The following is a 72,089-nucleotide window of genomic DNA, read 5'->3' as shown; positions in this document are numbered from 1 at the left end:
CCTCAAAAGACACATCTGTCATGTGGCATCACATCACCATATCGGCTGATGCCAGACTGAAAGTGCTCGGTTCCCTCAGCAGCGCAAAGATTTGTGGAGAACAAGTGGAAAGGTCATTTAGCAAAATCGAAAGCCCATTAAAAATGGCACATGCTGCCCACAGCACTACCTGGCAGTGCTGATAATGATGTCACATTGACTTCTCCAAAGGCTTCCCCTGCTGGCTCGCCCACCATTCCCTCTTCTACCTAATTTGAAGCTTCAGTCATTCATTTGATCCAGAGAAAGTTGCTATTCCAAGATCAGCAGAGAGGTCATTGCTGCTGACATGCCTGCCTCTGGTACATCCACGTTCTGTCTTTCGAAAGCAGGAACAAGCACTGCGCGGAATAGGGCTGCAATTGATCATGATGATGAATGGAGTGTAGTCTGCCTATATCACAAGACAACTATTTGTCGAAGCAGACAAAGCTCATTTGGGTAAAAGAACATTAATGAAGGAGCAGCAGCAGTGTTATGCTGCAGCACATTACAGTGAGCAATGATATGAAATCATGCACTGAAAGTGACAAATTAACTTAACGGTGACACTGGTGAGGCCAGCAGACATAGCAATAAGTCATGTTAAACTAAATAATCCGGACCCAGATTCCTAATTTTTATGTAGTGAAGGAGGAAGTGCAGTAATAGGAGCAGAAGCCTAATTAGATTTTATCTCTGTAAATGTTGAAAGCACCAAATGTATCAGTGTGGCAAAGTATAGATGCACCCAATTTATTTTAAACACCATATCGATTGTCTGTAAATATTTCATTCAATTTTCAAATAACATCGGCTTTTAAAACGCCATCAAATAGATGAAGGGATAAATGAGTTTTTGAACTTAGCTAGAAAGACTCTAGCACACTACGTTTCATTCTATGTTGCCTCCCCGTCCAAGAGCACAACTACATGAAAAAGCAATTAGTATATTATGATGGGACCTTGAAAGTTGAATACATATCGATACAGGTTGAATGACTGATCACAAGAGAGAAGACCATAAAGGGAGACTCCAGCATGGAGAGATAAGACTATTATATATATATATTAAAAATATTTTAAATGAGAATCTCATTTGCCTACAAATACATGGTCATCACAATTTGCATTAATTCCCCTGAAGCCCTTTGAGATATTGAGACAAAATGAAAATGCACTGAATTTCCCCTCCCCACCCTCATCAGCTCCCACCGCAAGCTTGGGTGCCCATCCAGCACTATGAGGTGCTTTGAGACACTCTCCCAACATGAAAGGTGCCATCCAAATGTAAACTGTATTGCATATCAAATGCAAGGCTTATTTACATTCATAGGAAAAACATTGTACAGGCAGAAGGAATGCAGGCAGGTAATGTTCAAACCAACCCAGACACAAATTCTGGGAGATATATATGGCAAGTGATAATTTACTTCATCAATTCCTGAACTAATTAAAGGTGTTTGATTTTATTTCCCCCTGTTAAGCTGTTGGATGAGTCAATTGGCATAACGAAAACGTCACAGCTTGTGGTATATGTAGGATGGTTTTGTGGTATGACAGCAAAGTACATGTGTCAAGCCTGAGTCATTGGCAGCACTCTCTCCTCTGAGTCAGAAAGTTGTGGGTTCAAATCCCCCATCGGGGACTAGAACTCACATAGTCTAAGACAAGGTCATCCAATACAATTATTTAATCCGGTCTCCCCTCCCTCCGTAACCCATAAAAGTTATTTTATGTTTCTGGAAGGGAAACATAAATATATTGCTCATGTGGCCCATGGACATTTCTCAAGTAGGGCATCCAGTCCTCAGTAGCCAAGGTCTGGTCTAAGTTGACCCTCCATTGCAGTGCTGGGGGTATGTTGCATTGTCAAAGGTGCTGTTCTTTGGATGGGATATTAACAAAGTTCCCGTCTGCCTGTTCAGGTGGATGTCAAAGATCTGATGGCACTATTCGAAAAGACAAGGGAGTTTCTCTCTCCCGATGTCCTGACTAACAAAAGCCCCCAAATAAAATTGGTCACTCAATCACTCTATGGCTGTTTCTGGGATATTGTCATGCGCAATGGGCTGCTGTGGTCGCCTACAAAATGCGCAGCCAATTCACTTCACAATGTATCCTTTGAAGTACTTTGAGACATCTCCATGAAGTGATAAGCCATTATATCAAATGCAAGGAGTATTATTAGAATAAGGCTACACTAATACAAGTGAAAGGCAGCACTCAATACATTACCAGACATTAGAAGTTTCACAATTTGCTAAATGACAAAGAAAGAGAGACAGATTTTCATTTCCACAGAATTTACAGCACGGAAACAGGCCATTCAGCCCAACAATTCAATGCCATGTTTTATACTCCACATGAGTCACCACCCACTCCTTACTCCTTGCTATACCTTTCTATTCCCTTCTATTCTCTTTTTCCTCATATGTATGAGTTCCTCTTAAATGTGTCCATACTATCTGATTCAAACATTGCTTCAGGCAATGAAGAGCATTCTCACTACCTACTGTGTGAACTGGTTCCTCCTAAATTATCATTTAGATCTCTTAATCACCATTTTAAACATGTGATAGCTGTTCAAGGACTCCCCAAAGAGTGGGAACAGCCTATTTATGCTAACCTTTTCAAACCCTTTTATAATTTTGAACACCTGTATTAGGTGCCCTCCTCAACATCTCTTCTCTGGCGAACAAAAGCCCTAACCTTTCCAGTCTCTCCCAACAGCATGAACCTGCTAGCCGTGGTATTATCTGAATGAGTAGATAGAATAAGGTCTTGAATAAGTCATGCAGAATGATCTTGACTTTTCCAAGGCAAAGTCTTGCATTTAGCTGCACAGCATCATTTGTGGAAGTGAAAACATTGGAAGCACTTGGAGCATTCTAATTGAGCTGTGTACATCTTCAGGTCCTGCTATTCACAGAGAGCTACACATTATTTTGAATGAACCTGCTGTTCTAAGTTTCAAATAAATATGTTCAATACATAATTTATTCACTGAACATACTTAGGAAAAGATGCTGATGTTGGTAAAAGCTTGAAACAGTGATTCAAAGAGTTCAGTCCACTTTTTCAAAGAAAGTTTGAAAATGACAAAGAAAAACACACAGAAATAGGTCAGCATTTTATTTAATCATGACTTTTTTCATCATTTTACTCATTCTTGATTATTCTCTCTTTAAAAGGAGTTAGCTATAGGGTTAGGATTAGTTTATGGTGTTCATGCTTTTTCATAAAAAGCAGTACTTCTTTAAATCTGATAATTCAGAAGCAGACTCATGTTAGTTATCTTCATTTATTAAAAAAAACTCGAATCGATTCATAGAAATTTTTGAGACAAGCTTTGCAGATTGAAAAAAAACACTGCAGCCTGCCATTGACTTTTTTTTCTCTAAAATCCATTCTGGGCTGATTCAGTCCGTGTGGCTTGTGCAGTGACTGAGGCAAATATAGTCATTGAAAGTTTGAGATTGGAAATCATTGAGGTAGACGAGAACTAAAAGTAAAAAAGCTATTTTCAATCAGGTGATTCATTGGTAGCTGTTCGAGCTTTAGTTTCCAGAGATAAGTAGCTGAATTCTGATGAAATTCCAAGCAAGGTCATTGGTATGTCAGCATCTGCCCAACTCATTGAGATTATGTTTTCACTGATGAAAACAGTAAATTCAAACCTGCATGTTACCATTTCAGAAATAAACTTCCCGTAAATCGAACCCAGTCCTAACTTTTGCAACTAAGTTTAAAAAAACTGACCTGAATTGTCAACCCTACTATAATGCAAATTACATGCATGATTGTACAAGTTGTTTATTTCTATTATCTTAACTTATCAAAAACTATTAATTTCACTTTAAATTCACAATATTTTAATCTTTTGGTGCCAGCCTGGTTTAGCTGGTGTCGTTCTCGCCTCTGTGTCAAAAAGTTCTGGGTTCATGCCCCAAGTCTGGACTTTGAATTCACAGTTTAGGTGCTGTATCCTTGTGCTGTTAAATGAAGGATAATGGAATTAAAGGCTGCAAGTTGGGAACAAGTTCGATGTCCTTGAAATGCTATGGGGGAGATATGAAAGGATTCATCTTACTGTGTGGGGAAATACAATAAAACTCGAACATACAAATAATAAAAGAAAAAGATTCTGACTGCGACAGAATCTCTCTTTGTTCTAGACGTTATTTGTTTTATTTGGTACCTGATTAACGATTATGAAGATACTTGTGAAATACCAACAATATTTTTGTACTGTAATGTAATTGATAGTTTTCTAATACAGAAACCGTTCAACTTCAGTTGATATTTTGGTTCACGTACCAAACACTTGTTACAATTAAATTTTGAAGGAATAAAATTCCGGCAGCATTGGATCTGGCAACTGTTCACAAACCAGTGATTGATAATTGAATACAAATAATGAGATCATTGTTTTTTTCCACTCAAGTAAGTGATCTGTTATATCATTCCTGGCACTTGAATGAAGGAATAGTTTATTTTATTGGTGTCAAAGTGATATTGTTTAATTCATGAGGAAATGTGTCATCTTGAAGAAAGATGACACCAACTCCAAAAGGTACTTAGAACGATAGCCCAATTTTCTGCCTTTGACACATTCAAGTGTTTTGTAATGATGGAACTTTTTATACATCTTTGTCTATGTTTAAGAATTCCATATTACAGCAGTCCAACCAATGCTGAGGTAAGCAATGTAGACAACAGCAAGTAGGCTATGCTGCCGGTACACTGTAGGATCACTTAGTTTTTTTAGATACGAAGATACAAATATAATTAACTTGTATAAGGATTAAGAAATGAAACCGAATGAGATGCATGTGGACGCTAAAGATCCCATGGCACTGATCGAAAAGAGAAGGGAGTTTCTCTCTTTGTACCAGCCAATAATCTCCCAAATAACATCAGTGGCTCCATGGCTGTTTATGGGCTATTGCTGTGCGCAAGTGGCTGCCGCATTTCATCCACAAAAAACACGAGTCAATCCACTTTACAATATATCCTGTGAAACATTTTGAGGTATCTGCTGATGTCATTGTTGTTAGGCTGCTCTAATCAGACTGGGCCGCTACATCGGATATAAGAAAGGAAGGAGTTCTACCTGCAGTTTATAAGGACCCATCAGAGGTACTGCAGCAAGGTGAAAGGTACATGTTTTTCTAAATTGGGACATTTTTTCAAAGTGAAGCATGCCCGAGACGAGGAGAGTTAAATTGCTCAGTGTTCCCAATTTCTAATCACTTTCCAGCAATCCCTGCCTGGACTACACGTGGTGTGAAGGGCAGCGGAGGGCTAGGTTTTGGCTCGGCAATGATGTCTCTCCTCTCCACCACCCAGAAACCAATAGCCTGCCAACACTCAGTGTCAAAGCTCACACATGAATAATGGTTATTTGAGAAATGTGGCAGATGGTAACTGGAACCTGTAGAACCTTATCACAGCAAGAATCAACTCCTTCAGGAACGGAGGAGAGAAATTGAGCGAAATACTTACCGGACTCGTTATTGAATAAGTTACTAAATTAATTAATTGAGGAATGGCGATACTAACAGCCTTGAATAACTTAAATCAATTTCTGACTGGATTTAACAAATAATTAATGTGCACTCATAGTTTTAACAATTGATTATAGGCAATGACCGATTTCAATAATTAAATGTATTGATTCCAGTAATTCATTAAATAAATACTGATTAAAATTAATAGATGGGATTCAAAGAGCTTCTGGCAAAAAGTAAATGAATGAATTAATGGTTATGTTGATCAATTGTACAAATTGCTCTGCACATTCTATGGGTTATTCCAGGTCTGCATATTCCAGACTTGACTATGCTCAACCTGCTCGCTGGACTTCCCAACTCTTCCCTCCACAGTACGTAGATTATTCAGAACTCTGCAGCTCGTGTTCCTCTCCCACATCAAATTCCATGAGCTAATTACCCTCATCCTCACCCGACTTCACTGATCCTCATCTTCACTTTTCATCCTCACTTTCGAAGCCCTCCACGCTCTTGCTCCTCCATACCTCTGTGAGCAACTAACATCTTATCAACCTTACTGCTTCCTATGTTCAGCAGGCACTGGACTACTTCATGTTGTTTGCCCTGTCTGCCACACCATCAGTGGTTGGGCATTTTGTCTTTCTGCCCCAACCCTCTCCAACTCCCTTGTAATATTGGTTACAGCTCTCAAACAGCAGGCTGAAATCCCTACCTTGTTGGTGGAGAGCAACAGAGGTTGCAAAGCATCAGTTCCGACCAAATTCTGAGTAATCCATGTGTAGATCATGGATGCTCAAATTGGCTTTTACAGTTACAGCTCATTTGAGGAGTGGACCATCGTTTCAGATTCCTGGGACAAGTGGTCACCAGGTTACTTCTTAACAAAAAAGAAAGTGTCTCCTTCAACGTGTTTCTTACTGATCAATATCCTTTCTTCACAGTGATTCAAAAATCTTAGCTGAGCTTTAAAGTTAATTGATGCTGTTACTATATTCGCTGTCAGGATCAAACACAAGTCATCTGCACAAAGTACTCCACCAAAACTATTTCCTACTTTTCGAACCTCATTCATATAAAACAAAGTGGTTTCTCAGTCCTTGATGATCTTCTCCTGAGATGCAGAACTTCATAGTTTCTGGGCGTGGGTCAGTGGTAGTGGGACTTGTGCCTCACAGACATTTAAAACCATGAACAAGCAAAACCCTCCCACAAGCCATGTAGGTAAATGCAAAGCCCAGTGTAGCGATCAAACCTCGATATCGCATGATATTCAAGGTTTAGGTGTTGATGTCACCCCATGCAATACATGACATGAAATGCATTAGCATTGGAGAGCTTGATATTCTTCTTTCCTTCTTTATTGTTCTGGTTTAACTGAGAAATGAGGAATGTCTCGTGTGTACCAGTAAATAGATTATAATGTTATCCAGAGCCTGATACCACAGACACTCAAGAAGGTCATTGGTCACATGCATTACAACTAGGCTTGTATTATCAGTTATGAAGCTGTTAGAACTCCATGCCCATACAAAAGAAGGGAATTAATTAATTCTCTGTTACATCTCCCACAGCAGTAAACACAGCCTTTTTATTGTGATAGTAAAAAGCAAAGCTTCATAGAACTCATTCCTCTGGCAGTAAAGCACAGACATCAATGGAAAGCAGCTGTAGACATCAATCACACTATATTCATATTATTGATTTGAAATGTACATATCTTCATTGAACTGTATATAACTATCAATTGGATAGTTACATCTTAACAAAACCAGAAAGAGTGTGTGCGAAGATGGGGGGAGGGGGAAGGAGCTCTGAAATATTCTTTAACAGAGTGTTAAAAAGACTAATCCTCAAATAAAAATTGTTTGAATCACTGTAGATTACATCCTGTAGTCAAAAAAGTAAAGTTGGGGGATACTTTGGCTGAAACTGAAAGAGAATGTGTTTTTAGTCACTATACGTGATCATAATCTGTTTGGATACCAGGTGGCATTGGCCGGAAGCAAACCTTTAAAGTTCAATCCTGCACTTAATTTTGTTTAGAATATAATGTGGCCATTTTCTATCTGAAAGTTGCTTTCCAGTGAATCAGACTCAGTTACTTAAAAGCACCTGAATTGCTTTTTTTTCCTAAGGGAAGCATAAGTATAATAGTGCACAAAGAAGGGCTGAACTTGGGGGTTTGACAACTGCTTATCTCGAGAGTCAAAGCTTGAACAGTTGCCATCAAATCAGTTTGGCTCTTTAGCATAGTTGGATAACGCTGATCATTGAGAATGTTCCTTTTCAATGGCAGACATTTTCATTTCTCAGAGCCAAATCTTGTGTGACACATTCTCTAAAGAGGAATTTTGAACACTAATATGTGTTGGTAATAAGAAGTGTAGATACAATATAACTGATCATGCTTGTATTTCTTCCACAAATACAGGAATTTCCCATTTGGGGCTTGGGCCTGGAAATCTCTTCATTGTGAAAACATCCAACAGTTTTCCCCTAGATATCTCACAGCATTTCATTAAATTGATTCCGACTGACATTACCTTCTTTGAAAAGGTCAGTAATTCCTCCCTTTTGTCCTTCAGAAGATCCCTGGCTTTCAAGAAGATTCTTTGAAGGAGGCTCTGTGAGGAAAAGAAAGCAGCTTTTTAGTTCCCATGAGAGTGTGTGCGTTATGTTTACCTCACAAATCTACTTACAGACACAAAAACTTTCTAATCGTCCACGATTTAAAGAAACTTTGAAGTAGCTTTGTTGCTTTATGACACATTTTTCATAATTTAAATTCCCCCAATTGAGGCTTTCAATCTTTCACACTCGTTTCTATGAATACATATCAGATTACACAACCCTGACTCTGTAAAATATATTTCAGTTTACCAGCAAAACCCTAACCTTACAGCCTACTTTCATCGCCTCCCATCTTATTAGGCCATAAAAGCTAAACAGAGTTTTGGGTCAACTTAGGGGTGACCTTTTTATTTCTAATACCTCTCCTCCCACCACCAAAACTGAGCTGGAGAAAATCTGAAGTTCAACACAGGAGGATTCACAGAACAAGTTCTTTCCTGCCAGCTAATATAAATATATTCCTCTTGTTTTGCACCCATGGTGTGCAAAGCTAATTGAATCCCTTCACTGGATCACAGCTCACTCCTTGTATCCATTAATTGGCATCTGAAAAATGTGAATATAGTTCAGCAATTTATGTAACATAAACCAAATCCATTTCACTATTATTTACCAATTCTCTAGCTGAGACACTAAACAGAGAATGAATGGATTAATGGATTTTGAGCATCAGTTCCACTCTTAATTACTTGAACTCGCATGATGAAAAGGATGCAAGACCAAATAAGCAAAGCAATAGCTCCTTTACAACACTTCAAAGACGTTGCTTCTGCAAAGTTGTTCAGATACTTTCATGACTTTATTCCAAAAACTTTTTAAAAACTCAAATATTATAGTTGTGCTACTGTGTTGTATGTGTAGCTGTATATTATTTAAATCTATCTCTGTCAAATAAATATATTCGGTTTAATTGACTATCACTTGTACATAAAGAGTTTACGAGCCCCTTTGCAAAAGAGTCAGAACTACCAAAAGTCTTACTGATTAACAAAGTTGTAAATCACTTATTGATACTGATTCTCCATTAAGGAAATTGACTATCAAACTATTGTTTTTTGACCATCAAACAGACAAAGCCTTCTTGCATGAGCTTTGAGTACCTGTTAATTTAAGAATCAAAGAAAACCTTTACAATTAATCTAATAATATAAAACTAATAAATACTTACATTAGCTATGGGACATCTCAAAGCACTTTACTGTAAAGTGCAGTGACTATACTTTGTAAGTGACTGACATAGCCAATTTGTACACAGCACTGTCCCACATGCAACTATGAGGTGAATAGACAATTTTACCTGGAGTATTTTTGGCCAGAGCACTGGTAGAAACTTCCTTCTCTTATCAAAAGGTGCGGTGGAGTCTTTAACAACCATCTGAACAGGTAGCTGGGTCCACGATTTAACGTCCAGAAGTTGGAACTCCAACAACATGGAGCACCCTAACCCTGAATCTTGGTTGTGTGATTTTGTAACAACTGGTGGTAACAATCCTAGCAGAGAATAAGGTATTCTTTCCTCTTTGGAAATCTTTTACAATCATTAATCATGCTTCACGTCGTAGCTTTCTCATCATGTGGATTTCTGTCTTGCATAGTTCAAAGTTTGCAAAGCTGAATTATACGTTCACACACAACATTTGGCATTTACATCCTGCCAGTAATAACATGTATATTTTTGAAGCCTGTTGAATTGCAATTAAACCCTTTGACGACATAAAGTAAAATGAATATTATTCATTGTTCAGTATTGATATATCTGACTAAGGTGACCTTGAATCCATGTCTGAAAGAAGTAGATAGACTGAATTTAAACAAAGCAATGCAAATGGCTGAAACAGTGGGCATATTGTGTGGTTAAAAATCCCTATTTCTAAAATGGCTATTATGAATTAATGCTGATAATAAACATCCCAAGATGTTTTATACTGGAATGGGGAATCGCTATCTGAATAAAACACTTGGCTGCACTTTGTGCTTTTATCAGCTGTCACTTTTCATTGCAATCCCTCCATAAACACTCTCGGATGTTTATTATTACCATATTAAGCCATAGTCACCATAACCTGGAACACAAGTACATTTTATTGAGCATACGGTTATGACATGGAGAGGCAGGTAAAGAGCATTGCGGAATACAGAATTTTAACATAATTACTTGAACTCACAAATATGATCATAAATTATTCAGTTCGCTGTTCAGTGCAAAGTAGGGCTGATGCTTTTCTATGCAGCATCTCTTTGGATGCTTTTCTTGCTGGGATCTCTTTCACTCGAGGATCTGTGCTGCACATTCACTTTCTGATCTGCTACCATTGATTAGTCCAATGTGATCACCATCGGGGCACTTTAATCTGCTTGTTACGTGTTCATTATATGAGCAATTTGGGGAATTAGTAACCGCTATACAGAATGCAGGAGACGAGAAAAAACTAATTTACACTGTACAATTTCACAGTGATCACTTACTGAGCAGACCCGACTGGTGTCGCTCATTCAGATTGACACACAGTCTGATCAACACCAGCATTGAAAATCATCAGAATTCCTTAAATTCGCAGCCTCGACACTCTTGCCAATCACCAATGTTCCTCCTAACACTCACCAATGCTATTAGCGTTAATAAAATTAGAAAATCAGATTTCCTGGATGAATTTCTAACTTAACATTAAAAAAGATGACTTTGTGCTTTCTAAACCTATTTTCTAATTGAAAGCCCCACAAATAGAATGTGAACCTCTCTGCAGAATTGAATGCTTCTGAAGAGTTTCTCCAAATGTTCTGGTGCAGTGCTGTGCACAAGTTGGCTGCTGCATACGTCTATAAATTACAGAGGCACTACACTTTACACTAAATCCTGTAAAGCGCTTTAAAACATCCTTCCAAAGGTGGGAAAGGTGTTAAATCAATGTGAGGAGGATTATTATTACTGCTCTATAAATGCTATTTGAAACGACCCCAGACTTCGGAAGACAAATCAGCAGAGGAGCTACACAATGTGTTGTTCTTTAAATAAATTTGCTGTTGTTTGAAGACTTTCTGACTGTGTCTTTTGGTCATCACATTTACTTATGACTCAATATCATTTCTATAATTCTATTGCGTCTTTGTAAACACTTTTCCTGAACTCGATGCCCCTTTGAACTTGCCGAACTTTTCCTCCATTTTTCCATTCAGCTTCTTCCAATTTCTCAGCCATTTGAGTCTCCAGACTTTCTTCTTAAAGCAATTATGAACATTGTTACCTACAGTGTTATCATTCAATGATTCTCTGCCTGACACCACATTTGCAAAATGCACTTTAGAAATCGGCAAACATGGTAATTGCTCTCAGAATGACATCTGAATCTTGCTGTGTCAGAAATGTGTTGAAGCAACCATTTAATTTGACTGTGTTGAAAGAATTTCAGTTAGGTTTTCTATAAATCATTATAGCAGGATTTATATAACGCTACAGGGGGCTGTCATACATGTGCTTTTGGGTACTTTCATGACACTAATGTCAGTGCAGACAACACATAGCATGTGCAAGCCTAATAATCTTCAGGCACTGACTGACCTTGCTAGAGGTTGTAGGAGCTAGTCATTCAGCAGACCCCCGCCCCCATATACTAAATATACTACAATAAAGAGCAACAGCTCCTATGTGTTTTATTTTTGTCTGTGAACACTGTCAAATAAATGCTTCATCCAGAACCTCCAAGAATAACCTCAGCTGAAGAATGATGGAAAAGGAAAACATACTTTCAAAATGCTTATTATATTCTGCTGGTGGCACCTTTCATCCAAAGATTTCAGGAAAAACACCCTATTTACATTCAATAATAATTGTTATGTTGGGCTGGCTGAAATGATAGGGGGCGACGGAAGAAAGAAAGGAAGGGGGAAATGTTGACTCAGGATGAAAGGAAGATCAGGTTTAAATAATGGAGAAATGAGGATCGAAGAATATAATAAGTTTCGAAGTAACGGCCTTAATTTACTGAATGTGCTTTTTCTTTTGTTCCTAAAACCAAACTGTACTCAATCAACAATAAGGCGTTTACTATTGACAACTGCAAGGAAGAAGAATCTGTTTTAAACCACATTTGTCTTTCAACTGGAGTTTACAGTGTATTTAAGTTAAATGTTTGAGGTATTTTATGCTATCTGTCAAACATAAAGTATATGTATTGAAGTGGTCAGAGATCTTACTGTAAGACAGCTGCAGGCGTATTGCTTGCAGACCCGAAACCTTTGAAATGCCTGGTACACGACTGTCCAGTAATATCACTGAACATTGTTTTTTTTTAAAATATATCTAGAAGTCTATAAGCAAAAGATTATATTTCAAAAAGCATTTTGAGATGCTATGCCTGTTGAAATGATTTTATTGTTGGAAATCACCTGTCCTACCTTCCTGCAAGATAGGGACCCAACAGTCCAGTTCAAGAACCCTTTTACAGCTTCCACTCTTCATTGCAACATTATAATGAATAAATCTCTTTGGTAATTGCAGTCTGACCAAATCGGCATTGGCAGTTCATAGCACTTCAAATAGGTTAACAGGAGGGTTGGCACAAAATCAAAATCTGCATTGAGCACAGAACCAACTAATTTATTGGCAATTTTTCATTCACTTATGGAGGTTATGAGCCTATCTAACTTGATTTAAAGCAATCGGGTAACTGGCATTCAACGTATTAAGTGCACCTGCCTCGCTGTTGGGAGGAATATTTACTATGCAGAGCAAATTATATTTTCCAGTTCAGAGTTGCTCTTCTTGAAATATTGCTATCTGTTTTTTCAGGCAAATAGGATAAGGCCAGAATGTGTTGCGATAACATAGTACTGTACTGTATTAAATGTTCAGCCCCTATGTGTGTGACCATTGTCCTCCAAATTACCTAAGATCAGCCCACTGAAGCTTCAATTTGATTGTGCACTGTCACAACATGTCAGACTTCTCCTGCCCCAATCAGGGGCTTGACAGACAACTTCTGTTCCCCTCCCCCAAGTGAGGCACATTAATCCAGGCAGATAGGACCTCTCATCACAGCTATCTCGTTGAGACGGAGAGGCAGATGTTTAGATATTTGAATAAACAGTGTCACCTGTTTCACTTTCTAAATGTTTCACATACGAGATTTGCATAGCTGCTGAGTAAAAGAATAGGGTAAAGTTGTATGCGTTTCATGACACACTCGCTGGTATTAAATAACCTAAGGAATGCATTTCAAAATGCTGCAAAATTTACACAATAATTCTAAAATTCTATGGATGAATAAATGCATTTCTACAGCACTGGACTTCCAGAATGGTATTCAAATCCTAGATTATTTGGTCAAGCTCCAAAGGAAAATCTCCAACGGTTTTAGCTGGATTATCTGTGAGAGGGTTAGCTATATAGTAGCTGAGGGAATCTCTTCCTTTGCTGCTGAAAGAGATATTGTGACAAAGTATTGGGAGTGTCCATTGAGATGTCTGTCACACAGGATAGGCAGAGGATAACTTTCCAGAGCAGATAAGAATTATTTTTTAAAAGTTACTTTTTAATTACAATGTTATGGCATCTTCCTTATAACATTATATTGATTCTTAGTAAGATGAACAATGCTAGTTTGATATTTCAATTCGACCAGTTTATTAATATAATAATAATAATCCTTGCATTTTTATATAGTGCTTTTCATGTCTTCTCGATGTCTCAAACCGCTTCACAGAATAGACTGTAAAGTAAATTGACCATAAACTTGTGGGCAAAGGCACATAAAATCATGCTGCTCGGGAGCTCTGCAGTAATACTCCAAAAGGCAGTCATGATAGAATGGGAAGCCTTTTATCAAAACACTCCTCATCTGAACTTACTGACTGAGCCAGGCAAAGTAGCATTTTCTCCTCCGAGTATGTTGTGTTCAAGCATCATCAGGACTTTCAGCTCATAGTTTAGTCTGACACCCCGATGCAGTGATTAGGCTGCTCTGCATTGTTGGAAGTGCTGCCCCTCAGATGAAATCCCCTCTGCAAAGATGAACACTAAAGATCTCATGGCCTTACTCAAAAAGAGAAGGGAGCTTCTCCTGGCGTTCTAGTGAATAATCTCCAAGATAGAATTGGTCATTTGTTTCATGGCTGTTTGTGTGACATTGCTGTGTGCAAATGAATTGTTACATTCAGCTACAAAAATATATACCGCAGGACACTACAATTCTGGGAAATATATTGAGACGTTTCAATGATGTTATCAGATGCTATATCAAATGTAAGGACTATAAGTCCTGTAAGGAGTAGAGTCCTGTGGCTCAGTGGTTAAAGCACTCGCATTGCAAGCGAGATAGCTGGGTTTGATTTCCAGGCAGGGCGAAATGCTGGGCAAGTTTCCTTACTCCACACGGCTCTGTTTACCTAGCAGTAAGTAGGAACCCGGTTGTTAGTCGATTGACAAATTACTTTTCTGGGGGTAATAATTCCCCCCAAAAATGATAATAAATTGGTTACTCAATCCACAACTGTTTGTGGGACACTGCTGTGCACAATTGACTGCCGCGTTTCACCCACAAAACGTACAGTCAAGTCATTTTGCAGTATATTCTGTGAAGCGCTTTGAGACGTCTTGAAGACATGATAAGACGCTATATTAATTGCAGGGATTATTATATTAGAGTAATTTCATTTCAGATATTACAAAGTAAGAATATTTAGCTAATAATCATCCACTTAGTTCCAACAGTGGTGCTTCATAAGCTCCCCGGTGCAGAATGTGAGCATTGTAAACATTTTCAGTATTTTTTTCTCCGTTTTTCTTCAGAATCACATTCTTAATATATTAGGCTTCTTCACGTGTCTTCTTGTGGAGGATGCAATTTGGTTTGCATTTAATATCACCTTTTATGCATTGGATGAAAGCCTCTGCTTCAATGTCTGCTTATGTATCTGATCAGCTCATCTCAACCATTGGATGTTAAGCCCCAAAGCATAGAATTTTGCTCTGTGGTATACAATGTGAGATTGCACCATATGTTAAGAACTGAGACACCAGAGGGGTATATTGTTATTCATTGAAACCTTGAAAAGGTCAGACTGGCTGCCGACATTTTTTCTTTTCCACCAAAATACCAGTAAACTTGTTTTTTCTCCAGCATAAATCATTTCTGTTATTAAATATTTTTCATTAACAAAGGCTCCTTGATGAAGATTACAAAACCTGTCACGTGCTGTTGATGGTTTAGACGTGTCTCACATGAGTAAATTGCTGAATACAAGGACTTTTTGGCGTCCTGTAGCTCAGTGGTTCGAGCACTCACCTCAACCTAGGTTCGATTCCCGGCAGGGCGAAATGTTGGGCACGTTAGTCGATTGTCTTTTCCGGGGATAATAATCCCTCAAAAAAAACAATAATAATTTGGTCACTCAATCCCCGACTGTTTGTGGGACACTGCTGTGCGCAATTGGCTGGCGTGTTTCACTCACAAATGTAGTCATTCTGTAAAGCACCTTCTGTACAGTACATTCTGTGAAGCGCTTTGAGACGTCTAGAAAACGTGATAAGGCTCTAAATCAAGTGCGAGGATTATTATTACTTTTTAAAAATATATGATCTGAAAAAGTGAAAGAATCTTTCTGATGCACAGAAATTTTACCCACTGTGAACGATTAATGGGTTCGATATAAAAGTCCTTAAAAATATAAAGTTAGAGAGAGGCTGCTCTCACTGCAGATGTTTGTCAGAATCTAAATGTACTCAAATGGTCTTTGAATCTTCAGCATTGATTTTTGCTGCACATTTGATGGTTCTTGTATGCTCCACAGGATGATATTGTCTCAGTGGAAGCTTGTCTCATGTTTGTTCTGCTGATTGTACTCCTCGCACATATCTCATTCTTCTATAAAACAATTGGCTTTCATCAGAACTGCAAACATAACAAGGTCAAAGCTTCCAATCAAACCACAGCACAGAAATCCCTATGTGGATTTGGCTGTGTTTGGATTGCGACCAGTCAGCATGTCCTTGGCGCGTTGATGTACAGAAGGTGCTCGTCAGAATTTGTGAAGTATTCTTTCACCGTTTGTTCTGTACAGTTAAGCCATAAATAATTTTTAAAAAAAGTGTTGTATAAAATGGCAATGAGCAGGAGCTTGAATTGAGGAATAAGTCAGCTTCACCTGTGTTCACAATTCTTTCTTTTAAAAGTATCTGAAACTTACCCACTGGTTTATTTCTCCTCATCACAAACACATTCTGCTCCTACCAGATTTCAATCTTTTACATCAATGCTTTGGCAGGACACAGTAACTGCCTGGATTGAGCGACGCCCCAATATTGACCACCTCTCCTCTCCCTCGGAAGGTGGGGCATAGCTCTTTGAAAGTTGAAAAACGCTTTCTTTGCAGAGATTTAGGTGAACGGTATTTTTGGTTACAAAATACAGTATATTCTGCTCGAATCAAGTCCTTGTTCAGTTACTTGTGTAATATATTATACATACACACATGTACGACAAGAAGTGAACACTCAACCATTCTAAAACCATCTGACAACATAAGTAAATAATCTGATTAATCAACCTGAAGTAATGATGACTGAGCCCATGCAGAAGTTGGAGTCCTATTTATGAATGTTCAGTTAATTTTCACAACTACAAATCTGCCTGAAAAGATACAGTTAGTTTAATTTAGTTAAATAAATTCTGGAATATATACACATTAACACCACATGTAACAACAGGAATACAAAAAGTCAGTGGAATATCTTATGCTAACTGTTGCCAAACCCCATGTTTCTCCTTGGTTGGTAAGTGCTGTAGTCTTTTTTACAGTATGTGCAATTTTGTACATATACATTCCTCCCCACCATTCCGCCTTTTCTACTCTTCATACCAACGCACTGCAGCTTGTTCTTAACTGTCCCTTCTTCTGATCTGCTTCAAACTGAAGGAACTCATAGAATTTCAAACAGTTTCTGCAACATTTACAGACATTTATATTTGAAATAATAATTAATATTAAAAAATAATAATTGCTCCTTGCATTTGACGGAGCAGCTTTCACATAGAGAGGATGTGTCAAGGAGATTTTCTGTAGTGACTGTGTGTATTGTAGACAAATAAGCCGATCTCCAGAACTAAGGATTCTCCAGATGTTAGAAACATATATTTCTGCTCAGTTATCTTCAGTTTGTTTCTTTCAGCGACACGGTTTCAAAACTGTGATTTATGCATGATTAATTTATGTAAATAAATTCTGGAATCTCGTCAACTCATCATCTCCTATCCTCCATCTACATTTTTCCTTTGTCTTTCTTTCCCAGCCGCCTTCTCTGCTTGTCCTTATAATCTGTTCCCTTCCAACATCCCCCAGTTCTGACGAAAGGTCATTGACCTGAAACGTTAACTCGCTTTCCTCGTTCCATAGATGCTGCCTGACCTGCTGAGTGTTCCCAGCGACTTCTGTTTTTATTTCATGTTTTATAGATCTAGTTCAGACCAAAAAACACCAAGCACGAGGAGAGCGATATGAGATGTATACTCTTTACCGTTTAAAAATGTGGATTTCTCCTTTTGCCTTATGATAAAAGAAATGATATTAAACTGCAAATGTGCTTGCAGAGAAAAGCTGACATTGATGCTTCTCACAGTGGTAGAGCTTTTTTGAATCTGCTCTGCTCCTGGAACTCCTTTGTTCTCAGTATGTCCAGGGTTGTCAGTTACACCTCATTTCATGTTGTTAGTCTTGCATAACTTTGGGAGATTGATAATAACATTAATACAATGCATTCTTATTAAATATTTAACCGAATATTTCTTGTGATGATTTTACAACTTTCTCTTGGAATATTGTACTGGTGGGTATAATTTTTTTAATCTATGGTGGAATAGTCGATGTAGGTCAGTTTATTAAATCTGCACCAAATTTATGAGGATCATAACATGCTCATCTTAACAATTTTAAGTAGTAATATCAGAGTGCTACATTATCTGTAAGAGATTTTATTCAGTGATGTCTTCAGCATCTTAATGTTCCTGGAGCAATGAATATTAAATGGTTTAGAATGGAAGCTTCAGAGTAACAGCAATAGATAAATACCAGATAGTTAAATGCAAGAGGAAATAACTTACCAGTTTCAACAAAGGTTTAAGAACAGGGAAAGCTAGTGGCATGTTGCTTCAAAGTAAGATACTGTCAGTTTATCAGTCATTTTGGGACAGGAAGAGTATCATATAAACTTGCACGCAGCCATCATGACTGTCAAACTTGCATTAATAAGGTAAATGTATTCAATCCCATCAAAGTATGCCAATGGAGCTTAACATTTATATAAAAAACCTACAGAAAAGAATGGGAGAACACATCTGCACTTGGCATGGACAGGATTGGGAATGGTTTGATGGTCCAGTGCATTTGAAAACAAGTGTGAGGATCTTGAAATTGATCCGTTCGGTGATAGAGAGCCAGTGGACCCTGGCTATAACTGGTGTGATGGGGGTACTGAGTTTAGTACAGGTGAGTGTGCGGGCGGTGGAGTTTTGGATCAGGTTGATCTTGTGGATGGTGGAACTGGAGAGATCAGCGAGGAGGGCATTTCAATAGTCAAGGCAGGAGGTGACGAACACATGGATGAATGTTTTGGCAGCGTCTGGGGTAAGGTATGGTCGGAGGTGGGCAATGTGGCGGAGTTGGAGGAAGGTAGTCCTGGTCAAGGACCAGATGCGGGGAATGAAGTGTCTATAAACAATAAACAGTGCAACAGATTGAGACAGGTACACTATAAAGCTTCAACAATGTGCCTTAACCCACAGACCCCCAACCTCAAACTCAAAAAAGAACCCTTGATGCCCCTGTGGAATTGATTCCATTTCCTATTTCAGGTGGTTGTATCGAAAAATCTCCATGACTTATCCGATGTGATTACTGATTTCAAAGGTAAGAATGAATGATCATCTTGTCTATGGATCCACACCTCCTTTATCTATTATGCTACAGGTTTCATTTGTTTTGGGATTCCCAGAACAGATAGGAATATAAAGCTTTGATCTCATCATTGTGGTCTAAGATTTGAACCCAGGTCCCATTCGTGAAAGAGTAATCCACTGTGCCATAAAATCATCTTTATCCATTCTTAAATGTACTACTTCTGTCTCATATCTATAATGTATAATGTGCACAAATACATCTTTGTGAAAAAAATACTGGTGTGTTTTACAACTGCATTGTTCGCTTTTTCAGGTTTCATATGTTGTACGGTTTATCTTTAATAAAACTGCTTATTCATTCAGTGTACCTGGTTTTCCTTTCACTCAAGGTACATCCAAGTCAAAAATAAATGCCTGGCTGTCATAGATTTCTTTCCCATGTCTCTGACAAAAATGATCTGTACTGGTGCAGAAAAAACAAATTAACATCAATCAAGCGGAAAGGGTAACTGCTCTGTTTTACAGATGGGGCGGAATGTTAATCTGTGCTTTCTGTACAAACTGGATTTCCTACTAGGAATAAGATTCAGCCTCGAGAAACAAAATGCACCATGGAAAAATAAATAGAATGAAAATTCTATATTAATGCATTTAGCTTCCTTTTTTCTTTACTGGGGATCACCGGGCTGTGTTTAAACAGGCCTGGCGGACTTGTCTGCGTTTCAGATTTTGACATAATTGAGCAGTGAGTTAATTCTTGCTCTGGGAAAATGGATATCTATAAATGTTTAACTATTTTTGCCTCAAACAGATGTTTGAAGCAAAAGATTGAGACAGCTCTCAGGCATACCACTCCTAGGATTTTCTACAGTTACTCATACAATAAATACCTTCCATGGATCATCTTTAAATGAAGCTACTTCTATTGGTTTTGCTTTATTACCTGGAGCACACAAAGGTAATTGGTATTGGACTAAGCGCTTTATCAGGATTTATTGCAGATTTACATTGTTTTTGATTTTTTTTAAACTGATGTATGAATGGTTTACTGAAAGCTATAATATTTGACAGGTAGTTAAATACCAAAGTTTGGTGGTTATATAAGACTCTAACAATCTTGGTTTCCATTGTTTGCTGAGATATCATGAAGCTATGTGTATCATTCACTGCGTGGAAGTCTTATCACACTGCACCATTCCATAAATAAATTCTGAGTTCTGTTCAGATTTGTCCTTGGTGACGTGGAAATCATGCTTCAGCTTAGTTCAGTGCTATTTTATCCCAAAAGACTTCACATGTGCCATAGGGAAAATGTTCGGCTCCATTGAGCTCAACCTCATCGTGCCCTAATCAGTCTTCCTGTGTTTTCAAGGGAATAACTGAACAAATGAATTCATATAATAAATATTTTAATTGGTGTTTGTATAGATTGCAGTGGCCAGTTCTCTATCAGGAGTACAGGGGAAAAAATACAGGGAAGAAAGCCCAATTCATTCATTCATGGGACTAACTTGATGTACGTCATTCAGCATACCACCAACAAGCAGGTGATTACAAGTTTGGACAACGTTTAAGAAACAGTTTGATTCTGTAATGGGAGGAGATAGGTTAGGTATTTTTATAATAATAATCTGTGCATTTAATATGGCGCCTCATCACGTCTTCAAGACGTCTCAAAGCGCCACAGAATATACTGTAAAGTGAATTGAAGTGAACAAGATGCAGATGACTCTGCTCCTGAAGCACATTGCTCATGTGGGTTAAGCACTATTCTCGTAACTGATACATTTCATGAAATGTACTCTTGTGGGTTTGTAAGGAGCACAAATTCAATTTTGAAAGAATAAATGGCAGGCCATTAAAGATGTAATGTGAAATTATATTTTAAAATTGCATTGGAGCCATTTATAAAATGGACAAGAACAAATTTGCAAAACCTGCCAAACACAGGATATCTGACAAACGGAGGATATGAACAAGTGTGTTACATGGAGTGGTGCAAATGACACAAAGCATCGCAGAATACCATTGTATCACAGATAAATATTACCTCCAGTATTAATACCTCTCTATAATATGAACAGGGGATTATTTTGAAAAATACCCAAATAAAAAACACACCCCTCGAGAGCAATATTGTTTGAAGCCACATAAACTGAATTCTGCAGGAAAACTCTACCTCACACAGTGTATCTATCTGTTTTTTTGGAGGATCAGCTGGGTGTTTGACACAAGTGGAATCCCATCACCGTGCTTCAGAGTATCCAAACAAGACAGTTCCACATATATATGTCACTTAAACATGGAAATTTCCTGGTGTCTGGAAATGGAATGTGCATTCTCTCCCTGAATTGAAATACCCCACTTACCTAATTCGGGAGTGTACTAGACATGAGCTGACAAAAGTCAAGACTTGGGGATCCTCCAAGACTTGGGAATTAAACCAGCTAAAATCTACAGCTGAGAATCATACAAAGAGAATAATTTTGTCAAAGGCATATAAGACACAGAAAGAGATTCTGTTTGCTTATTGTTTGAGTAATTATACAGGTTCCAAGCCTCTGCAATTTGTGCCCCCATTTATCATTTCCCCTTACAGTATTTCAGTTGTACACGCAATATACATACTATAAATTTCCGATCTATCATAATAACCATCTCAAACTGCTTCTTAGCTCAGTCATGCAGATGTACACTGCAGAGAATTCAATAGTTTAGTTAATGCTTTCCTTACCTTTTCTGACTCAATTATAATCATAGTTGTTGTTTTATTTGAAACGCAGTCAAACACTGGCTTAGTACTGCACAGGTACAAACGTCTCACTGATTGTTTAAACTAAGTACTTAAACTAAGAGCCCAATAAACTTAGCCCTTCGCTATATATACACAGCCCTTGGAGCTGCAGAATATACAGAAGATATTCAGTCAGGAAGAATGGATTATGACAATTGTGATAGGAGTCCATTCCAAGTTAATTAGTCGTACGTTACAGAACTAGACGTATAACTTAATGCATGCCTCCTCCTGAAAATCACCACAGTTTGAGCAGGCTGACAGGACATTAGACTTCATCAGTGACTAACACTGAGTGTCCATCATCTGGCTGCTTTTGCCTGGTTGCACTACATCAAGCAGTAAATCGGCAGCATTGTGCAGGAAGTCACGATTATACTGTTGATTCACACCACTCCTGAGTCAGAGAATGCACAGCGCTGGTCTTTCTAAACATATTAATGGGCTGACAAGATTTCCAGTTCTTTTTCTAACACAATTTCGCAAAAATTTGCTTATCTTGGTTCCACTCTGAATTCCCAGAACTCCGCTCTAAAATTAGATCAAGTCCCACTGGATTTACTTTCAATTACTAGAAGAAGTTCCCGTATTAAGTAATTCTGCTGAAACAAAACCCTCATATGTACAACAGTCAGCCTGAATATTCAAAGCAGTGTATTTTAAACTGAAAAAGCCATCTCTGCAGTACTTTTAGTTAAGCTGCAGTCGATGCACAGCGGAAGTATTTCAACCTTTTCAAGGTTGTCACCTGATCAACTGTGAAATGCAGTATTATATTCCAGTTCCCATTCAAATTAATCATCAATGTTTATCACTGGCATTTGATCCTGTACATAACCAGTACATATTCCTCCATCCCTTTATCTTCCACTGTGATTTTCAGAGCACATTGCAACTTGAATAGAATTTAAACGCAGTTGTGTTTGAGCCTTGGGCCTTCACTGCTGTAAACGATGTAAAAGATCGGCCTCAGACGATTCCGGAATCAGGAATGGTGGGGGAAGGGGAAGCGAGAGGCGGGGGTGGTGGAAGAATATAAAAAATCAGCCAGGGTCCCATTCCTGATCACTATCCAATAATTCTTGTTGGAAGGTGAGTATGTGTGAATATCAAGTGAGGAAACCATAAGACACAAAATGCCAACACTAGCCGTCAAGGTTTTGGGCTGAGAAACCCGTGAAACTATACGTGAAGAATTAGATGAGATGCAAAGAGGAGAGTTCAAAGCTGTTTGTAGGCATAAAGGGATATTGAAACAAAAGAGAACCTTTTGAGCTAGTTAGGTGTCTGACACATGCAGAAACCCATCACAATATTTAGAAGAATATCTAAACCACACATAGTTCCACAACGGTTTGTCACCCATACATGGAAGTTTTCTTGCATCTAAAATGGGAAATGCACTCTCCCTACCTCACCCCCACTCTTCTCCGCTTGGGCAACCCTGCTTACCCAATTCCAGAGAGTATTAGATGCAGGTTACCAAGGCTTGGGGAGTTCAGAGTGTGCATTGGGAGTAAAATTATGTAGCTTGCCATTATAAGGTGGCAAGCTTCCTACTGCTTGTCCAGCTAAGGCCACCCTACCATTAGGCTTTGACTTGCAGGGTTAAGAAAGGGGTGACAAATGAAACTTCTAGCTTAAATCAAACAGGGGATCATTCAATGGATGGCAGACAAAAAACTCAGCATGCATAGTATCAATCAATTGGCAATTGTGGTGATTGAAGCAGGGACATACTCATGTATTTGAAGATACTTGTGGTATATGACTTGAAAGTGAGGATTTGAACTGGTGGCTGGAAAGCCGGGGGAAAGTGAAAGGAGCAACTCACAAAAGTACCCTTTTTTCCAAAAGAAACTGAACCTTCTGTTCTTGTCTCTGAAGGAGCAAAGAACTTTGGAAAAAATTAAAGGTTGTCACAGAACCCGATTTACGACAACAATCTCCAATCAAAAGAAAAAAAGAGTTAAATTCTTTTCTGTAATAAAAAAAGCAGAGCTGGCCAAAGAAACAGGCTCAAAAAACAGGTTTTGTCATTCAACGCAAATGTAACCACGTGTACTCTGTACAAAACATTTAATTGAAAAAACATTTTCAAAAGCCTCAAGATGCATTTTGAAACTGAATGCTCTTCAAACTTGGGACTCTATTAAGATTCATGCTCCATAGACACCCAAGGTTTTGAAACATTGCTTGACAGAATGAGTGTTGCAGGTGCCTTAAAACATTATCCACATATTTATTGTTTCATCAAGGCTATAGATATGAATAAAACATGTTTTGCACGTTGAACTCACAATAAATATTGTATCAAGCAATCTTGAGTCCAGCGACATAAAATTCTGCAGAATTTAATATAAGCATATATCTAACCTGATTCGTTTAGGTCTTCTGCATTGCAGGGGTCGCGCTAGCTATAGGCAAACTAGACAGATGCCTATCTGACACTGTAATTGATTGTACACTATCCTACTGACCATTAACATCTGTTTAGCAAAATATTTTTGGGTGAACTATAGTCAAATAGTCTACTTATGTCCTACAAATAGCCTGGCTGGTCAACCATCAGCAAAGCCTTGTACTGCAGAGCCACCTGGGCCAGAAACTGGACAACTAAAACAACCACAGAAGGTCAACTCAATTTTGACAATCTGTTGCCAAAATGACCTCTGCCCCTACCCCCCATGGCGTTGGTCATGACTCGTGAGTTACATACTTGCATGTGAGAGAGAATGCCCACATCTGTCTGAAGTTAATACAATTGTAAAGTGGTTTCCGTGTACTCTCCTCTTAAGCTGCTACATTTTCTGGCATTGGGCTTGTTTTTATTGCGGCTGTGTTGAAAACACATCAGGTTAGATTAATGGGAGGGTGGGCGTCAAGTACTCATTTTTCATGTTTCGTTCATTGTATTTTATGCCTTTTAAGATTAAAAATGATGAAACAATACGTCAAACTAGGAGCAAATATGTCATGCTATTTTGGTACTTAGAATGTACAGGTATTACACTTAGTTTTTGAACTAACCTCGCGTTCATTTGAGCGCAACTAACATAAAATGGGTATAGAGCTACCCCTAGTGACTGCATAAGAGAATGCAATTTCTAGAAACTTTTTTTAAAAAACTGTTGCGATAATTAGGAGATTGAAAGCAGATTTACAGCACTTGAAGTTCAAGAAATATTTGATCAGTTCACCTCACTAATGCAGAATAATAATAAAAATAATCCTTGCATTTGATATAGCGCTTTTCACGTCGGGAGGACGTTCCAAAGCGCTTCACAGAACACACTGAAAAGTGAATTGACTGTATATTTGTGGGCGAACGCGGCAGCCAATTGCGCACAGCAATGTCCCACAAACAGTTGTAGATTGAAAATGACCAATTTATCATTGTTTTTGGTTTTTAAGAATTGCCCAAACCAGTGAGAAGATAATTTAAAGGTAGATGATATTGATCTTAGCCGCAGAAATAGCAGGAGGGAGGAAAAGAGCATCTTAAAATAAGCATTCACAAAGGATCAGGGATGCAGCAAAGCTTTGCTTCCAGAGGGGCTGGTGGTGGAAATAATAATAATAATAATAATCCTTGCATTCGATATAGCACCTTATCACCTGGTTGAGGTGTCCCAAAGCGCTTCACAGAATATATTGTAAAGTCAATTGACTGTACTTTGTGGGCGAAACAACTATTGCTGAGGAATAGCCATTCATTTAGTTTCAGACTCAATTGGGTTAGTGTCTTGTGCAAGGAGTCACATCCACTAATATTGCATCTTCTCTTCAACTTCATAGAAAAGAAGACTCAAATCATTTACAATTTAGAAAGTTGGACTCAGGTTGAAAAAGGGATTTCAGAGACTCATATCCCTTAATAACTAAAATCAATGATTTAGGAAGCAAATTCTTAAAGTCAATTAAGCCTCATCTCAAAACTCTTTTCCAAGTCAGTCCTATTGTGAGACTACATAATGTAAATTTCATTGCATTTGATTATGTGAGGAAGAGCTGCTTCACTGAATTGCACCTGAGGAATGAAAGGGAATTGAGAAACAACCCGACTTTTTTCAGGAGTGAACACCTAAAAGTGGCGAACACAAATCAATACTAACAGTAATTGCAATATCTTTGGGCATTTTGGAGAGATTGATAAGTTGAGATGGAAACTCACCTTGAAATGTTTTGAATTTCAAACAGTTATTATAATATCAATCAGTTTTTTCCACATCTTGTTTGAGAATTAATACATTTGACTTGAGAGTTAGTTGTGCTCCTTTCAAAAGTAATTCCTGATTAACTATGGCCCCCAACGTCTATGACTTCAATAGAAACTTCTTGCATTACTATGTAAATGTCCTTCTGCACTGAAATCACTGACGCTTATTGCTCCTGCATTCTTAGAAATCTACATTAGTTCAAATAGGTTCAAGCAATCTGTGCTAATCCTCATATATGGCAGATTAAAAGTAATCCTTGCATTAGATATACACCTACAATGCCAAAGAGGGTGTCCCAACTAATTCCTGTTAATAAACAGTCATTGTGAATTTTGTAGTTAACGTGGCAGCCAATTTGCACACAGCAAAAAATCCAACAATCAGACTTGAAAACAATGATAATTTTTATCTGGAGGGTTGTCTGAACATGAGCAGAAATTATTTTCTCATTCAGAACAATGTTATAGGACCTTTAATGTCCACTTGAACAGGTAGACAGGCCCTTGATCTAACACCACTTGCAAAGAACAGCACCCATCCAACAAAGCTTCCCCGGCATTATATGGTGAGCCCGGAATTCAGGAAGGTTACAGACAATATAAAATCACTATTGTATAGTGCCATTCCGTTTGTGAGGACGTCCCAAGTGGTCTTGCAATCAGTCCCTCTTTTATCACTGACAAGTAAATTATATTTCTGACCTGTAACACATCTTCAAAATCATAATGGATCTCGCTGATAGAAAACAGAATACTCATTTGGAAGATTAACATTTTGGGACAACATAACCCGAGCGCAATTTGAAAAGGGACTTAACTGTGATGGATTTAATGGGTCTTTGCAATTTGATGGGCCTGAAGCTTTTCTACTCCACTATTGTAAACTGTAAATAATTCAACAGGGTAAGAGTATAGAGTTTATTGCATAAGATGAAACACAAGGTTTAACATTCTGTAATCAAACTATTCTATATATAACAACACAATAAAAATACAACACATCTATGTGAACAAAAACATTTATCACACAGAATGTACACAGGGGTTGCTCAGTACTCCAGAAAAACACACCTCAAAATACACTGCAGAAAATTCCTCAGGGACAACTGATTCTCGTAATACATCCATTAAACAGGGACCAGAGTGTGGTAAACCCTCAGACCCAACTCGTCATACACAACAGCAGTAGTACTGACGCTACAGGGACGACAACACGTATCCAGACACTGTTTCATACTCCAGAGCAGAGAGTAGGCCTGGGATCACACCTTGACATACACTGAATAGATCATAGAACTATCACACCGAGTCACCGAGATTGGCTCCTGAAAACCCAACAGAAACAATCAGCTTTTAGGCCAGCACCTCACTCGCATTGTCTAACCTGACTTCTGTGTTTCAAATGGACCAACCACTACTACTGCTATTACTTCTATGCCTAGCAGACAGAGCACTTTTAATGGTCACTTTCTTACTGGAGGTAACTTCCCTCACCCCTGTAGATATACATAGATACAATAGAGTCGATATCGATTCCACTGGGAAGCGTGCTGATCCTCTACACAACTCCAACTATTTCAAAGTTATATCTTTCTTTTATGTGTTTCTAACTCCACCTCCCCTTATTACAGAGATAGCCCCCACCCTTCGCAGGCTGCTTGTGATCTTTGAGCAGGCTCTTTTCGCATGGGAAAATATCTGATAAGGAGAAAGATATGGACAACTTCTGGGCAGCCTTCCACAGCCTGCTTGCTTCTCAGCCTTGAGATAGGCAGGTGTCTGAGGCTGTAGCCTTTTCTTTCTGTGGTCCATTGTTCTTACATCTATATTCAAGGACCTGATTGCTCATCATCTCAGAGGGGTGAACATCTTCCCTGGAAAATCTGACATATAATCAGAAGCTGACCTCAAACCATCCAGCAAAGCTACTTTTAACCCCTGCTAAGTTAGTCATTCTATCAAATAAACCTTATTAAAGAATTATAGGAAGGTCATATTCTAAATGCATACAAAGATTAATTCAAAGCCTTAAAAAACATCAAAAATCACAAATATAAACTAACACTACGCATTGGCCTTGGGTTAAATCTCAGCTGTTTCAAGCAAACATTTTTTTTTAAAAATAAATAATTGCACATTCATGGAGTGAAATCATTTCACATTGTGAAACAAAATGGCTCTACTTTGAAAATATCATTTACCCGAGGGCATTTGCAATGAAAACTAAAACTTTCCCCTCAATTGTTAGTAAGGAAATCCAAGGAAAGGAATACTTGTCTTGACAATTGCAACAGTAATTTTATCCAAATTAATCGGATATTGGAGAATGCAACACATAGTCCAGTTTTCTACATACTGTGCAAATAAATAACAATACTGTGAGCTAGTATATTCCCTAAAGCTTCTCAATAATTTCTTTAAAAAAGCTGAATTAAGTCTGTACATCTCATTTGTTATTAAATTGTTCTTGGTGGCTCAAAAGCTTGATCATGGTAATATTGTTATACTGTTTTATAATCTGGTCAGCCAGGAGTCTTGTCACACACAGGAATCAATCACCATACTTAAGAGTATCCAAAGTTCCACATATTTATGTCATGTCCACGTGGAAACAGGAGTGGGCACAGGCTAGAGAGGTTAATTGTAGCACAGAGCAGGAATCAAACCAGGGATTTTGCTGATCTCTATAGCTCAATACACCACTTAATGATTCACCAGAACATATAGTCATTAAATATGTTCTGGATACATTTAACTTTGCCACTCAAAGAGATTAGAAAACAGTGACTAAGGGGCCACAAGTAACAAGCTCACCATTGATTTTTGTTACCGACCAATGCCAAATCCAGCTTGCTTTCTATCTCTGCCTGAATCAGTCAGCCTTGTAGTCTGTGCATTTATACCATGTGGAATCAAAGTTGACTTTTTTTGCTTAGCTGCGTCCTCAAGTTAAGGCCTACTCACAAACCCCACTTTCTCTTTAAGATCCAAGCACAGTGGATCAACCGGTATTATGATTATCCTGAATGTGCCTCCAGAGAGAAGCAGTGACAAAAGACAAACTCAGCAATCACTACCCTTCATCAGGAAGTGACTGCCCTGAGTTGATTTTCCTTCAGCTTCTCATATTTGTTTTAACTCTACTTGCTTGCCCACGTGATATTTACCAAAGCATCTTGCTCTCTCTTTTTCAGGCAGAAACCTGTGGCTATTAAATGGATGTGTGCATCATTGATATCAATTCAAACCAGGTTCCGGTAATTGCAATAGAAGATAGCATCAACTACATTTATTTTAAAGTTTTAACTGAGGCAAGAGGCGTTCTATTTGTGTGGTGATGCTGAAATTATGCAGCGTGGCTCTTAGCACAAAATGTACTTTCATCCCATAAAGTAGCAAACACAGAGCTAGTGGAAAAAGGCTTGAAGATAAGCCTACTAACAACACTGTGAAGTAAAAATAAAACCTCAAGTCAGCCAGCATTTGAAAGAGAAAGGCAGGGTCATGTTTCCATTGTGACACTTCCTCAGAATAGAAACAACGGGTCTTGAGATCACTTGTAATATGAGGTACAGGATGGCAAGGAAAAACAACACAAAATTCATCGCAAGTTGTTAAAAAGTGAATAAATTAGAAAATATCAGGGCTATTAACAGATTTTGAATTGCCGTTAATGGGAAGTTGGTGGTAAAAATAAAAGGCAATGAAGCAGCAGGAAGAAGTGTGACATATCAGTAAAGGTTGGAAAAATAAGGAGAGAAGTGAAACTAAACTGTGGAAAATGGAGGTGAAAATTGGAAGAGACTGCTAAGCTTTGAAGATAATAATAATAAGCTTTACAATCGATATAGCACTTTTCATTTCAGGAAGACATCTCAAAGCGCTTCACGGGATTTACTGTAAAATGTAGTGACTGTGTATATTCTAGGCAAGACCAATAACTTAGTTAAAAGTTGGCATCGGGGTCCAAAGACTGAAAAGGTTCTAAGAAAATATTAATATTACTGCTCCTGGGTTTGCATCGAAATTTGCTGGAATAGTGAGGAATAGGAAGATCAGAGAGACAGAAGTCAATGATGAATTGATTGGTCGAGTTCAAGCTGATGGAATAAGCGGATATTTGGCAAAGTGGTCTCCAATACTGATCAAAGTAGAGGAGACACCACCACACATAGCTAACATAGTACACAAAAGTGAAGGAGGTATAGTGTGAATTGTTGTCTATCAAGAAAAGCAGGTTTAGGGATGTCACTGTCAAGTATGAAGCAAAGGCCCTGAATACAATTAAACATTTGTACATTTGCATGACCAAATAAGATAAATGATGTTTTTCAATCTGAAGTTTACCGCAGGCATATTGTTGAGAACTTTTTAATTTCTTTAATGCTATTTGTACATGACAATTTACTTTCTTGCAAAAGAGATCAAAGATGGGAACACTCATTTGCAACACTCATGAACAACATTCCCACAGTCTTTCTCAATACCACCTCCTGGAACGTAATGATCCTATTGATCACTTTCATTCTGTGAATTTACACAGGAATTTAAGAGCCCCCCCTTTACTATAGTAGAAAGTTACGTGGAGTGATACAGATGAGAAACAGACCATATAGCCCAAATAGTCTCTGCCGTTGTTTATAGTCCACACAAGCCCCCATCCCTCTTATACTTCTCTATTCTCTTCTCCCTCATGTACCTTTCAAGTGCAGATCTACAGATCAGATTGTTATGTAAAGTCTTGCTTTCCTCTGTAATTACTATTTGAAAATAGCTGAAATGCAATGCTTTACAGGTCCCATTGATTCACTTTGGGTTTGAATTGATTTTCACTTGTTTGCCTGATGGTCAGAGTGCATTGAAAACATTGCATTACTAGTTCATAAAATTCAATACTCATATAGTAATTGTATCCTTTTGGTATGACCTAAGCAGAAATAATAATTAGAAATGCTTTCCCTCTGTGGTAGCAACCATTGAAAGATAGGAGCTATCTTAATGGAATCTGTTGATTTTCAAGTTCCAAAATTACCTCTGCTACAGCTATCAGCATTCCCAAATTAGGAAGGCAACAGTAAAACTCTCACATATTAAGTGGAATTTGAGCTCAGCATCCAGTACAGTGCTGGGGGAGCATTGCATTGTCAGAGGTGTCGACCTTTGAATGAAACATTAAATCAAAGTCAGGCAACCTGCAGTTTTTTGAGATGTCCTATCAATGTGAAAGGCGCTGTATCAAATGTAAGGATTATTTATCTATGGCTCCCAATTCTTCTGCTGATCACAAAGATACAACCAGAAAAAGATGGAGTGCTTAAGAATATTAAATCTGACTCACAATTGTAGTGTAATCTTAAACCATAGTAAGTAGTAATTTTGAACAGTTCTTTTGTGTTAGTGCTATTTGCAAAAATACTACTAGTTCACTTGCTCGAAGGTTGATTGAATCTGCTCAGAAATCTTATCCACTCATCTTGCTCACCATACAGCTTTACATCAGCAGTGGAGAGCATTTGAAGATGGCATTCATTTGCACCAACATTCCTATATGGCTCACAAAAGCGCAAATACCAGCTAAGGGCTAGAGATGAAATATTGAACAGCAAAACATCATGAAATTAAATTTCAGAACTTAAATGGGCAAAGAAATACAACCAGTTATTCAATATAGGTGCATCCTCTGTGAATAACCTTTTTCTCTTCTAATACAGTATATTGGTCTCAAGGAATTTCTGACAATGGTAATGAGTGTCCTCTAAAGGTAAATTATTTCAAGATTTTACAAGCAAAATTGCAACTTGCATTCAGAGAATCCAGTTCTATATTCCTGCTGCTGTCCTTTGATATTTCCGAGGACAGAATCTGAACACATCTCACATCAGCAGCTAATGGCCCATGCTCCAGACTTTAATTATACATATTATTAGCTTTTCCTAGGCAGAGTAACCATACAGTTGTTATTATTTGCATTTCAGCAGATATGGCTTATTTTGTACAGACTGTTTGACCTTGCATGGTCTCAGACGAGGGTAGGATTTCACATTAAAATTCATTAGTGATGTACACATTCTCCTGCTATCATTTACTAAAGAATGGAGGATGGTGTTTAGGACAAAATAATACATGAATGGGTTCTTTCTATGCCCACTTAACTTCTGAATTTTCTCTTCATGGTGTTTTGCGATCCAATATTTCATCACCAACCCCTAGCTGGCCATTCACAGCCATGGTAGAAAAGTAATGTTTTGTTCAAAATATTTGAAAAAAATTAGGATGCATTTTAAGAATATAATTACAAATTACAATTGTATTAACATAATAATTCTTCCTCATGTGTTTGCGCAGAGACTCTGAATAAGAAATCAACCTTTGAGGCTCATATGTTCTTCCAATGATATCTCATTAAATGTAATAGTACATATTTACACACATGTATACTTATTTCATGACAGGCAACATCTGTATTGAACACATGAAATGTAATACCTTACAGTTTAGACAAATCATTCATTTTTATCTGATTATAATTTGAATGAAAATGTTTCTCCCAAAACAGGCATAAAATCATTGATCCCTTTTAGACTGTGAACAATTTTTGCTCTCACAAGTCAAAATGACACAAGTCACAATGAGCATGGCTTGTAAAGAGTAATGGCTAGCTGGGAGTCACATCACAGCAAGTCAGTCACCTGGTTGAGAGCACCATCCTAAACCATCAGAGTGGTGCTCAAGTACTTTAGAATGGCTATTTGAACCCTGAGATAATGTTAAAGCTTCAAAATGATTCAGCATACCTATGTATGCACAGAGGTGACATTTGACGTGTTTCATAATGCATAATCATAAGTCATTTTCAGTTAAATTATAATCATTATTTATTATAATTGATGTATTGACTATGAAACGCACACATTTTTTTCCTGTGACCTTTATTGGGTTATTTTTCTACTAAATACACAGCCACTACACTTCACAGTAAACTCTTTGAGCACTTTGTGGTGACCTCCTGATGTGAAAGGCATTATATCAAATGCAAGGTTATTAGTGGTAGTAAGATTGTGTTGATTCAGATCAGCATCACAAATGATTTCTTGATCTCTCCACGTATTCAACCATTACTGACAGTGACGTGATCCCTACAGTTGTACTGAGAAATAAATTCCAAAAGGTTTCCAGAAAACGAGAATATAACAATAATAATTCTTGCATTTGATATAGCACCGTGTCATACTGTCAAGAAATCTCAGCACCTTGGGATGTCCTTGTGACATGAAAGGTGCTTCAGTGAATTTACTGTAAAGTATAGCTACTGTTTATTTTAGAGGCAAACCTGACCTTTAAAGTTCTTCCATGGAAACTTTAGCTTCCACCTGAACAGGCAGATGGAGCCTTAATATCTATTTGGAGCACAGGATCTCCAACAAAGAAGCACATCCTCAGCACTGCACTGGAGTGTCAACATAGACTGTAGCTCAAGGTCCCGATATGGGCCTTGAACCCACAACCTTCTGACTCAGACGTGAAAGAGTGTTACCAACTGAATCAGGCAATGCCTTTTGGAATAATTACTCCGCTATTTCAGTTCTGATTCCCACCCCCCGCCCCAGATTTTAATGCGCTCAGTATGTCTTAATATGGAAACCTTTCACAATAAGATACTCCCAATTACATGCAGGGTCACCAAAAATTCATGATAACTACCCTATTATCTAAAACAAATATTATCATTTCTTTAAGACATATCAGACAATGAAATGGTATCATGACTTTTGGGGTCAAATGTCAAATACTATATTTTGATTTCTAGCCGGACAATCATGCCTCAGTGCTTCATCCACTCTCATGTTATATGAGGCACATTTTTACTAGATGAACATAAGAAACGCTAGATGAAAAAAGCCCAACGTCCATCTAGTTCACTTTCCACCTTCCTGGCGGTCACATGCATGTATGTACCAATCTACCTATGTGCTATATCCCATATTGTTATTTCCTAAAAGAAACCTAGCTAATCTGTGTTTGAAAGAATCAACACTTCCTGCTTCAACTGTCTCCCTAGGGTGCCTGTTAGATCAAATCAAACTTTTCCGCCCAGCCCTGAATATCTGATCTCTGTTGGTGACTTACGTCCTTTGTTTATGAGAGTTATCCTTGTCAAGTTGCATTCATCTTCCAGGAAGATTTCTCACCGATTAATTATACAAAGCCTTCAGGACAAGAACTTATTTCACAGCAACGTGTTCCAAGACCTCCCGGAAGTAGGAACACATTGTACCATAAATACAATGCATGATATTGCACAGCTAAATAACAACATAGGTCACTGTCAGCTCTTCCAGTCAATAAACATGTTTGCAAATTATATGATGGAGCTTAAAATTGCTTGGAAATGAAAAGTTTTTATTTTGGATCAAATTACATGCAACACTTTAACCAACAGTTCTGTGTCGAGGACTTGCTGTCTTGTGAGGACTCTCACTGCTGACTTCTTTGCATAAAAATACCCAGACACTACACTTTCCATCAAAACCCTGTGAAGCGCTATGAGGCACTGTCGACATAATAAGACACTATATCAAATGCAAGGATTATTATTGTTTGTGCTTAAGTGCCATTATTTTTATAAAGTCAGACCAGACAACAAGAACCAAACGCTCTCTGTTTGTTATCATACATTCCAGGCAGCTCTGGAAGACCTCATACCCTTGTAATGTAAATATAAGGTAGGTCCCCTGTACAAATAGTGCACAGTTTATAACCAGAGTATAAGTGATATATGCAAATGTAGAGATCCAAAACTGTGTGACTGATCATGTTCAGCCTTCAAAATTATTACCTGTACCACTTTGAGCTAGATAAAAAACACAACAAATTTGGTAATTTTGCCCATGTTTGGAACAATACTTGCACTTGAAGGCAGTTCCAACATCTTAAGCACTGTATCAGTAGCCTCTGAAATCTTCAGACCCAATAATAGACACAGTAACAAACTGCTTATGAACTGTACATTATGTGTACAGGAGAGTTACCGTAACTTTACAAGTCAAGGGTGCATTTTCCAAGCCTTGAATTTTTCTTCATCCAGGATGTTGTTTCGTTATCCAGAGGGTAATTAATGCCTGAAACAGGTTGCAAGGAAGAGTGGGTAAGGCCAGGATCCTGGATTCATTAAATAAAAAACAAGCCTGATGCTGTATAAGAAGTCAGTAAGGTGGGTATTGGGTATTAGGAAGAATGAGCTTGAATAGGCCAAAGAGCCTACTTCCTCCAAAACAATGTAATGATCTTTGTGATCCATGTTGGAAAAAGCATGCCCTGAACTCGGTATTCAGTGGCTTGTTTGTTTTGAGTACAGATTTGAGCTGTTTTGCGGGCATTTCTTCTCCACCACAACTCTTCTTTCATTTTCAGCTTTTAGAAATAAATGATACCTCAGTTTAAACGCCTTTTGGAATTTGCTTTCCCATCCAACACTTACTCTAAGGCCACTTTTATCAAACGCAAAATAGTGACACATCAAATTGATAGGATCTATTAAAAAGAACTGTGAGGCCACCGGCCTTTGTGCAGCCTCTCTCATCAATTTCCCCTGTTCACAGACCCAGCTTTTTGTCAAATACCACTTTCCTATTAACACACGCCATGCTGAGCTCCACTATTCAAAGTGGCGTGGCAATTTTGTACACCAAGCAATTACATTACTTGAAATAAAGTAGAAAAATGCATGTTTGCCAATTAATAAATCACACAGTCTCGGCTGTTAATCCCTTAAATAAGTCGCTGGTCTCTTTCCTATACACACCATACACACCATCTGATAATGTTATTTGTAATTACATTTGTTAAGACTTTGAAAAAAAGGACAAGTTCCTCACAGTTAATGATAGGAGCTGTATGTTGAGCACATCCAGTATCACGGCTCTAAGTGGTTTAGTTTCCGCTTTACTAAATCCTTTCAGTTTCTCTCAGTAAGGCTGAAAAGCAAGGTTTCTAAAAAACATTATAGCAAACTGATTTTTGATACCACCAAATTATTGAGCAACAACCTGCATTTATACAGCGCCCTTCATGTGGCGCAGCGTCCCGGAGCACTTATTGTTCACTTACCACAGAGCTATACACCCTCACACCCTCACACTCAGAGCTGTATATCCACCCAGTGCTCAGCCATAAAATGAATGACCATTTTTAATTTGGGGGACTGTTGGCCAGGGCATCTACAACAACATCATTACATTTATAAAGCGCTTTTCACATCAGGAGGACGTCCCAAAGCGCTGAACAATCAGAGGTCGGGGCCCGAGCATGGGGGAGGGGTGATGTAGGGGTGAGGGAAGGCAGAAAGGTGGGAGGGAGACCAAAGGCACGGTCGAAGAGAAGGGCCTTGAGACCGGCTTTGAAGGAGGCAAGGGAGGAAGTGAGGCGAAGGGACCGTAGGATGGAGTTCCAGAGTGTGGGGGCAGAGAGGCTGAAAGCCCGGCAATCGATAGTAGGGCGGGTCGGGCAGGAGACATGGAGCAGGCCGGAGCCTGATGAACGGAGGGAGCGGGCAGGGTGGTAGACATCAGGAGAAACCTCTCTTCACTTTTCAAGTAGTGCCATGGGATCTTTAACATCCACCCAAACAGAACAGACTGGACCATGGTTTAACAACTCATCCAAAGAATGGCACCTCCAGCAATGCAGCATTCCCCAAGCACTGCATTGCAGTGTCAGCCCAGACTAGGAGATCAAAGTCCCAACGCAGAGCTTGACCCTCAGAGGTTACCAACTGAGGCAGGCTGATACTTAAGTACTATTACATACAATACTATGCATATACTGTTAGTCGATTGGTGGATCATTTTTGTGGGGCTAATAACCCCTTGAAAATAAATAAATAATAATAATAATAATTTGGTCAGTTAATCCGCGATTGTTTGTGGGACACTGCTGTGCGCAATTGGTTGCCGAGTTTCGCCCACAATATATATTCAGTGAAGCGCTTTGAGACGTCTCAAAGACGTGATAAGGTGCGATATAAAATGTAAGGATTACTATTATTATGCAATCAAATCATAACTTACAATAGCTATCAGAACAATTTTCTATCAGGAGTAGATGGTAAATGTTCTTTAGATTAATTTGAAAATGAGTACAATAAATTGGTGATAAAATTCAAGTAAGTTTGATATGAAGAGTTGGGCAGAACCTGAGGCATGGACACACAGGATTCTTCTGTAGTCAGACAGTGAAATTATTAAACTGTCAAAGTCTCTTCATTAAAAAAAATTACTTTTCAAAGTTGGCCTCTCAGCTCATACTGTAAATAATTCTGGTTGACGGTTCTTCACAAGTTCTTCTAATTTATCGGAGGAAACGAGATCTCAGGCAGAGAAACTATAACTGCAGAGAGGACGGTTGTCTCTGCAGCTGAAAAGGTTTGTTTTCACTTTTAAATCCGATCCACTGGAGTGAGTACCTCTTGCAATGTGACAATTAAACTGAATTTTCACTGCAGGTTAGGTAATGTCGTACTGAGCCAACCTGACTTTGTGACAAGACGGCCCACTGGGGAAAAAAAGCATCTCTTTATTGACAGCTGCCCTGGATATGATGTGCAGTATTTTTGTTCCCCAGAAAAAAACCCTGGAATAAATCGAATGTCCAAATTATTGTTAGGGCGCAGCATCTTTGCTTGTCTTATTGAATGTATATTAGAAATTGCGCTTTCAATAAAGATTTCAATAATACAAAAGAAATGAACAACACAATGCAGACATAATTTAAACCAACTAAAATATAGTGGTGCTCTGCTCCATTTATCTTGACAAAAATACGATTCCTAGCAGCAGTTACCAGCAACTGGAGTTGCTGCCAATTGCTGTTAACAGCGTTAACATCCCTGACAATATTGCTTCCTCACTGTGAAATTTTGACCAAATGCCTCCTTATTGACATCTAACAATGTCTTGACAAAGGCAAATTGATGCAATTTTGACAATTGCCACTGTTACTTTGTGTGGCCGGTTTTGCAAAATGTTTTAGTAATCTTAGCATCTCCTGTATTTCAGCAGTTAGACGACATTTCTGAATCCTGGACGTGAGAAAAATAAGAGAAAAGAGAACAAATGTGAAAAAGGAGAAAGCTACTTTTCAGCCGTGACCATTTAGGTCATCAGCCTGAACCGAATCTCTCAGTGTCAATGTAAAGAGGTAAGTAGGGACACCTTCATGGGTGACCAAAACAAAAATCAGTTCAGAGTTTAACTTTTCTAAAATGCTTAAAATCGTTTGGTGCATTCCTGCTTCCGCCTCAGTCTCAAAGTAATCCTAAACCCCTATTTGTTTCTAAATATGAGGCTAAGACTTACTTATAATTGGTAGTTGTCAACTCTTTTACTCAGAATCATGTTTGAATATTTAGAATCTTGGTATTACTGAGGTTTTCCTGATTCTAAAGGATTTAGTAACCTGAACCTTAATAATATAGCTGCTTTTGTGAAGTCCTGTAGCTTAGTGGTTGGAGCACTTGCCTCACAAGCAAGAGAACCTGGATTCGATTCCCAGGCAGGGCGAAACCTTGAGCAAGTTTCCTTACTCCTGTGAGGTAATTAAGGGTAAATCAAAATAGACTGAATACTTAGGTTTCATGGAGAGAGGACACAGGTATTCAGCATAAAATAGTCTGTTGAATTTGTTAGATTGAGATAGCAATCTGTTTATCTCTGTTTAAGGTGTAAAAATATTGGTTTAAGAGCTTTCGGTTTACAGCTTTTTTGTTAGATTTTGTGAGTTAATGGGTTTTATGGTCCTGTTGGACTCTTTTAGTCTGAATGAGGTAACGAGTTTATGTTTTCGAACTGTCAAAATAGGAAGGATTGATTGAAGGAGGCAATTCTTGGTCAAATAGGAGTTTAGTTTGTCAGAGTAGGGAAAACTGATTGGACAAAAAGTCACATGGGCACATTTGAGGTATNAAAAAGAGGGAATAGAGTTATATATGACAGTTGTTGAGTTTTGGAGTTTTAACTAACATTCAACTTTAATATCACTAATTATAAAAACTCTAATTCTCAAGAACTTAGAAAAGATGTGAATTTGGGGTAAGGTTACTCTGTTTATCCCTGGTGGTCCAAGTAATGAGGCTCAGTGGTTTGATATCTTATATCAATGTTAAATCCATTCACATAAACAGGACATTAAACTGAACTACAGCTTGTTAAGTAAAACCAAGAAAAAGAGGAGAGAAAGACAGGAAAGAAAGATGATGTGGTTCTTTGTACATTGATTTATCATTACAATATGTTCTGGAACCAGGAACAATGGGTAGGACATGTCAACTACTCTCCCAAAGTGGGAGTGATCTTTTAAAGCTAAACCCAATTTATGATCGGAGTGGATGTGAAACCAGTCGATGAAACTAATCTGTTTTCTGTGATCCCTTCAGGAATATACCCTTTTCAGTGTGTTCCATAGCATATAAATAAAACGCTCTCCACCATTTTACCATTGTTGCCAGTATTATATTTCAATGTGATATTCTAGTGCTTCAATAAGACAGAAACCATCAACATATAAATGTCTGCACAACTCTGAGCAGATTCCCCTGCCTCAGGACATCCTCTCGACATGAAAGCCGCAATTATAAATGCAATTTGTTGTTGTTCTTATTGTGAGGCTTGAATGCAGGACTCAGTGCCCTGGTGATCAAATTAGTTGTTCCCTTGTATTCCTGCAGCATTACTGGGCATCATCAATACAAAAACAAAATGTTACACAGAAAATTTCTTTCTGAACTTACAAAGATTGCAAAGAACGTGCAGCACGGAAACAAACCACTCAGGTCAACCAGTCCTTGGGGGTGGTTATACTCCAGACAAGTCTTCACCCATTCCTTTACTTCCTCCCACACACTTCTATCAAGTTGTCCCTCATGTGAAGGTCAAGCTTCCTCTTGAATGTAGCTACATCTAATTTACTGGCAAACAACATTCAAATTGGTCCCCATGCCCATGGTGCAGCAAAAAGGTCCTTTCCTACAATGCAATGAGTACCCATATCACAAGACCAGCAGGTCACTGGGAAGAAAGCACAGTTAGAAACAGCAGAATGCAGTTATTAGTGTTAAATATGCAGTGATTTCAAATGGGATCTCTTCATAAGCAATCCGAGTTGGGAGTTCACCCAGTAATGATGTTGGCACGAGTGACGTACTCATTAAGAAAACCCGTTAGAATTTGCCACACCTTAGGCCCACAGTGAAGCAAGACCATTGACGGCTGAAGCATTAACCAACAGCTGAGAGAAAGCTTAGCAATCTGAGGTAAATTATGCACAAAATATCCTTATAATGAGCTCATTACAAGTGCTTCATTTTTAGATGTAAGATTCCAGGCAGTTGCCAAATGACCAAATGTCTCACTTAAAAAAATGGAAAGCTATTAATGAAACGTTTAATAACCATGCCTCAGTTATCACAATAATGTAGATGATCGCCATAAATTGGAAAATAATCTTATCACAGGACTCTTAACTAGGTAAGTTATTACTCGTCCAGTCTTTTTATTATATTACAACTACTTGGTTGTGCTTTGTGATTCTGATAAGTTAAATTAGATCACCAGTTCCAATGAGAGAAATTCACAGAGGTGGAACGATGAAAATAGAAATTTATTTAGCATGTATGTTTATTTTGTAACAGTATTAAGCAATTGCCATGTGTTGTTTATTTAAAATCATACGTAAGGAAATAGTGTTCCTCAGAGACCACCCATGACTTGACTTGTCAGCATGCTTGGGCTCATTTACACGGAGGATAATAGACAGTAAGCGGCGAAATATTACTAAACAAATAGATGCTGCACAAGTTACATGGGTTTTCTAATGAACAAAACAAAATCCAATTGTATCTCACCACTTCTCCTCGCTCGGTTTGTGAGATGTACACAAATTCCAAGAACTAAAGAGCAAAGCATTTATTAATAATGTTGAAGATAAAGCTCATTCTACTGTGTGGCATGCAATAGTAAAGAGCAGAGAGAGAAGCAGAGGCTTATTCTCCATGAAATGATCTCACCAAATCTACTGTATTTGCCCGTGCTATGGGGTGGGAAGGGTGGGGGGGAATGCAGGGGGAACTGTTCTAAAGATCCAATAATGTAAAAACATTTACCATCTGACATCCTAGCGTGTCCAAAGGTATTGCTGTGAAAATTATCTTTTCTTAAATTCCCCAGCACAATACGTCCATTAATATTCCCTCCCACTGGCTATATTCTCCAATGTTTAATTTAAATGACTTCAGTGACTATTTTTAAAAACTTCAGGTTGAATGATCTGTTATCGCACGAGCCAGCGAGCAATCTGCTTGTGGTAAGTTGTCAGTGCAATAACATCCCTGAGAGGCCGTGCATTTAACCCTCTCATCTCATTACAGCCTACGTTTGGTTGTGCAAATACTGAGCACAAAGAGAGAGTGTCCTTTCAGAAGTCGGGACAATTAACGTAATTCTACATTTCACATCCCGGATCTGCTCCTGAGGCACAGAGGACTCTGCACTAATCCATGACATCCCTCAAATTATGCACTTTAAGAAATTTCTCCTTTTGCCACCCTGAAATCCGTCTCACTCTGCAGAGAGGTGGGAGTTTGCTCCAAGCACCTTGTCGGTTCCTTACTTCCCATATTATTGTTTGCCCATTTATCTCTACCCTTTTCCCTTCTTGGTATCCATCTGCCTTCCCCTATATAGGTGTTACCTTTTGTAGGACAAATGTTTCTGAACTCCAATGTGTTGCTTTTGTACTGAGTCAGAACAGCAATATTAGCAAATTAGGGCTGAGTCCATATGTGTGTTTATGGACATTGGATGAAGTCAGGGCTGCAATTCCCACCATCGTTGCCTCGTCTGCTGACACTCATCATCTGAACTCACACACCAAGGATGGTTGCTTCGGTGAAACACTGCAATGCTCACAGAGCTGTGCAGTACAAGATCACCATCTTCAGGCTGACAAGGGGAGGAATTTGAAAGGAAAGGGGAATTGACATTCCCAAAGCTAGGTTCCTCATCTTATCTGTTCTCTAGGGTAGTCTGTGGGTTGTGCTTGTGAAATTAATGTTTTTTTTCTGATCAGTGGCTTTTAAAAGGGGACGACACAAGAAAAAGAACGCAGGTAACCTTGGATTGTTCATTTTTTCAGGAAGGGCTTTGAGAAGATTGCATTTAATCGTCTGCAGCTTGGTGTAACAGCTGAAAGTGACCTAGATTGAGTAGGATTGCAATATCAGCATAAATATTTTTCATTTCCTTTAATATTTAATTATCGGAATGAAGACAGGAAAAAGCTCCAGGATATTGATGCAAGATAAAAGATTCTCTGCTCTAAGCTGCGCACATGTCACTGGGCTTTCAAGACGTGTGTTTCGGAACCTTTTATGGAGCCTTCCTTCTATGTTTTATGAAGTTTCATTTATTTTTTAACCATATAAAATTATGTTGGGTCCCAGGAAACAGTAAAATGAATAACCAATGAGTAATTAAAACATCACAGTGATATTCCCAGGCAATTTCTTGAGTGCAGTACAGGCTTTATATATTCTGTTCCTATGCTTGTCGCACATAATTTTCCATACTATACCATGAAACTATAGGACTGGAAAAGTGCCCATCATGCCAGAACACAAATCCCAGAGATTGCTTCAAACGAGATCAAAGGTTTCAGGTTAGTGCAGTTATGCAAAAGATTTAGCTTCACAGTTATCCAAAAAAAAGCATAACTGCAGCCACACTATCCTTCCAACTGGGATTTTTCTTTAAACGTGAAGCTTTAAGCATACACATCCATAAAGATATGCTTTCCTTTTCCTAGGGCGCTGTGGGCAGTAATTGTTGGAAAGTCTGGCTTCTCCCAAAGCAGTAGCCCTCTCGAATGGTACTTGGGAGTATAACTGAAGCAACAGCTAGCCTATAATATTCCCTAATACAGATTTTGTGCATAATATACAACAACAACTTGCATTTCTATAGTGCCCTTCACACTGGCTAGCGGCCTGGAGCGCTTGAAAATATACTTTTTATGTACCAATTACCGAAAGAGACAAATGCGTGTTCATGCAATGTATAGGTAACGAAAAGCAGTGGACATTTTTTTATGATAATAATAATGCTTGCATTTCACATAGCATCTTTCAGAATAGGAAAAGAGTCTCACAGGATGTATTGTGTAGTGAGTGCTATTTTGTATCCAAACCCAGGAGCCAATTTACGCTCAGCAACATCCCACAAACAACCATGTTGTGGGTGAGCACTTTTATTTGGCTTGGCCAAGACATAGAGAGGGTATCGTTCTGCACTCAGAAAGTGGTGTTGTTGCACTTCAAATTAAAAGCAGTTGCAGCAATCAACCTTTAATTGGTGGACAAGTAGGTGGCAAATGGAATTCAATGTTAGCAAGTGTGAAATTATTCACCTAGGTAGCAAGAATAAAAGAACAGATTATTTTCTGGAAGGGGAGAAGTTAGATAGTGTTAGTATTCAAAGGGATTTGGGTGTCCTTGTACACCAGTCCCAAAAAGTTAGTTTGCAGGTGCAGCAGCAACTAAGAAGGCGAACGGCATGTTAGCGTTCATTTCTAAAGGTTTAGAATATAAGAGTAGGGAAGTCTGGTTGCAACTGTATAGGGCCTTGGTGAGACCGCACCTAGAGTATTGTATGCAGTTTTGGTCTCCTTATTTAAAAAAGGACATACTTGCCCTAGAGGGGGTGCAGCGTAGATTCACTCGGTTAGTTCCTGGGATGAGGGGACTGACCTATGAGGATAGGCTGAATAAACTTGGGCTGTATTCACTAGAGTACGGAAGAATTAGGGGAGATCTTATTGAAACATATAAGATTCTTAAAGGGCTGATAAAGTAGACACAGAGGGACTGTTTCCCTTGGTGGGAGAATCTATAACCAGGGATCACAGTCTTAAATTTAAGGGTCAGCCTCTTAGAACAGAGTTGAGCAAACATTTCTTCACTCAGAGGGTAATGAACTTATGGAATTCACTACCCCAGAAGGCTGTAGATGCTCAGTCCTTGAACATTTTCAAGGCTGAGACTGATAGATTCTTGAAAAATAGAGGGATTAGGGTATATGGGGATAGGGCAGGTAATCAGCGTTAGGTGAGAAGATCAGCCATGATCTTATTGAATGGCGGGGCAGGCACGAAGGGCCGAATGGCCTACTCCTGCTCCTAATTCTTATGTTCTTATTCCTGTACCATTTGTAAAGGAACTGCAGAAGTCCCCCTTCTGCAGTTCCTTTACAAATGGTACAGGAATAAAAACATTCTTCATCTACGGAGCTGGTGGTAGCTCAATGCTGCCCCCTCCTGCACAAAACGATGTATGGCACATGTTCTTTTTTGATAGTTTGTTGAGCGCAAGAGATGATATGTAATATGGGAACAACAACAACATTACATTTATAGAGCGCCTTCCATGTCGGAAGGACATCCCAAAGCGCTGAACAGTCAGATGTCGGGGCCCGAGCCTGGGGGAGGGGGGAGGGTGGGGTAGGGGTGAGGGAAGGCAGAGAGGTGGGAGGGAGACCAAAGGTCGAAGAGAAGGGTCTTGAGAACGGCCTTGAAGGAGGCAAGGGAGGAAGCGAGACGAAGGGACTGTGGGATGGAGTTCCAGAGTGTGGGGGCAGAGAGGCTGAAAGCCCGGCCACCGATGGTAGGGCGGGTCAGGCGGGAGACATGGAGCAGTCCGGAGCCTGATGAACGGAGGGAGCGGGCAGGTTGGTAGGGAGTCAGCAGGTCAGAGAGGTAGGAGGCGGCAAGGCCATGGATGGCCTTAAAGGTGAGGACGAGGATCTTGAACTCGAACGGGTTTCAATCATGTTATAAAACACATTTTATCCTTCAAGCTCTTATCTTTCAAAAAGGTCAGAAATTGAAATTCTATGCTAATAGAAGTCTCTATGCATCAAGGTTCATTCTCAGTCAAGGTCTGTGTCAATGTGTTGAGGTTAGAAGAAAGAAAATGTGTGTCGTATTGTTGATACTTTTCATTGCCATGACAAGAGGCAAAGGCCATCTGACAAGATGTACAGTGAAGGAATCAACACACGGGACAAGAAAGACGGCTTGTTTGAGAGATAGGAAAAATGATGAAATAACAAGACAGTGGTATTTTAAAAGGTTGAATGGCCTATACATCATAAAAATGAAACATTGATTTTTGTTCAGATGCCAACACTCAGGGCTCCACTCTCTGACTTTAAAGCATTTAAATGCCTTTAAACCAATGTATGAAAGGAAGCAATGTAGGGGTAAAAGTGTGTGAAACGTGAAGTTAAAGGTTCTTTTTTGTCAAACCTAGCTGTCAAATGTATTTTTCTAAATTGCTAGCACCGAGCAAGTATGGCATTCTGGACATAACAATTACTCTTACATTAGCAATTGTCCTCAGTTTTATTACTTCTACTGCCTTCCACATAAATCTAGGCCACTATCCTGTGATTGTGGAATCCTGCAGCTTTGTGGTTAGAGCGCTCACCTCGCAAGATAGAGGACCTGGGTTCAATTCCCAGCAGGGTGAAATGTTGGGCAAGTTTCCTTACTCCACACGTCTCTGTTCACTTAGCAGTAAGTAGGAACCCAGTTGTCAGTCAATTGGCGGATCCCTTTTCCGGGGGTAATAAAATAAATGATAATTTGGTCACTCAATGCATCACTGTTTGTGGGACACTGCTGTGCGCAATTGGCTGCTGCATTTCGCCCACAAAATATACAGTCAATTTACTTTACAATACATTCTGTGAAGCGCTTTTAAGAAATCTCAAAGACGTGATGAGGCATTGTATCAAATGCAAGGATTATTATTAATACAAGAAAATGCAACTCATAAGTAATTGTTTGCCCACAAAATTTTGCACTCGCTGCACTTTCATGTAATGTGAAGCTTTCAGACGTCATCCGGATGTGAAAAGTGCAATATTATTATTGTAAGATTGCATATGGTTTTGACTATCTCTCTGAATGTGACCAGCAAATGCTTATCTCGAAAAAGTGATAAGCCCAGGCATATGGCAGTACAGGATCGATTCGTTGACAGAGAGAATGTAGTGCAAAATAATTTATTGAAGGATCAAGTGACCAACACATCTCAGAGAAAGTTGTTTCAAAAGTTCTAAGGGCTAAGAGTTGGGTTAATTTGCAGTTTCACTATGGCACTATGGTGCGGTATGGATGACATAACTGCAACAAAATGTACCTTTAAAAAGATTTTGTTTCCATCAATCAGAGGTATCTCACAGCCAAGGTCATGATGAAGGAGCAAAAGTCTGAGGAAATTTTACCTGTTTGTAAGAGGGAAATCTTGCTTTACTCAAAGTACCAAAAGATTGATTGATGAATGCAAAATAGACCCGAGCATTTTATCCATATTTACTGAGTTTGTCAAAAACCTTTCAAAGTTATTTCAGTCCTTTGGTTCTTCATCCAGTACTCTCCGGACTGGATCACGTTTCAGTCTGAGATCTTTTTGTATCTACATGCAGTTTTTGTAAAGTAACCTGGGAATGTTGTTGTCTTTGTCCATGAGTTTCAATGCAGTAATTGTAATCCACATAACACACTTGGAAATGGTGATGAGAGGAAATTCTCCCCTTAGATTTTCAGAACTTTATACAAGCGGAACTTTATACAATCAATGCTTGTACTAGCTTGATAATGGAAAGATATTTTAGCAGCTTCAAATATTTTAGTGTGTAGCAATTAGTATGGACAGCGTTACTTACTTGATTTGCAGCCCCAGTTAATTATATGCTATACATCGAGAAAGCAAACTGTAAAACTGCTCTGTCAAAACACAATTTCCATAATTGTTCAAAACCACCATATCACTTGCCACTGAAATGTGCTTCTGGGGGTTTCCACATTTTAGTTGTTCAACGCAAGTGAGAATGTGCAATTTACAAAGCATTAGTCATCTTGTGGACCTGAGGATTATAATCACAACTCTTGCATTTGGTAAAGCACCTTATCACACTGTCAAGACCACTCAAAGCACTTCACATGATTTACTGCAAAGTGTAGTGACTGTGTATTTTGTAAGGGAACAAGCCAGCCAATTTCCACAGAGCAATGTTCCACAAACAGCCATGAAGCTAATTAATCAATTTTATTTAGGGGGATTTCTGGCCAGAATACTGGGAGAAACTGCCTTCTCTTTTCGAATAGTGAACTTTGAACGCCCCACTCTGATAGGAACAGTTGAACGCACAAAATATATTGATGAGTGATTCACTAACCTGACGAGATGTCAATTCCTATTAAAAAGGTTAAGTCCACTTCTGACAGACTGAGGAAACAAGTGTGGGATCAGCAAGGCATCTGTGCACAGATGGAAAGTTTCTTTTGAAAATGTGGTAACTTCATTTTGGACAATTTACTCCTGCTCTCAACATGTATGTGATGCCACCCTTCAATTCTGCAAAACCTGCTGACAAGACAACAAAGTTCTGTGTATCAACCTTGAGCTGAAAATTGCAATAGCTGTATTTCATTACAGAGTTTATATGATAATTATGGCTGATGACAATCTACTACAAAGTAATGCTTTCCCACATGTGAAAGACAGTAGATGGACGAAGTAAATCAGCATGATCATACATGTACATCGTGAAAGAGAATAGAGGGAGAAATTATTCCCACTAGTCAGTGAGTTAGTGACTAGAGGGCATCAATTATTAAATAATTAGAAAGGGTAGAGAGGGTGGAGTAGATGAGGTGTTTTTACACAGAAAGTTGTTCAGGTGTGGAGTGCCCTATTAAGTGCAGTGTTTGAGGTATAATCGATATCAGCTTTCAAAAGGAAACTAGATGGATATCTAAGAGGAGTAATTTGTAAGGATATAGGAAAAACGCAGGTAAATGGGACTGAATGAATTGCTTTTTCAAAGAGCCAGCACAGACATGATGAGCTGAATCTTCTGTGTTGTAAACTTCTGTGGTTCTTTGGCTACCAACTCAGCTCAACACCCATGAACATCATTGCCTCCATGTGCAACATCATCCACTGATTCAGACATAGATGGTCACAAAACAGCCATCATCAGGTACTTTTTAACTTTTTATTGTCAAAAAAGCCAACCGTAAAATAGGTATCATTCAGTGACAAGGGGATTGCAAAATGCAACCTTTCATAACAGATCCAGTACGACAAATATCACTTTGACTCAATTATGAAACGTTGCATTTTCACCCCAAAGTTTCACTATTCAAAGCTTTCTAGCTTTTATTTCTGCTATTGCTGCCTTGAGTATTACACCTCTCTAACTTGATCCAAATTACAAGCACATTTCATTACATAAAATGTCCCAGACTGATTCTTAATAAAATTGATTTGAAAGCAAGACAACACTGACATAGAACATATTGCTAGAAGCTTTTGAATATCGATTGAATTTCCCTGGTATAAAGAATGAACCTATTTTTGATCTACAACATTTGATTAAATAATAATCACTAAGGACAGCAGAATCCATTTAAGCAAAGATCAAATCAGGTTTGGTATCAAATTTTGTAGACAATAATTGTAATATGGGGTCATTTAAAATCTATGTCTTGTCCTCCAACCACTACCACAATAGATGGTTAATGTTAGTGCTGCATTTGGTTCAATCTAAGAAGATTGGCCCATTGACCATGGAGGCAATTTCTCTCTCTTGTCCATGACCATAGAATTATTTCTTTATTTAAATATTTATCGGCTCCGGAAATCTAGATACGTTAAATCAATGCAAAATTGATCTACACCGATGCATGAAAATTCAGCGTTAATGTTAAAATGGCATGGCCACATTTATGGGGTGAAAAATGGGATGTTTCAACTGTATTCAGAATTATATTTCCACTTATTATCAAAGACTGGCAAGGGGTGTGAAACCCCTCACCCCCACCCTGAATTTAATTAAAATTTGCGCTCAAAGCTAGTTCCTTTTGATCACCGCCCCCCCCACCTCCCCAAAATTCAGAGTCCCTTGACAAAATACCAGGTTAACTTGTATCTGAATTTAACGTAGTTAGTACTGAAACCCTTTATTGACACTAACAATGTCAGTACTGACTCATAACAAGTCACAAAAATTAGATCATAATGATCACTGGGAAGGACATCACCTTGAATCGAGGGAACTTCACTTTAATAGACCCAGTTGTAGATTGCAGCATTACATCTGGTTAGTGCCAGCGCCTTGATACATCCTCCCGAGGTGAAAGGCGCTTTATAAATCAATTTATTGTTGTTGTTGTCATGCTGTACTAGTTAGCAGCAAGAGTCCCTGTTTGCCAAAGTTGCTGCAGCTCTGTTCACTAATTGGTACATATTTTATTGGACCCTCAAAGCAGTTTCTTTTGTAAAATAAAAATTATAACTCAAACAACTTGTAAAAAAAACTTTCATGCAAGATTACATCTTGAAGACACCGAGCAGGGAGAGAGGCAGGTGGCCAAAGGCTGATCGAAGAGATAGATTTTAAGGTGGGACTTGTAGACAGAAAGAAAGGGAGCAAAACGGTGAGTAGAAGGTGGGGCTTCCACCAGTTAGGGGGCATAGAATCTGAAAGCTCAGGTGGTGTGGAAAGGGCAGTCGACGCACAGCATGCTTGATCACTTACCCCTTCTCCCCTCCCACCCGTGCTCTGTGTCCATCCCTGTCACTGTAAAAGGAAAAAAGTCACGGCTTAAAACTTAAAACTGTGTTACAACCCTCCAGGGTTGGATTGCATTTCATCCGACATTCCAAAACCTCTGATAATTCACACACATTAGTTGAACTAATTTGTATTTTCGTCATTCAACGGGCAGCCCGTCACTTCTACCCTGTTGACCCGCTGTGTGGTAATTGGAACAGCTGGTTGCCAGCCTTATAAGCATGTAGGCGCACTGCTCCTGAATCAGCTCATCCTTCACTGTCAAGCTGGGGACGAATACACCGGTGACACTTTTCAGCTTGAGCTTCCATTACAAATTGCTGGGCCAATAAAAGTCACTGGTGTGATGTGCAGAGTCACAGAGCAATTAATGACTTGAAATGTTTCATTAGTTTTGAGACAGAAAGAGAGATGTCCACCTGAAAACAATGATTGTCTGAGAGAGGCTGCCAAATCTCAGAGCACAAACAATCCCGGGGACAAGAAATTGATTGTTTTCAGTTTGTTGCAACCTAATTACTTGCAAAATAGAGAATCATTAATAAATAGATAAGCTGCAGTGATAAACCCTGTCATTAAATCAATGAGGTAAGAAATACTAAAGGCTGAATCAAACTAATCTCCACTAAATGACAGTTTTACAATCAAAACTGTATGTGATTTGGCTTTCACATGTATATTTAATTTATGTATTAGCACATTAACAACCAATATTAATCATCAGTATTGATGTGCTGCTGCAAACAACATCTTTATTACACCATGTGCTGTCCGTGCACAAGACAAAGACAGCAAACCCGAGTTATGCTCAGGTGACGCACAAGCATTGAATGCGGAAAGGCAAAACTGACACACATGAAGGAAAAAAATTGCCACAGATATATATGCTGGATTAAGATGAACCATGCAATGGTAGTCAGTCAAATACTCAGTTCACGTGAAAAATACCATTCTGTGGATTCAATCTACACCCTTTAGGCATTACTCTGTCTCCAAATCAGGATTCACGTTAGACGACATAAAATGGTTATGCAACATATTATTGGGTGAAAAATGCAACATTTCGTAGCAGATTTGATATGGAATGTCAAATTTTCCATCGCTCAATGTATTATACAATAGGTCAACTTCATGATCTGAATCAACTTGCAGTGAATTGTATGTAGCTCCTTACAAAGGAAACTCACTACTATTTGGAAATGAAGTATTTCAAGTGCTCATTCTGGAAGATCCAAAATGTAATTTTGTCTTATGGATGCAATGTACAAGCAAGGCAATGAAGCTTTTGCAATGTCTTTTATCACACAAATCATGTTGTTGCAAAGTGACAAATTAAATTGTTTGATTGAAAACTAACTGAGCAATAGGCTGTGACGAGTAAATGTTCCGCAGGGGTCCTCTCTAGGGCTTCACACTCATCATAAATGGCTTGAAGGCAAACACTTTTTATAATCGTGTATGACATTTGCTGACAACTCCAAGCAGGTAAGTAAAATGGAGAAGATAAAACAGCCATTAAGAAGATCTCACAAGCTCAAAACACGAATGCAGATGAAATATCTTCTCACGTTGAAACTTCACACAGTGCTTCGCATGTAATTACTGTCATGTGTCATGCCTGTTCTTGTGTGCAAGCTAATAGGTGTAGACAGATGTGAACAAATCCTCCACATGCAGCGCACACTATTTTCCGAGATGCATCAGTGGGCATACCAATAATATAAAATAAGTATTGCCAGGAATAATATTTAAAACATCCTTTAAAAGACTTTGCATTTTCAAATGTGTTAAAGCTGAGAAGCTCATCAGCTGTGCTGTAATGCAATTTTTTTGTTACTTGCATTGAGAAATTCACTGTACTTTGCAAAGAGAATAGTCCCTTGGGTAAGAAGTAGAGAATTTGCCGTATAAGATTATTCTTAGAAAGGTGGGGAGAGCAGAAGTCTTTCTCTACTGAAGTAGGGTGGATGAGAAGAAGCTTTTCTCTGCAGCTTTACTTGCCACACTTAGCACAGAAATGTGACAGTAGAGGCTAAATGTGTATCACCCTCCAATGCAATCCAACAACTCTGTAAACAGGTGAGGGTATGGATTTGTTAGACTGAGATTCCAGTATTAGCTTGCGGTCAGAAATAGCAAACCAAAATGTGGATTGTTCAGAAAAGGACAATCATTCTTCCCCAAAATGCGATCAAAAATCAGAGTGATTCAAACCTATTCCGGTTTCTGGACTTGTTGAGGCATTGAACCCGATAATGCGCCATTCTAATTCTGGAGCCATCAACCATACACGCAATACAAGAGTACTGTAACAATGAAAGGCACTGTGGTTTTAAACAAAAGCAATAAGTGTGAGAGATTTCTTCACGTTCAGCAGCAAAGCTGTTGTGAAGGCAAGTAAAAGCTGAGTGGTTCACTTCTCAGAATATCCAAAGCTTCCAATGGTCCTAAAGTGGTAAATATCAACCAATGCAATCTCATTGCATATAATAATAATCCTTGCATTTGACATAGTGCCTTATCAGGTCTTTGGGACGTCTCAAAGCGCTTCACAGAATGAAATGTAAAGTGAATTGACTATTTTGGGGGCGAAACTCGGCAGCCAATTGCGCACAGCAGTGTCCCACAAACAGTTGTGGATTGAGGAACCACATTACTATGGTTAAATAATATCTTAAAAAGAAGACATATACAATACTACTGAATTGCTGCATAATTCTAAGCATTTTAAACAGCGATATCTGGACTCTGATTAGTTTATTATTGGCCCACGTTTCCTCCCAAGGCTCTGCCCCATTAGCCATATGAATACAGATGGTAATAATAATAAAAATAATAATAATCCTTGCATTTGATATAGCGCTTTTCATGTCGGGAGGACGTCCTAAAGCGCTTCACAGAACACTCTGTAGAGTGAATTGACTGTATATTTGTGGGCGAACGCGGCAGCCAATTGCGCACAGCAATGTCCCACAAACGGTCGTAGATTGAAAAATGACCAATTTATTATTGTTTTGTTTTTTTGGAGGGATTATTATTAGGCGTGTGGAGTAAGGAAACTTGCCCAAGGTTTCGCCCTGCCTGGAATTGAACTCAGGTCTCTCGCTTGCAAAGCGAGTGCTCTAACCATTGAGCTACAGGACTCCACTATCTACCATCCACAATGGTAGATTGTAAATGCTCAATGTCACTGGGGTGGGAGTTCATTCATGGTTAAGACGGGTGAAAGAGTTCTACTTAAAATGTCTGTATTCAGGCAAGTTCAGACAGCATTTGTTAAGGGTAAAGTCGTAAAAGAAGTGGCTCCACTTAGTGTACAGGTATCTACCATTCTAACACTTAAAACAAAGAAATAATTATACTGCTTTAAAAACATGCATTCAGATGCAAGCTGCATTATGATGAAGATGCTTTGGTATCCTTCCCTGTTTTTTCTGAAATCTGTGTCAATTGCTGGTTCAGAGGTTTGCATAATTATTGTACATCACGGTACAATTTTTGATCACTGTAATTATGTATAATTATTCCCTATTTTCCCCCAGGCCAGGAACCCCAAGCTGAAACTACTTATTTCTCCTGTTACATACTAATTGTGTGCAATGTATCATTCATATTATGTATCCTTTTAAACAGGAGTAGATGGTAGTATAATTTTAAATCTTCCTTAACTTGGCTCAGGAAATTTGATAGAATAATAGGAACCATAGATAAAGCTCTAACATAGCTTTATTGCGCAGAGAGTGACGAGAGTTTGTAACCCACTGGCAGAAGCTGTGTTTGAAGCAGAAAGCATCAATGTTTTTAAGAAGAAACACAATACATTCATGACGGAGAAGGGGATAGAGGTGAAGAAGGCAGGGGATTTGGAGGGGTATAGAGACTTGTGTAGCATATAAACACCGGCATGGACTGTTTCCATGCTGTAATGTTCTACATTCTATGTAACTATCGACATTGGGAAATGTCAAAATTGACATTGCTAATCAATTAGAATTATATACTGTTGCAGTTTTAGGAAAGTAGGAAATAATTCTTTAGTCCTGTGAAGTCCTGTAGCTCAGTGGTTAGAGCACTCGCTTTGCAAGTGAGAGACCTGAGTTCAATTCCAGGCAGAGGGCGAAACCTTGGGAAAGTTTCCTTACTCCACACGCCTAATAATAATCCCTCCAAAACCAAAAACAATAATAAATTGGTCATTTTCAATCTACAACTGTTTGTGGGACATTGCTGTGCGCAATTGGCTGCCGCGTTCGCCCACAAATATACAGTCAATTCACTTTATAGTGTGTTCTGTGAAGCGCTTTGGGACGTCCTCCTGACGTGAAAAGCGCTATATCAAATGCAAGGATTATTATTATTATTATTATTTTAGCATCAAAATCCTCATATGCTAATTAAATCTGAAGCTGCAGTTGATTTTCTGGTTAGGATTGGAAAGGTTTCTGATGCTGTATTATAGAAATATGGAGTCCTGTAGCTCAGTGGTTAGAGCACTCGCCTTGGAAGTGAGAGACCTGAGTTCGATTCCCGGCAGGGCGAAACCATGAGCAAGTTTCCTTTCTCCACACGCTTGATAATAATCCCTCAAGAGAAAAAACAATAATAAAGTCAGTCACTACAATCCACGACTGTTTGTGGGACACTGCTGAGCGCAATTCGCTGCCGAGTTTCGCCCACAAATATGCAGTCAATTCACCTTACAGTATATTCTGTGAAGTGCTTTGAGACGTCAAGAAGATGTGAAAAGCGCTATATCAAATGCAAGGATTATTATTTATTATTATGTATAGAATAAACAAAGAGTCTGATATTTTACCCTATCACAAATCGATAACTCATGAAATAGCTCAAACTGATCACAGTACCTTTCACTAGCCCCACACCTTTGATGTTCAAATTGAAATGCGCAGTATATGCAGATGGATTTTTATGAAATAATTTTGTGAAGACTGAACACTGGAATGCCATATCAAACCGAATAGATATATTCTTTGAACTACTTAATTTCTGTCATACTCAGTGTGATCTTTGAAGGTTAAGGCATCATTAATCAATACTATGAACATCTGCTAGCCTCAAAATGCTAGCCTCAGATGATTCTGTTCAGCCTTACGTTGTTTGGTTCCGGCTATACGTATAATGTAATGCACAATAAATCTACACGCAGTTAGTGTTCTCCCATAATCAGTGTCATAAAAGAAACATATTTAATTTTTTTTAGCACTGTCTGATTGTAAAACCTCTTCAACAGATAGTTTGTGTGGGGAGAACACACAGGTGTGATGACACCACACCTTTTTCACTGAAGAGGAAACTTTGTTTAACCTGTTTCATGGGCAGCACGTCCAAATTGAGATTTTGTTTCCCCTCTCAACGTTCACCGAGCATTAACACTATTTGTAGCACTAATCAGGCACAAGACTGCAGTGTTTAACTGAGGTCAGTGGGAGCAAATGGTACTTAAGCAAGATTGTGTTGTGTGAGATTACGACTTGGCAGGGCACGAATGCATAGTGCCACCAAGTGGTGGAACATCATTTCTCCGTCTCACACGTAGACAAAAGATTCTCTTATATCTGTCATATTGTGTCATCCTGACGCAGAGATAGCACTCTCTCCTCCGAGTGGGTTCAAGGCTTATGTCAGGACTTGGAATCACATTGTCCAAGCGACACTCCAATGCAATGCTGGTGGGTATTACACTGCCAGAGATGCCATCTTTTAGATGAGACGTTAAACCAAGATCCCGTCTATCTGTCCAGGTGTAAAATAATAACCCTTGCATTTGATATCGTGCTTTTCACGTCTTTGAGACGTCTCAAAGCACCTTCACAGAATATACTGTAAAGTGAATTGACTGTATATTTGTGGGCAAAACACGGCTGCCAATTGCACACAGCAGTGTCCCACAAACAGTCGTGGATTGAAGTGACCAATTTATTATTTTTTTGTTTGTTTAAGATGGTTATGATCCCATGACATTATTCTAAAAGAGAAGAATCTCATCTCACACAAAATACACAGTCGATCCACTTTACAGTATATCATGTGAAGCACTTTGAGACAATCTCAGCTCAAGGAAATGCAAAGGCATTATTATTATTTATTGTTATACATAGGGGAAGGACTCGGCAGAGGTTGATCCATTTGTCGTGAGCATCACCAATAGATTGCTCTTCCACCATCTCAACGTGAAGTTGAATCAAAGAGACCTGGTGGGGGTGGGAGGAGAACAGATCACGAGAATACAACTAAGAACTGAACCAAAACAGTTTGCCATTCCCCATGTTTATGAATAGAGTTACACTGAGTTATGCTGAAACTAACTGCTTAATTTAATTGCTACGAAGCATGACGTGCACTAAAATAATTGCACGTCGTTGTTGTGTAGCTTATATACATTCATTTCTGTGTTGCTGGATTGGGATGAACCATTGTCAAGCTGTTCAATGTAATAGAAAATTGCGAGGCTGTTATAAGGTGAAAGTTCTCGAGTAGCTGGATCCAGGCCAGTTTCCCTGAAGGGACAATAGTTCAATAATTCCATCAAAGAGCAAAGAATGAATCCATTGTTACCTTAATTATGATTCAATTATGCAGTGAAGTGCTGAATCTTTTTTTTAGCAAAATGCATGCTTGCCACTAATTCGTTATTGTATTGATAAGCATTCCTTATAATTCAAGACATTTGAAGGAATGTGGAGCTGTCAATTGAGCAATAAGGAGCCTTTTAGTTTTCTTTGATGGTAACATTTGCTCAAACGCCAATTTAATATTTATAGTGGTGTTTGAGCTAATGGGACGTAAAGGCACTATACAAACGTAACTTGTTGTTTTTGTTTATATAGCGTCTTTCTTGTGGAAAAGGCTTTTCAAAGTGATTCACGGGATTTACTGTGAAGTGTAATGACTGGGGATGGCAATGTCTCAAAAAAAAACATGAAGTGAATGATCAATCTGATGTGAGGTATTGTTGACCAGGGTAGCAAGATAAACTCTTCCTTTCAAACAGTGATTGCAGTCCACCTGAACAGGCAAACCCAACCTTGGTTTATTGTCTCATGTGAAGGACGGCACCTCCATCAATGCAGCAAACCCCTAGCACTGCATAGGACTTTCAACAACAACAACTTGGATTTTATCGCGCCCTCCACACCGAATGGCGTCTCAGAGCACTTTACAGTAACGGATCCTGGGGCCAAGCCAGGGGGAGGGGGGGGGGAAGGTGGCCAAAGGCACGGTCGAAAAGAAAGGTCTTCAGCCGAGACCTGAAAATAGAAAGGGAGGGAGCGAGGTGAAGGGAGTGAGGAAGGGAGTTCCAGAGCCTCAGGGCATAGTTGCTGAAGGCACAGCTACCGAGGGTGGAGGAGAGGACTTCGGGGACAAGGAGGAGGCAGACCCGGTGTAACGAAGGCAACGGGCATTGTTGTGAGGAGAGAGGTCAGAGGGGTCAGGAGGTGCAGAGGAGTGGAGGGATTTGAAGACGATCCTCTCTGGGATAGGCAGCCAGTGCAGTCTGGCAAGGACTGGGGTGATCGGGGAGCGGTGTTTGGTGCGGGCGAGAATGCGGGCGGCAGGGTTTTGTATAATCTGGATTTTATGGATGGTAGTGGAGGGGAAACCAGCGAGGAGGGCATTGGAATAGTCCAGCCGAGAGGTGACAAAAGCATGGATCAGGGTTTCAGCGGCTTTTGGAGAGGTATTGGCAGAGATGGGCATTGCGTCAGAGGTGAAAGAAGGCGATGCTGGTGAGGGAACTGGATGTGGGGGAGGAAGCATAATTGAGGGTTGAACCTGACGCCTAGGTTGCGTACAGGTTCGGAGAGTTTTAGGGGGAGGTCGGGTAGGTGGAGGAGGTGAGAACCATGAGATTTTAGGGGTCGCAAAGAGAGGTGGAAAAATAGAGTTGGGTGTTGTCCGTGTACATGTGGAAGTGTACCCCATGTCTGTGGATGACATCCCCAAGAGGGAGCATGTAGATCAGAAAAAGGAGGGGGGGCCAAGGATGGATCTTTTCAGCCCTAGGCTAATCTTAAAGTGTTGACGCAAGACGTGAAGTAAGTTTAATGTCCCGAAATGAGGCTTGAACCCCGAATCTTCTTCATCAGATACGTGGGTGCGACCAGCTGATCCAGGGTGACACGTAAATATTTCATCACTTACACATTTTGCATATTTAAATGGTGATCCATTGTTACTGATGAAAGTCACCTCTTAAGTGATTTTCACACTCAAAATTCTCAAGATGAACTCAAAATAGCTTCCAATGTTGATTGAGCAATGATCTCGAAACCACCCACCTTTGAATTCAAACTCTTCCGAATTGTCACGGGCCTATTATTTAAAATAAATGTATTTCTGATAGTTTTCGGGCAAATTTCCAGCCTTTTGGAAATTTTAACATCTCACCTTATTCTCACGATAAGTGAAACATCAAGTGTACCGACTATAGCATTGAACTTAATAATATGCATAAGTGATATTCTTCTGAAGTATAAATACAGTAGCATCATAATTATGTTCTGACAAATAATTAGAATCAAACATTGATCCTGTAAAAAAAATGCAAATGTAGTTTAAAACAGTTTAAATGAGGAGCAGTCAGGAAGCTCAGGTGATCAGGAAATAACCTTATGCTTTGAGTGATACACACAGATCATATCATCGAAACATAGAACATAGAAATCTACAGCACAGCAAGCCACTTGGCCCATCGAGTCTGTGCTGTGCGGATTCCTGACTGTCCAGCGCATTGGGACATCCTCCTGACATGAAATGCACTATACAAATGTAATTTGTTGTCATTGTTGCTCTTTGATCTCAAGGAGATCAATTTAATCCCACCAACTCGCTTTATCCACATACCTCTTCAAACCCCTCTATTTCAGCTGATGCATTTTAAAATGTCATTCACTTTCAGGGCGAATATAAAGGAATGAAATGCAATTAAATCAAAGTCTTTTCTCTCTCTACTTGGGGTTTGAGAGCTGAGTACTGAGGTACATTTGTCTAACATCTTAAGAGCAATCCATCATGTCAAAAAATGGGAAAATAAGAGCTATTTTTGTTAATTACATACAGTAAAGATAGAGTTTATGCTGGGTTTATATTTGTAATATTTATAATCATTTATGATTTAAAGGGTCCTGTACTGTAATGGTTAGAGCACTCGCTTTGCAAGTGAACGATTTGATTCCCAGCTTGGCGAAAACCTTATGCAAGTTTCCTTACTCCACACTCCTATGTTTACCGAGCAGTAAGTGGGAACTTGGTTGTTAGTCGATTGGCAGATCGATTTCCGGGAGTAATAATCCCTCAAAAGCAAATGAGGTCACTCAATCCACAACTGTTTGATCGCAATTGGCTGCTACATTTCGTCCACAAAGTACACAGTCAATCTGTTATGCGCTTTGAAATGTCTCAACAATTTCGCCCACAAATATACGGTCAATTCACTTTACAGTCTATTCTGTGAAGCGCTTTGAGACGTCGAGAAAACATGAAAAGCGCGATATCAAATGCAAGGATTATTATTATTATTATAATGTGATAAGACAGTACATCAAATGCAAGGATTATTATACTTATTAATACCCTAGGTTACTGGTGTGGTTCAAGATCCTGGTCCTCATCTTCAAAGCCCTCCATGGCCTCGTACCACCCTACCTCTGTGACCTCCTAACCCCCTACCATTGTACAAATCATTGTACAGACCAATGATTGACCTGGAGGTTTGATCACTTATCCCATCTGTGCCTAGAAATAATAGCAGCCTCTGAAGCAGAAGGCAGCATTTGCCTGAGCAGTACTTTCTTCAGAAGTGCTAACAGAAGCCATTACTTGGAACACGTCTGGAGGTGAATTTAGCATTAAACTGGCTTTATAGGGAGGATGCAGAAGTTGCTTTTCCAAAATGGATCAGCAATGAGGTAAGTCTTTGAACAACATCAATTGTCAAAGTTTTACTTGCACGTAAGAATGTGAGTGCTTTGACCTTTATAAAGCCTGGATTTCAACAATCTCCCGCTACTGCTAATGCATTTCAAATGGTCACTGGCTTAATAGAAATGATAGGTAATGGGATCAATTTACTTGGTGCGGAGATGTTCCCAACAGGAAGCTTTTAGTGAAACGTACAATCTTGATTGCTCCGTTTCTCGCTTTTGTACTATCACTGAATAAAGCAATGTTCCTTTGTGCATAGTTTCTGTATCCCTCTTTTTTTTCAGAGGTTTCATTCTGCTCACAAATCTGCATTAATCAACATTTCTCACCTATATTTTATAAGTATTTCACGTCCATACCATGTTCTTTCCATTTAGTCGGGATTAGTCAACCGAGTCCCGCAAGTAAAACACCAGCTAAAGCAGCTCAGCAACATTTCAGTTTGAAAGTGCAATTCAGATTTCAAGCAGCGTTCAAATGGTTAATTAATACACCAGAAAAATAGGTTAATCATTCTTAGTAACTGTATTAAATATGAACACATGCTTCATAGTGTGTGGCAGTAAAGACAATCGAAAGTGATAGAAACAAGGGTATCTCTGGAAGCTAATTGATATAAACAAGATTGCAGAAGGTCAATAAGAGTAGCAGAAATTAATGGAAAACTGACATATTGGTTTCAAGCTGATGTCTAGTTACCTCATTACTTATTAATATGGTAAAACCAGCAATGACACTGATAGCACAAATGAACGCAAGGTTCGGTGAATAAAAAGTCAACATCCTCCACTTTGATGATACTGAATTAAATTAAATTTGAAGCAATGAGGCAGAAGCATGCACAAGCCATCAATATAACAAAGATTAAGACCACATTTATTTCAAATACCCGGTGACAGTAGATGTAGGTTGGAATTAGTGATGAAGAATTAGGGCAAGGGCAAGATTTTATAAATCTCTGTGGCTTAATTAAAAGTAGACGGGGTCGTATTGTGGATATAAGAATGATAAATAGGTATGGTTTGTCACTAGTAGTAGGAGAATATCATCTTCAAGTGGTCATGAGATGGCAACAGATCTTAAATACAGCCAAAATCTTCCTGGTGGTTGCATTACTTGGAAAGAAGCAGAATCGGAGGAACAAGGATGAGAGAGGATTATTAGTAAAGGAAACTATTTGACTGACAGTGTTCAGGTGGCACATAGTAAATCGCGAGGCAGCGATAATTGTACACTCAGATAATTGTAGAAATCCTTATCAAACAACTTTAATGATATTGTCCCAGTCAAAACATAAACAGTGACCACTTTGCTTCCATTAGAAGCAAGGGTGTCCCATCAAGTGCTGGATTGGGTATCAAGCAGATTTATGTTTCAGTAACAATGCATATGTATATAATGCCTTTTATGTAGGCATATTATCTCAAGGCACACAACAACAACCACAACAACTTCCATTTATATAGCGCCATTCATACAGGGTAGCATCTCGGAGAACTGTACAGTGGCGGGGTTGGATTTTGAGCAGGGAAAAAGAGCAATTAGAACATTTTATAGGTTTTCTTTAACCTTTTCCACTATTGCTCATTATTTTGAAAATACTTTTTAATTCCTATTGAATTTAAACTAGTAGGTTGTCAATTATTTTTAAATCCAATCTGATAATGTCTGAACATTTTCGATCAATATTTTTTTCATCAATGATGTATGTCACAAAATATAAGAAACTGTACCCAAGAAATTGTAAACCAGATAAAGCAAAAAAAAATACAAATTCACATGTACGCATGTTCCTTGATTGCAGTCTCTCATAAGCGAATAAAAAGTTGATACTATTTCAATTACAATTTTGGACTACCTGTGCTCATTTAAGAAACTTGCTTTGAATGATCTATCTTAACTCCCTTAGAAACTTTGCCATCAATTACATCTGCCCCCAAAGTGACAGAATAATAATAATAATAATAATAATAATAATAATAATAATAATCCTTGCATTTGATATAGCGCTTTTCACGTCGGGAGGACGTCCCAAAGCGCTTCACAGAATATACTGTAAAGTGAATTGACTGTATATTTGTGGGCGAACGCGGCAGCCAATTGCGCACAGCAATGTCCCACAAACAGTCGTAGATTGAAAATGACCAATTTATTATTGTTTTGGGTTTTTTGGAGGGATTATTATTAGGCGTGTGGAGTAAGGAAACTTGCCCAAGGTTTCGCCCTGCCTGGAATTGAACCCAGGTGTCTTGCTTGCAAAGCAAGTGCTCTAACCACTGAGCTACAGGACTCCACAGAAATAAGATCAGTGCTGGCAGAAGTTTGCAAGAGGGAAGCTAACAGGTGATTTGACTCAGCATGCTCTGTATTTATAGCTCAATTTTAACAGCATTCTGCATTTGATACTCAAAGGAAATTGTCCTGAGTGTTTGTCATTGTTTAGAAGATAATCTATAAGTATTGAGAAAGAGTATGTTCATTGTTTTGCATTCAAGGCTGAAGGAATATTCATATCCAAAATTTACAATCAGCCTATATAACACTGGACTGTTAGGCATATTCTGCTGTTACGCACAAAGGAATGATATGCAAATTTGATTAGCAGAAAACAGTAGCCACCTTTACAACTTTAGAGGAAATCTTTCTCAAGTTTTACAATAAATAAACTTGGCATAAGCGATTCAAATGACTGTTGACCTCCCCTTATCCATCCAATTTATTTCTTAATCATCTCAGAGAGGGTTGCAATAGAAATGTATAAGGCTGTGGGTCTTCAAGGTTCCAGCTTATGAAGTTTTGAAGCCAGATAGAGCAGTGGGTATTCAGGTGCTTCAAAAACTATCGCGGATGCACATAAAATAATAATAATCCTTACATTTATTTGCTAAGGCGGGAAGTAAAGTACTTTTCAGAATATACTGTAAAGTTTAATGGCGTATTTTGTAGGCAAATTCCTACAAGAGAATTTAATATATCACGGTAATTATTAAATAGTCCATTGATTCTGAACAAACGAACCACTTATCTCTCATTCCCACAAAGTACAATTATTTTCAAAGTCAGAGACATGTATGGAATCACTTATTTTATGATGGTCATAATCCTAGATGATGTTAATATTTGAAGGTACACGACAATAAAAAATCTTTCTGTTAAACATTTGTTTTTGGTCACGTTATCAATCTCAAAAGGAGTGAAAGGTTCACCTTCTGTTCCTGAATATGGTTTTCAATGTTCAGAGTTGCCTGGGTTGGAATAACATTCACTCAACCTACACAATCCTTATTTATCATTTGACCCCTTCAGTTGAGCTACAGCCTGATAACTATCACAAATCTTTCCTTTTTGTGTCTTTTTCCATTTGCAACATGCACAGGTGACAATAAGTCTGATGTGACAATAAAGTGTTTCATTCCAATACAATGGCGGAGAAATATTTGAGTGGAGACATCATGAAACAAAACCCCAATAAAAGAAATCTGTCGCTGTTTAGAGTTATTGCTGCTGGCAACTTTTTGATTTCATGGCTCATTTCAGAGGGAGCTGTAAATACTTACATCTTAACACGAGTGAGACAAGATTGATAATGAAGTGTATACGTGCATGAGTATTTTATGTGACAAAAGGATCTCAGCAGTTGGAACAACAATAAATTTCATATCAATGGATGGTTACCAGTTTACTAAATTAGATATTAATCTGTATTTATTGAATAGAACCGTAGCCTCATAAATAAAAAGTTGAATTCATTGCTTGTTATTTATAAAGGGTAGTGAATAACTTGCTTAGTTGGGTTAGTGTGTGATTTGTTCATCCTACCCGATTGCATAATGCACTGTTATACGGTATAATAAAACATTTTAATAGTGGCACAAACCTTGGGGAACAGATGAATGGCATAAATTATGAGCCTAACTGTATTTTCATTATTTATTCAGAAAAATGGAACCTCTTCCAGTAGACTCCTTGATTTCATTGAATGATTTGCTGTCAGTCTGGTTCAGTTGGGTAACACTCTCACCTCTAAGTCAGGAGGTTGCAGGGTCAGGGTTGGGTCTTGAACATCATATAATCTACGATGACATTTCATTGTAGTATTGGGAGGATCTTAAAGTTCTTAACATACCTGAGTGAAAGAGAATCTGAATCACAAATTAATTGCAAATTTTCAAGTCTCTAGGCACACTCTGGGGGTGGGAGGTTTGCTCTTTACAATGCTCTTTTTTGTTACAAAATGGAATATTTTTCTACTTTTTGCATCCAGTGTCACCATAAAGCTGACAAGCAGCTCAAGCAGATTAGACAGAGAAGACAATTCGTTTTGCTTTGCCTCGAAAATGCATCCACTACCCAAATGACAGAGCAAAGGGACATCATTTCAATTTAATGTTCTGCTTTGCTCATTATCTTGTTACTAATGTGGTTTATCCATACCCCTCTCATTCACTCTTGAACCCTAAATTCCAACTCCAATCCAGAGATCACAATAACACAGGATTGTTTTGGATAAAAAAAGCCTTCAGCTATTTGATCTAATCCCTCCAGAATACTCGCCCTCCCATTCTCCCATCACAGCATAAAGCTGTTTTTACTTAATAGTCTTGGCCTCAACCATCCTTCATTGCAACTAGTTCCAGAATTGATTACAATCTGGATAAAGAAAATCTTCCTGGTGTCTGTCCTGAAATTGCCCTTTGCAACTCTAAACCTATGTCCTCTTGTTCACTGTCTTAAGTGCTACCTTGGTGCATATTTCAATTCCATTTAATACTATGTAGCAAATATAGCTAAATTGGAAGCATAGCCTCAGAAAATTAAGATTTAACTCTTCTGAACAACAGCCCTTGTGTTCTTAATGAAAGTTTTCTTCTTTATAGCTCTTATAGCTCATAGATATTTATACGTTCTATGTTCAATCCTTTTTTTCCACAAAACAATTTCTTCAGAATCTTGTGTGGAACTTTCAGTGTATTTTTTGAGGAGTCTCAAATTGAGAAATTTGTATATTATTCATCCATATCTGCCTTTTGAAGTTATGATAACAGAATTGAATTCTCATGAAATCTGACATAATTGGTACTTTCCAATTCAAATTATTTTATCAAAAATTGCCAAGGTTCTTCTGCAGTATATACAGCTTCAGTGTATCCCTTGTTAGTACTTTCTCATCTTGACAGTCATGATGATTCGACCGATTTTTTACGTCCTCCCGACATGAAAAGCGCTATATCAAATGCAAGGATTATTATTATTATTATTATTATTATTATAAATAAAAGTTGCATAAAAACATTTAGCACAACTCTGAGGAAATGTAGAGCGTTGCCTTGTTCTATCTCTTCATCAGAGTAAATTTTTTCCTTAAATTGCTTTCCTTCAGATTCATCTTCAAAATCTTTGACACCTGGATCCTGTGATCTTTTCTTTTTTTGTTTTCCTGTTGTAAAAAATGTATTCAAAATGACGACTCCCATATTTCACGAGTGAATTATGCCTGTGTTCAAAGCATCCAGCGCACACAAGACTTGTCAGCAAAGCGATGTGTCATAAATCGAAATCTTATATGTAGCTTCGCTATCAATGAGACACCTAAAGATTTATAACCTGGATTCTGTTTCTGGTGAACATTAGGAATAAATCTGCTGATTTACCACTGAAGAAGTGACATGACGTTTTTCAATTTTACTTTAGTGGTGATCGACCGGCAGTAGCTTTAACCATGCAGTCATACACAAGCTAAAATCACACCAAATAATCACCTCAAAAGACACAAGGTTGAGGGACTTGACCTTTCTGCACAATGGAGCAATATCTCTGTTGGTGCAAAAGCTAAGAAATGACAGCGGCGAATACATGACACAACCAATTCCTTTAGTCCAGCTGAGGTACAGTAAACCCACTGACACCTTGAAGCTATATATGACTCATGCGAACATTAACGCAGCTGTGTGCAGCCTGGAAAGAAAGAAAATCACTGGTGTCTCCTAAATGAAAAGGTATGGAGGGGACTGTAGAGAGAAAATCAACAGAAATCTTAGGCAAGTTTCCTTACTCCACATGCCCCTGTTTACCTTGCAATAAGTAGAAACCCAGTTGTTAGTCAATCGCGGATTGCTTTTCCGATGGGGGGGGTAAAACAATTCCTTTAAAAAAACTATTTGGTCACTCAATCCATGACTATTTGTGGGATAGGTTTCCACGTTTCACCCACAAAATATCCAGTTTATTCTGCCAAGCGCTTTGAAACATCTCACCGACATGATAAGGCGTAATACCATGTGCAAGAATTATTATTATTATTATCAAGTGAGAATTGAGCAGATTTCCTTCTACAGGAAAACACGGTGTGCCAAGAGTGGAACTTCTTTAGTCACAAAGGTGCTTGAAGTGAAGTGAAGCAGCAGAACAAGGTGAAAGGCAGAGAAGGAAGTAAACAGACAAGCTCATGATTTGCCTTTCTAGTTACATTTTCTTTTGATTTAATTGCTTTTAAAAGGTTGTTCACCTTCTATAATGGCATAATCTCAGATCATAGATTATGATTATCATAGATTACCTTTCTTTCGTTTGGTAAATAATAATTTCCTTCCAAAGTGGAGATGGCAGGCTCTCAGGAGTGCTAAGATCTCTACATTGTGTCCATTGGAACACTGGCACAGGCAGCAACTGGGAGGGCAAATATTCAGTGAGGGCAGGGAATCATCCCACTCAGCTCCTATTAATCCTACAAGCCAAAGCCCTAACAGGTAGGGTGGTCCTTGCTGGACAAGCAGCGGGAAAGCTTGCCAGATAGCAATATCAATGGCAAGCTATGTGGTTTTAGTTGGTTCGACTCCAGAAGTATCCCAATGCAGACTTTGGGGTCCCGAAGCCTTGTCTCTTGCCAACCTGGGCCTAATACTTTCTGGAATTAGGTAAACAGGATGCATCCCTCCAGGGAGAGAGAGAGAGAGAGAGAGTATTGCATTCCAACAATCTATCTCTGGGATTTCCACGTGTAGGTGTGATACATGGAATTCTCAGTTTGTTTGGATACTCTTAAGCACGATGATGGGTTTCTGCATGTGTTAGACACCCGGCTGACCAAAAAGAAAAACTACCTGGAATAGCTTTTAATCAAGAATCTGTGCTGGTGCTGAATAACCTACAAAAATCCAAAGCATTTAATGAAGAAATCATAGTTCAGTCCCAAGCAATCACTTGTTACTGGTACCATATAAGTTCACAGGATCATGATTTAGATGGAGAAGGTCCTTTAGCCCATTTGATCTCAGCTTTCCTGAATACCCAGCATGTGAATGTCAGGCTGGTAGAAGGCGGACGAGATGGACCTTGGTCAGAGGATACAGTTCAAGATCCTGGTCCTCACCTTCAAAGCCCTCCATGGTATTGCTCCCCCTCCTACCTCTCCGACCTCCTAACCCTCTACCACCTTGTTCGCTCCCTCTGCTCAACGGGCTCTAGCCTGCTTCAGGTCCCCCGCCTCACTCGCCCCACTATTGGCAGGCGGACCTTCCGCCACTCTGCGCCCACCCTCTGGAACGCCATCCCGCAGTCCGTCCATCTCACCCCCTCCCTCGCCACCTTCAAGACCCTCCTCTTCGACCATGCTTTTGATCTCCCTGCTTCCCCCCCGCCCTCCCTCCGATCCTCCGACCCTCAGCTCTGGTCCATAACTTTGTCTGTCCAGCGCCTTGGGACATCCCCCCGATGTGAAAGGCGCTATTAAATGTAATTTTGTTGTTTTTTGTCTACAAATTCTTACAAATTTGTATTCTTGTCTTACAAATCTGTAAGAAAATGGAGGAGGCATAAATCAGCCTCCACATCTCTCTGCTACTTTAAGCAACATCACTTCACTTCCAGGCACTCACTCCTGCAACTATCCCCAATGCTTTAAATTTCATATTAATTGACAGCCAGAAAACCTTCTAGACAGAAAAGTCTTTCAAGCGCTTTTTAAAGCCTCTGAAAGTAAAGGCGATATCAGACATATCTCAACCTTTACTGTATTTAACAAGCAAAAATGGCACAATAGATTCAAAATATTATTCACTTTCTATGGGAGGGACTATTGATTGAATATTGATCAATGATCATAAAAATGATTGATGATAATCACTCTGTTTAAAACTCTGTTTGCATTGATTTGGATGTATTTGCCTCCAGGAAGATCACATCATCCATACCACCTTTACATTTCAACACTTGAAATACAGTAGAAATTCCATTTTACATCTCCTTTCACATTAGAAGGATGTCTCAAAGAGCTTTGAAAAATGAGCTATCATCACAAATCTCCTTTTAAATAAGTGGTGGCCCCAAATGCACACCGAGGTCAATATTTTCAGCCATTCTGCCCTGCTCTCCAGGTTTCCATCCCAAAGTCCCTCCAACTTACTCCCTCCCTTCATTCAATGCCCATCTCAAGATGTACATCTTTAACTGCGCTTTCAGGAATCATTCAACTCCGCACCCCACCCCCTTCTATTTCCACTAGCAGTTTGGGTGCCCAGCCAGGAGTGGCACAAGGCAATTATAAAGCTTTCAATGTCAGGGATCGAGAAGATAGGTTTTAACATCACATGAGAAGCAAAGAATTGGACAAAAATTTAAATCACTACCTTCGTGTTTCTTAAAATCAAACGGATTTCACAAATGTAAACAGCTTTGACGTACATTGGGAAGGCAATTTTTTCCTCTGAACCTTCCTTGTAAAGTAGAACGAGCAATGAATATCAATTATAGAGCTATTAACTATAGATGTTAAAATATGTTGTACACCTAGTAATTACCATCATCTTTTACAATTCACTTAGTAATTATAACAAGAGTGCTAACATTTATAAGACCATTGAAATTCGGTACCTCTATAACCTTTATTTAAATGAAATTTAATCCTATAACTTTGCAGTGCTGAGTAAAATCTAGAAGCGGCTCAATAGAGCACCTAACGACAGGAATTAAGTATGAAGTACTAAGTCACTGAAGGATTGTGCAATTTGATTGAAAGTTTTAACTGTCTGTAATATATTCTGTGACTGAGAAGACAAGAATTTATTTTCACTGAGTTTTCAATGGATTCCACCTATCTGCACATCGTAAAGTACTGTATCATAATTACTGTACTTAGATCCCTTAGTAAGGGTCTGACTTTATCAAAATGAACCTACTCCATTATCAAATTACGTCCAAGTTTCTAAGAAAAGGTTTAGCCTCACAGGGTGTGGTCAGACAGTTTAATCAAATCCACAACAATCTTAGTTACTGAAAGAAGATCCAATTGTCATTTAATGCTTGATGAATGGAGTTCAATGAATATAATAATCTGTGCCAATGAGATAAACCATTTGGTAGCATATTACAACCTCTGACTCCCAACAGTTTTCTTATCATATTCCTCAGTATAGTTAGCCTAAGATAGAACCCTGCAGCAAAAAAAATGCAAGGGAAGAAGGTGTACTTTCTCATGACAGAAACACAAATTTCTTAAACTTGATAGAAAATATGATCTACCTTGACAATTGACCCATTGCGGGTGCTGAATAATGCAACAAAGCTGTAGAATCCTCCAAAAGTGTCTAGCTTTTCATACATTTTCAGGACTGATTGGAATCCCCCTTTGAGGTCCTAGTGTGGGGATAGCATTATCTCCAGCAGCTTTTGAGTAAGTTATACAGTGCTGATTCATATAAGTGAGAAACGATTCCAGCTACTTGTAGATGCAGAATTCATTCAGATTCAGTTTGAATGGAAAGAGCAGCACCTCACAATATCCATTTTCTCACAGGTGACTTAGTTGAATTCCCTTTGGAGTGTATAGATATCGAGGCCAAAATCAATCAAATATTTGGAGACAAAGAACACAGCTTAGTCCAGATCTATTCTATTTCCCAAGTATTTCAGAATATCCGGAATATGCAGATTCTTGAAACAAAGTTTTCATTTTGAAACTGCTTCTACATAGGTTCATTTCAGAACAAAAGCCAAAACAATTTCAAACTTAGGACTGGATATGTCAAATTCTGCATGCTCTGAATATTGAGCAAATTTAGAACCAGGTGGAATTTCTTCCCATTGGACTGATATTCCATTATAAATCATCAGGACACTAACTTAATGTGTTGTGCATTCTGCCACTGTAAAAATCCACAGACTAAATCTCCATCTAGTTAACTGTATTTCTCAATAATCCTTGACAGGTTAGACAGACAGAGAAATAATGCTTTTCTGATGCATTGCAATTGAATACAGAGCGATATATTTGCACTTTAAATAAAAAGGTTGAATTAAGCAAGGCCGTAGGTACAGAAATGATGGAAAATCTCAACTTCCTCACAAGATAAATGAAAGAGCAAACTAAGTTGGCTTTGGGGCAAATGGAACTGGCTTAAATTTTAAAAATGTTCACCGTGTAAGAAAACAATTGCAGTTCAACGTTTCATGCCTTACAGAAATCTACACAACTGATGTAATACAAATGTTTCTTATGATCTTTGAGAGCTGTAATGCTGGATGAAAAATAAAATCAATTTACTCAATGGCTTTCCTGCAATTAAATCTGAGGTAGATGATGAATGATGAATTAATTTTATTCCATTTTGGCCTGAGTGCTCTTTTGTTTAGTTAATATTTTGCTTTTGGACTGAAAATTGGCATATGGCTCCCTGTGTAGCTAATTTGTGAAGCAGAATGTTTTTGGAATGAGAAGAAAGTGGGATTATTATTCTAAACGGATGAGATCCAGAATGCAATAGGCTGAAGGATCTTCTTCATCTGAAACTCTTTTGCACTTAATAGAGAAAAGAGCTGACCAAGGGAAATGAATGTTCATAGATAACTGGACAATCTCTGATCCCAAACTCACTCTTGCACATAATACACCTCATCACTTGACCTACAAAATACAATCACAAGTTTGAGACATCCTCCCGAAGTGAAACCACTATTTCAAATGCAAGGATTGTTCTTAATTATTATTATATCATTACTATTATTAACTTCATCTGTGTGCTTAGACCTTGAATTCCACACCAAAACGGTTCAGGTGATCAATCATAGATGGTTGCAGATGTCAGAAAGCAATTTTCAACTCAAAAGTTATATTTTATGCTCTTGAATATTTTTTCTCTTGGTTTCAGGTTTGGCAAGTTAATGTACTGGAATAATCACCATCTACGTCCTTGTGTTCACTTCTGGTTCTTAAAAGGTTTGAGTTTTACATGTTCCTAATGCTCTGCAAATATCTGGTCCAAAGGCACTTTGGATTAATTGCCAACAGAGCTTAATACTGGAGCTTGCCCTTGAAAATGACCTTCCAAAACGGTGGTTAGATTGTCTGTACATAATTTGATTCGAAATATTCATGCGTTGCATTGCTGTAGTTTCCAACCACATTCAGACCACCAATTATAGGTTAGCACAGAAGATTAATGTGGCTACAGCTGTAATTACAAAGCATAGTCATCACTAAAGGGAAAAAGCTCAATAGATTTGATTGCAGGGCAGATCATTATTAAACTAATATTGCCTGTAAGTTAGATCTGTAGGAACAAAAATAACACTTTCACAGGAAGTCATGAATGGTAATCTCTCATTTAATGTCCTTTATTCTACAAGTTCAGCATTAATGTTCCATCAATCAAAAAAGTTCATATGGAAGGTTATTGTTTCCCAGTTAGAACCCGGAGCATTGTCATCCTTAGAACTTTTTCCTTTGAATTCAGATGCTTAATAACAATGATAAACCTTGCAATTGATAGAGCACCTCATCACACGAAAATTACTTCAAAGTAATTACTGTGAAGTGTCGTGACAGCATTTGTAGCCAATACAGCAGCCAAGAGATGAATGACTAATTCAACCCAAGAACGTCAACCCAAGAATTTGTTGGCGGAGGTACCAGGAGAACACCCCCTCTCTAATAATGTCATGAGTTTATCATGTGGAGTCCTGTAGCTCAGTGATTAAAGTACTCGCTTCGCAAGAGAGATACCTCAGTTCGATTCCCGGCAGGGTGAAACCTTGGGCAAGTTTCCTTACTCCACACCCCTGATAATAAACCCTCAAGAAAAAAAATAAATAAAATTGGTCGCTTCAATCCACGACTGTTTGTGGGACACTGCTGTGCACAATTGGATGACACGTTTCACCCACAAATATACAGTCAATTTACTTTACAGTATATTCTGTGAAGCGCTTTGAGACGTCTTGAAGATGCGATAAGGTGCTATATCAATTGCAAGGATTATTATTATTATTTTAAATTATTATTAAGAGGTCTTTGACGTCCACCAAAACAATCAAATGGGACCTCGGTTTAACATCTCATCTGAAAGATACTACATTTGACATTATTGCACTCAATCAGCACTAGATGATGAGCTCAAA

General features: G+C 38.7%; 1 non-coding gene across 1 annotated transcript; it reads left to right on the top strand.

Moving 5' to 3' along the window:
* Window positions 1-54,221: 54,221 nt before the first annotated feature.
* On the top strand, window positions 54,222-54,293 carry trnap-ugg. Its single transcript has one exon. It is a non-coding gene; the product is annotated as a tRNA-Pro (tRNA).
* The last annotated feature ends 17,796 nt before the right edge of the window (window positions 54,294-72,089 follow it).

The sequence above is a fragment of the Callorhinchus milii genome, unplaced genomic scaffold (genome assembly GCF_018977255.1).
Source record: "Callorhinchus milii isolate IMCB2004 unplaced genomic scaffold, IMCB_Cmil_1.0 Scaffold15, whole genome shotgun sequence".
Taxonomy (NCBI): domain Eukaryota; kingdom Metazoa; phylum Chordata; class Chondrichthyes; order Chimaeriformes; family Callorhinchidae; genus Callorhinchus; species Callorhinchus milii.
The sequence above is the reverse complement of the archived record's forward strand: the minus strand, read 5'-3'. Positions and strand labels throughout refer to the sequence as shown.